Genomic DNA, 72,089 nt, shown 5'->3' with positions numbered 1-72,089 from the left:
GAAACTCATATCCCTGCATTTTCCATGTCACAGGCTTAACAATGTTTCTAGACTACAGTTTTTCTCCATTTGCCACCCTTACTGAAAGAGTCCCCCCTTCTGTCCTAATTTCAAGTTTTTGGCCACTTGCTCATCAATGAAACAGTGTGTACTGCCACTTTTAACCAGTGCAACAATGGCCTTTCCCTTAATCATCCCTTTGATCCTGATGGTTTTGTGTTCACTCCCCCCTGCTAAGGCATGGATGGATACTTCCATGTGTTCGTTTTCTAATTCCCCTCCAATACAGTCACAGAACACATCATTCTCATCTTTCTTCTCCCCCTCTACCTCAGTGGTTGCCATCCCTTCCTCCTCCATTATCAACAGGTTTAAATGAGACTGTCTGCACACATGTCCTATAGTATAAGGTTCAGTAAATTTGAAACATAGTCCCTTTTCCCTCCTAAGGTTGAGTTCTGCTGGGGTGAGTCTTTTGAACTGGTTCTGAGTATTGGTGTAGTTGTTGTGTGTTTTGGGAATCGGTTTGTCAAAGAATTTAGGATAGCTTGGGGATTTGTCAGGAGATTTTGAATAGTTTGGGGTTTTAAGTAAAGGTTTCTGGAAGTTGGAGCTATAGGAAGTGGTTTTATGGATCTTCTGTAGGGCTCTCAGGTTCCTCTCCTGTAGTTTGGCAACCTCTATGGCATCTGCTAGTGTCTTAGGTTTGGCCATTTTTACCATGGTTACTATCTCCTCTTTCAATCCACTAAGAAAATAGGTTTTATAGTAGCAATCTTGTAAATGGGGAAAGGAAGGCATTACCAAGGCTTTGAGCATTTCAAATTGCTCCAAGTAGTCAGCTACTGTTCCTGTCTGCATCAGTTTATTGAATTCTTCTATGGCTTCCTCAGGAAAGCCATCTCCAAATCTCTTGCATAGTGCATTGCAGAGCTCTTCCCATGGAATAGCATCCCTGCCATTAAACACTCCATGGAACCATATATCTGCCTTATCCCTGAAATAGAGTTCTGCAACTTCAGATTTCATCTCCTCCTCCACTCCATTGATCTTAAAGTACTTATTGGCCTTCCTGATCCACTCCCTTGGGTTCTCCCCAGTGAATGTTGGCAGATCCACCTTAGGCAGCCTGGAGAGTGTTATGTAGTCTCTGGACTCATATCTGTCCTGAACTCCTTTCTGCACCTTTCTTCTCCTGTTAACTTCCTGGTGTCCTAGTTCTGGCTCTGAGCTGCCGCCTTCTAGATCCTTCCCTTTGTCGTTTAGGTTTGCTAACAATTGTGCCATCATGTTCATCATACATTCATACTTCTGATCCAGATTTTTTGAGAGCCTTCTCAGTGCTCTCCTGCCTATGCTCCATGATCCTTACAGCTTGCTCCAGTCCATCACTCCTGTTAGCAAAAGTTCTTACTATACTTCCCAATTCAGTTACCTCCTTTCCTATTTCGTCTTGAATTTTAGTCATTTCCCAATGGCTCGTAGCTAGCTCTGATACCACTGTTATGGTACAGAAACCAGAGAAACTAGAGTTTACAGGAAACAGAAGGAATCAAGCTCGAATGAAGGAAACCAATTAATAATGAATCAATGGAATAGTGAACAAATGAACTTCAACTTTCATTAATTGAATCTGGAAAACAAATTACAAGAATAGAAATAATGGATTTAGCTAAGAAGGGGAAAGATCGAAGGAAAATTTGGGAGGGAAAAATGAGGATTGCTCCTCAAGTTAATTCAGACGAATCTGAGGGAATAATTCCAAAAACTACTGAATTGAGCAGACAGGCCTGCTTTTAATGCAAACAAATCCCAACAGATTATTAACTAGACTAATAAGAGTGAGACACGTGTCCCATTGTATCTGCAAGTTGCCGTGCTTTTGAATTTCTGTTAGAACAGCTGAAACTCCAAAAAAGGCGTGATTCTTTGATCACGCCTTCGATAACCTTCTCGTCCAGTGATCACGCCTTCCACTACTGACATCCACACTTTCTTTGTTCCTGCTACCTAGCTCCTGTGTCACGACCCTACCTCCCCCTAAGGCGAACCAGAGGGTTCGGCAGGCCGCCTGCCCAACTCTCGCCGGGACTCAGTCGATCACTACAGTTCTCAAACAAATACAAGATAAAATCTCAAATAAAAATCAAATATTCCAACATTTACATATCAACAGCGAAGCGTCCACGCTTCTACTGCCACTCTGATCCTTGATCACAATTATTATACAGGAGGAAGTCCAAAACTAGCCTATTACACATCCAATCCAATCAATTCTAAACGTTCAAGACAATCCCAAAATGAATGATTACACAAAAGGAATCCAAATTCAATCCATACATGAGATAATCCATGAATAAACACTACAAGCCACTCCTTCGCCTTGAGCCCTGTGGAGGGGAATAAAACATTTTGGGGTGAGCTAGAAGCTCAGCTAGTAACCAGTAAAATCAGTAATCAAATCTGTTTAACAATAGTTCATTTCAATGATATCATTTCAATATGGAGTATCAATAATTCACGAAACATGTACATTGGAAAGCGATAGTAACATTCATGAAAAAGATACGTTCGTTCTCCTGTCATTTCCTTTTCTTTTTCTCATTTGAAATTGCATCATTTTCCACCAACCTCCACCAACCTACAAAGGTAATACTCGAGTATACCAAACGTTCACCCAGGTCTCTAATCGCCCGACCGAGTCCGTTTCTGGCTCGAGACGACCGGTAACAAGAGGCAATGGCCAGTTCAGCCCAAAAGGCTTACATTCATGCGCAAGTAGCATTTAATCATTTATCATGAAAATTTCACATTGATTTAGGTCGAGTGCGATAAAATACACACTCGCCTAGAAAGTCCGTTTTGGAAATCATTCAAAGCACGTAACACGTTATCAATCAATAATACAAGTCATGAAGTCAAGGAAATATATCAAACAAGGAACACTTTCATATAAGCACGCATGATATGCAAGAAAATAGTTCAAAAGTAGCTTTGGAAATAGTTCAAAAGTAAATAATGTAAGAAACATTTCACAAGTACTTTGGAAATAGTTTAGGGTCACTCACCTCCATGGCTCAGAAATCATCCGTTAAATATCATTGCCTTGCTCAAATCCAAGTCTTAAATCACAAACTCAATGCAAACAAGTTCCTTCAAAAGTTCGGACAGCACTTCCCCTGAATTTGCTTACTTTTCCAGCCATCATGGCTTCATTATTTCCTCATTCCAACCCAAAGGTACACGCACAACAACAAGTTCATCCAATAGCCATTCAGCAAGCTCCAAGGAGTACTAGTACAAGTCAAGCTATGGAAAAGTCCGGAAATGAAAGTTAAGCTCAAAACCAGAAAAACAGTTTTGACGTCATTTTGCGGTAATGGCACAAATTGCACTACGATTATCAGATTAGGGTGTAAGACCCACCATTTCGAAGCTAAGAACCAGGGCTACAACAATGTAGAAGGTCACTCAGTCCAAATCCCAGCACAACTAAGTCCAATATGCCAAATAACAAACCAGAACCGTAATTGCAGGTTTACAAATCACACAATGCTGTAATTCGTCCAACTCAGTCTACACAGGTCCAAATGCATTGATTCCAAAGGAATATGATAGCTAAGACATCAAGCTACATTTCATCAGAAGACACCAATATCCAAATCCAAAGCAATTCCAGTCAAAACAGACGATTACAATCGCAGTTCGCACATTCTGATCACCCAGAACAGCAACAGTAAAAATGACATATCTCATTCTACACTACTCCAAATGACCTGAAATTTTACAGGCATCCTTAAAACATCAATACCTACAACTTTCATGTTTTGAGCCAAGGCTAATTCGGCCTCTATCTAGGACCAAATATTTCGGACAGAATGAAGAACCAAGAACCCTAATTTTCCAGATTTCTTCCAAAACAGAATTTACTTGCAATCTTCCACTTTTTCCACCTTCTAGAATCATTAAACATCATTTCCAATCATCATACATAACCACATAATCATACTCATATGAAAACAGAAATATCCCCAATAATTATAAAACTTCACCAATTCAACCAAAATCAAGATTTAATCCATAAATTTGCATCTTATACAACCACCAATCATGAATTACACATCATTAGAGGGAGGAGAGGGGTCCTTCTCAACTCACCTTAGTAACCAAAGAGATGGAGCAACCTTGCACTTAAATCTTCCAAATCACTTCACCAAGAACCTTAATCCTACCAAGAGAAGAGTTTTTATGGAGTAAAACTAAAATTAAACGGTTAAAAGTGAAGATTAAGCAAGCTTGGAGCAAAGAAATTGGAGAGCTTTTCTTCCCTTATTGCTTGAAGGTGGCCGGCCATATGAAGCTTAGAAATGAAGATATTTTGGTCAATTTTTGAAGTTATTATGGTAAATGGTAAAAGGTTGAATAGTAAGTCAAAGTCCAAGACTTAATCTTATGGTGACACTTGTCACCCTTAGGTTTAAAACTTATCTTTTTGTCTCTCCAATTACAAATATCTTAACACCTTGTAAAATAATATCACTTAATACAAAATTCCAACAAGTTGTAAAAAAATATAATGCATTTACCGCACTAGCGGGTCCCACGTTCAAAATGTGCTCTTAATTTCTCAAAAACTAACCGATACTAGAAAAATCATTTTAAAACTATTTTTGCTCATAAACTTTATCTGGGGAATTTTTTCTAATCAAGAAAATGTAGAAAAGGCGGGCGTTTAAAAAAAATAAACTCTACAAAATTAGAAAATTTTCCGGGTTCTCAAACTCATTTTTTTTCGGGGCGTCACATCCTGCTTCTGACTTCAGTTAAGCTCTCACTCCATTACATGTAGGTAATTCAATGACAGTTCTGCCAAATCAAGAATCAAGTTGTTTGAATGTCTGGCTACTAAGATATGCCCAAAATATCATTTTCTGGTCAGAAGTCAGTTATGGAAGTTTCTAACAACTGATATGTAAAAATTGCTATTGTAAATTGAACTTTTGAATGTCAAAACAGCAAAATTGAACTTTAGTATATATCAGAATTGTAGCCCTTGATCTTACCTTTAAAATGAGTCAAGTATCTTTTCAATCTAATAAATGTAGGTTAAGATATTATTGAAATATAGAAACCAGCCATTCTGGAATCCAAGTAGCATTTTGAAACTAATTTCCATAATTTCTTCATATGGTATCACCTTGGTTTTCTTGTTTTTCCAAACTTCCAAATGTCATTTAGCATCAATGCACCTTTCTTTAATAAGTCTTTCTTTAAGCAAGGATTAGTTTTAGAAATCAGAGCTTAACAAATTCTTGCCAAAACTTTCAAAATTTTCAAAGAAACATCAAAAATTGGACAACCTACAAAATTCAAAGAAATTCATTAATGCACCAAATTTAATGTAAATCATGCTAATAACTAATTAAAATAACATAATGTAATACATAACATAGAGTATAATCATGAGCTTATCAAGCTTCCAACTTCAGGTTAAAAAATAATAATAATAAGCTTCCCAACTTCAAGTAGCCCCTGTGCATGGATGGCGTTGGAATAATTTTAAACCAAGTTAATTAGAATTTTATATTAATTAGTTCATGTTTTAGACTGTGTTAGGTTTAACTATCGAAGTCGCGTAGGAATTAGTTTCCTGATTAGATTAGAAAGTTGTCTACATGGAAGTCATGGTTTGTAAAGTCTATTTGGGAATTAGTTAGTCTAGTATTCGATACGAAGCCCTTGTAGCCTATTTGTATTAATTGAGCAAGCCATACGATATTGAGAGAATAGAATATTATTTTACTCCAATCCTTCTTCTTCTTACTATTTCTTTTTGTTTTCCTTATTCATCTACTCAATTATGAATTGAGAGCATGTTTCTTGGTTTATCAAAATTTGATATGATATTAATACTTCCGCTGCGTGTTTTGTGCTAATAAAGTGGTATCAGAGCTCTAGGTTTAAGAATTTCATCCTGAGAAGTCTATAGTGTGAGGAATCATAGAGATATGTACAGTGAAAATTTTAAAATTTTTTATTCCTTTATTAGATCTATCTTTGATTATATCCACGTGATACAAAGTTAGTTAAGAAAATTACCTCAACTCATGGAGATCTTGAATCAGTGGAGATCTGACGCAGAGAATGATAAAGTGCCCCATAACCACTGAGCTTAACTCAGTGGCTACCAAGGTGGGTTTTAAGACCCTGCTTGGGCTGTAGGTGGGGGTTCAAATCCCATTTGTAGCAAAAAAAATCCAAAGATTGTGCCAAAACACTCCCTTGGTCTAGTAAGGTCTGTGTACTTTCTAGTCCCTAACACAAAGTCTCTTTAGGCTCTGCCTCCCCTCTAATCTAGGATAGATAGATTATACAATAGTTGTCGTCTCCGGAAAAAAAAAAGATGAAAAAGTGCCCCATGTATCCACCTAGATGTTTGGCGTTTAATGGTAATCCATACGAACCTCCTTAACTAGAACCTCCTAGGTCGAATCAATCTAATCTAGATTAGTGCTACCTATTGCCAATACGCCTTTGACAAATTGGTTGAACAAAAAACCCTAGTTTTTCACCATGAAAAACTTACCTCAATGACAGAAGTAAGAGATGTGATTTTTTTTTCTTATTTGGATGAATTTTGGGTATTTTTCTCTCAAGATTTTTCTCAAAAATCTCACAAGGCAATTTGTATATCGATTAGTCTTGCTAGTAATAGTTAAATGACTATTTATAGACAAATAAGTTATCCATAAACCAATTTCGAATAAGATTCAATTTCCTTATTTTAATACAACTCTTGTATTTGGAAGGTCTAAACTTATTTCCACCATAAATCCCTCAAGTTTAATCTATCTTAAAAATTAAACTATAAATTATAATAATTTATATATCATGTCCCTACTTGAAATTCATTCAATCCAATTAAAGAAGTTCATAATATGTGTGATTCATTAGATTCTTATATACGTTGGCAAAAAACATAAGTTATAATTCTTACTAAATAAGAATAAGATAAATTAAAAATCTTTTAAATTTATCATTGATTCTACTAATCAATCAACTCATTCTTATAGATCAAGATTGGCATCTAGCAATGCATCATGACCATCTAAGTAATGAGAAAAATCAAGTGGATGACTTTACCTTTTAGTAAACATTTACCGTGTAATTAATATTTTTTTCCACACTTATCTCACATTAATCTTGAAATAAATCATGCCTATTCCATTATCTGATTAATGCTCATTTCTCATACCAAAATATAATTTCAATGACAAATTACTTAGAAACACTTTTTAAGACTCTTCTACTCAGCGTTAAGAATTTCGAGTTATACATCTACAAGTGATCAGATATGAGATGACTCTTCTTTCATGAGAGGTGATAAATCTTTATAGGTTATTCACCTTCTTTTCATATTTCAAGTATATATCCATATGCTAATGATGTAAGTACTCCTTGTTACAAGAGCAATCATATAACAAACAAAATATAACTGTCCGTACTCAAAATATCATGGTAATCTTAAATCTGAGGATCACTAACATAAATGTCACTTAGAGATTAGTCTTTTAGCACTTAAATGATATCTCTATGTTGTTCAATCTAGTAAATTTGATCAGATTATCAAGCACCCATATAATAGTTTAGATGTCTCACACACCATAATAGATGAGATCTATTACTTCTCATATAGAAGCAGCATAATATATGCTAGTCTAACCGTATTAATAATACCATGTGTTATTAATACTTTGACTAGAGACATTTTAAAATAAGCATTATCTATAATCAAATGAATCTCACCACCATAACTCTTATGATTCATTGATTAGATTTACTCTAAGGGTTTTATCATACAAATATAAATCTATTTGCAATCAATATGATAAAGATGTCATTTATAATAATATAACAAGTGCATATTAAACCCTAGAAGTTGATTAACGTTAGGACATACACACTTTCAATCTCCCACTTGTATTAAAACCAATCACTCATAAGTTAAAGATCAAATGAGCCTATATGACCATCCTATTTTCTCTAAGACAAGCTTTAGTACAAAACGGATCAACTACGGTGTCATTGTGAGTACTCTTTCTATCATCACTTTTATTTCTACCAATGATTTTACAAAATCATGTGGTAGCACCTTAACAAATCCATGAGTCTATAATAGGATCTTGGTTCTTTTGTTAAGGCAAATTTCCATTATAAACACAATACAATTTAAAGGACTTTTTAACGAAGGAAGCAATCCAAACTCAAAGTTTAAACTTGTAGATCCAAATGTTTTCTTTTGCCACTTCTCAAGTAGCAACTTGTTAAGTTTTAACTATAGAAATTTTAGTTGTGTTTCACTTGAAATTCTTTCAACACACACGACCAATATTATAAGTAAATGTATAATTACTTACAAATTATTTTTGTTAGATTGTTCACAAATATATTCTCAAACTCCAATTTTAATTCTTCATGGATCAAGGAGACAATAAATCTAGTACATTGAAAGTATTATTCTATGCACTATAGATAAAAGCCCCTTCTTAGATCACTTCATGCTAAACATTTTTAGCATCTTATCCATGTAATGTGAAAGGCCAAGCAATCATGATCTATCAATATAAATCTTTACTCCCAAAAAGAAGATTGTTTCTCCTTAATATCATGGAAAATTTTTTGGATAATTATACCTATAATTTTGAAGCATAAGTATACATTTTTCATGTATCGTATGTCAATCACTTATATAACAAAGATACTATGATAGCTCCCACTAAATCACACATAAGTACAAAACTTATCCTCACTTTTGATAAAAACAAATTCTTTGATTATCTCATCAAAATGGATGATACAACTCTTGGACAATTATTTTGTTGGCACACAAGATGTAGAAACTTTTAAGTGGGGTCACATAAACAACCATTTTTATTTCCATTTAAGGAAAGTGGTTTTAATATTTTTTTTGCCATACTGTAGCTCACAGCTAAAGCAAGTAAGCAAATATAAATGAATTTAAGTGTATTGGTTAGAGAAATGATTTCTTTAAAAATAATTACTTCTCTTTAATGGCAACCTCTCTACCAATCAAATTTTATAGGTAACAACTTACCTTCCATATTAGTCTTTATTCTAAAGATTCTTTAGCTCCTAATAAGTTTTTATACCCTTCGGTGGATTGATTAAGGTCAATATATTTTGTTAAATATGAAATCCATTTTAGATTGATTAAAGTCAGTACCTTTCGTCAAATATAGAATCCATTTTAGATTTGTGGTTCTTAACCATCTCTATAAGTTGTAAAACTATGCATAAGTCATTTGGGAACTCCGTATTCAAATATCATCGTTCTCCATAAGAAATCTATATTTCTAAAACTCATGAAACCCTTGTGAGCGCTTTCACTGTGTCTCATCATCATGAAATGCAAGTTCCAGTTCCAAACATTTGTTCAACTTCCTCTTGTAACACTTAAAACTCTTTCAAGTTTTAAGTTACATCTTACTCCTACTACTTTATTTAGAATAAACTATTTATCTAGAAAATAATGGTGTTAGGAAAAAATACTTTTACTCTTGGAGAAGATAATAGTATTCTTGCAAAAAATAAGGAAACTCTAACTTATAAGTTAGAAGAAATCAAACCAATGAATCAGAGAGAGCCAACTTGCTCTTCTTCTTTTTAGCCGATTTTTCCTTCCGTTAATTCTCAAGAACTCTCCATAAAAGGTCTTAATCGGATCTTAGTTCCAACTTGTCCAATTATGCCTACTTCATAAGTAGGGTAACTCAATCTTTCACAAAAATTTGGATTTTTAACACTCCATAACTCATATGGTAAGATTGGAACAATGGGGGGAAGGATGGATTGGGTGGTACGGGGGGGGAGTGTAAACAAGAGGTCTCGGGTTCGAGTCCTCCTGCTTACACTAAAAAAATATATATATATGGTAAGATTGGAACAAAATATATATATATATATATATATATGCAACAAGATTTAGTGTGTGAGAGGCAATTTTATCTAGGACAAACCCCAAACCTATTTTGATAAACTCGCATGGCACATCTTATCTTATAAGATATAATTCCTTATAAGTTTACTCAGTTTAAATCGAGATGTCTAAGTAGAATTTTACTTGGGAATCTCAATTTCCTTCAGATAACTTTGAAACCTTTGGATTAAGTATTCTCCACCTTGATCAAATCTTGGTATTCCAATACTTTACCATGGATCAAACATTATTCGCCTTGATCATATCTAGATGTTATAATATTTTCACCTTTTTATTTATTTACTTTATACTCAAACCCCTTAACTCTCCAAATACATTGAATTTGTACCCAAAAAGCACGTACAACCATTTTTGAGTAGTTATTAGTAAAAGTAGTACAGTACATGAAATAATCATCTCTAGCATGAATTGTCAATCTTCCACAGACATCACAATATATGAATTTTAATAATTCTTTAGACCTTTTCAAATAAAAGACCAACTTAGTTTTTTATTGGTGAATATGATTCACATATTTCAAATGATTCATAATCAATTGAATCCAATCAACATCATCATGGAATTCAGAAATGTGATACTTAATCACAAGACTAAGTTTATAAATGCCAAATATAAAATGTTTTCAAGTCTTTTATGAGAGGCGGTGAATCCTTACAGGTTATTCTCCACTTTTTAATCCTTCAAGTAGATACCCATATGCTTATGATGTGAGCATTTTGTATTACGGGAGCAATCATATAACAAAGTATAACCATTAATACTTAAGATACCATGGTAACCTTAAATTTAAGAATCACTTACACAAACGTCATTTAGAGATTAATCCTTTGGCATTTAAAGGATATCTCTATACGGATAAATCTAGCAAATTTAATCAGCTTATCAAACACCCATATATTAGTTTAAGTCTCTCATAGACCATAGTAAATGAAGTATACTATTTCTCATATTGAAATGGCATAATATCTATTAGTCTAACCGTATTAACAATGCACTGTCTTGTTAATACTTTGACTAGAGACATTTAACAATAAATTTTATCTACAAAAAAATGAAACTAACCATCGTAACTGTTATGATTTCATTGATTAGTTTTACTCTAAGGGGTTTATGATACAAATATAAATATATTTGCAATCAATATAATAAAAATATCATTTATAATGATATAAATAGTTCAAATGCATATTAAACTTTAGAAGTTGATTGATTTTAAGGCATACACACTTTCACGTAACACCTGAAAGATATTTAGAGTTTGTGATAAATAATCCTATGCCACAGTAAATGTCACGACCCCACATCCCCCTAAGGCGAACCAGAGGGTTCGGCGGGCCGCCTGCCCAGCTCTCGCCGGGACTCAGTCGATCACTACAGTCCTCAAACAAATACAAGATAAAATCTCAAATAAAAATCAAATATTCCAACATTTACATATCAACAGCGAAGCGTCCACGCTTCCACTGCCACTCTGATCCTTGATCACAATTATTATACAGGAGGAAGTCCAAAACTAGCCTATTACACATCCAATCCAATCAATTCTAAACGTTCAAGACAATCCCAATATGAATGATTACACAAAAGGAATCCAAATCCAATCCATACATGAGATAATCCATGAATAAACACTACAAGCCCTTCCTTCGCCTTGAGCCCTGTGGAGGGGAATAAAACATTTTGGGGTGAGCTAGAAGCTCAGCGAGTAACCAGTAAAATCAGTTATCAAATCAGTTTCACAATCGTTCATTTCAATAATGTCATTTCAATATGGAGTATCAATAATTCAAGAAACATTTACAATGGAAAGCGATAGTAACATTCATGAAAAGGATACGTTCGTTCTCCTGTCATTTCATTGCATTTTGGTTTCATTCGTGCATTCATTCACCCCGTCTCTGGCTTTTGGCCAGGCTCCACCAACCTACAAGGTAATACTCGAGTATACCGAAACGTTCACCCAAGTTCCTAGTCGCCCGACCGAGTCCGCTTCTGGCTCGAGACGACCGGTAACAAGGGGCAATGGCCAGTTCAGCCCAAGAGGCTTACATTCATGCGCAAGTAGCATTTAAGCACTAATCATTGAAAATTTCATATATATTTAGGTCGAGTGCGATAAAGTACACACTTGCCTAGAAAACTCGTTTTAACAATCATTGAAAGCAAAATCAATAATAACAAGACACTAATGCAAGCACGCATGATATGTAAGAAAACAGTTCCAAAATTAACTTTGCAAACAGCTCAAAAGGAAATAATGCGGGAAAGCGGTTCAAGAGTAAATTTGGAAACAGTTCAAAAGTCAATAGTGCAAGAAACGGTTCATAAATAATTTTAGAAAGAGTTTGAGGTCACTCACCTCAATGGCTCAGTAATCATCCATCATACACTCAATGCAATCAAGTCCTTTCAAAGTTCGGACAGCACTTCCCCTGAATTTGCTAACTTTTCCAGCCATCATGGCTTCATTATTTCCTCATTCAAACCCAACGGTACACACACAACAACAAGTTCATCCAATAGCCATTCAGCAAGCTCCAAGTAGTACAAAGACAAGTCAAGCTAGGGAAAAGTCCGGAAATGAAAGTTTAGCTCAAACCAGAAAAACAGTTTTGACGTCATTTTGCGGTAATGGCACAACTTGCACTACGATTATCGGATTAGGGTGTAAGACCCACCATTTCGAAGCTAAGAACCAGGGCTACAACAATGTAGAAGGTCACTCAGTCCAAATCCTAGTACAACTAGGTCAAATATGCAGAATACCAAACCAGAACCGTAATTGCAGGTTTACAAATTATACTATGCTGTAATTAGTCCAACTCAGTCTATACAGGTCCGAATGCAGAAATTCCAAAGGAATATGATAACTAGGACATCAAGATACATTTCATCAGAAGACCTCAACCACCAAATCCAAAGCAATTCCAGTCAAAACAGCCAATTACAAACGCAGTTCGGCCATCCTGAAGAACCCAGAACAGCAACAGTAAAATCGACATATCTCACTCTACACTACTCCAAATGACCTGAAATTTTGTAGGCACCTCTAAAATATCATTCCCTACAACTTTCATGTTTTGAGCCAAGGCCAATTCGGCCTCCATCTATGACCTAAAATTTCGGACAGAATGTAGCTTCAAGAACCCTAGATTTTTCAATTTTCTTCCAAAACAGAAATTGGTTGCAATTGTCCACTTTTCCACCTTCTAGCTTCATTACATAACATTTCCAATCATCATACAAGGCCACAACATCATGTTCATATTAAACCAGAAAAATCACCACTAAATTGTAAACTTCACCATTTCATCCAAAAACAAGAATTAAATCACAAAATTCAACACTTTAGCTTCCACTAAGCACAACTCAAGCTTCATTAAGTGTAGGGGAAAGTTCATATACCACTCACCTAGTAAACAAGAGAGGGAGAGTTGTAGGACACCTTAGCTTTTCCAAAAAACTTCACCAAATCACTCACTAGCACCAAATGGAGGGATTTTATGGAGTAGAAACTAGATCAAGCAAGTGTTTTGGAGGATTTGAGCTAGATAATTGCCAAACTTTGAAGAGGTTTTTCTTCCTTCTTTGCTAGAGAGAGAATCAGCCAAGAGGTTGAAGACAAGAATGAATTTTGTGTGATTTTTGAAATATTTAAGCAATTGGTCAAAAGTCAAGAAAATGAATAGTAAGTCATAAGCTATTTCCAATACAATGGTGACACTTGTCACCTTTAGGTTTAAAACTTATCTTTTTGTCTCTCCAATACAAATATCTTAACACATTGTAAACTAATATCACTTAATACAAAATTCCAACAAGTTGTCAAAAATATAATGCATTTACCGCACTTGCGGGTCCCACGTCCAAAATACGCTTTTAATTACTCAAAAACTAACCGATACTAGAAAAATCATTTTAAAACTATTTTTGCTCATAAACTTTATCTGAGATTTTTTTCTAATCAAGAAAATGTAGAAAAGGCGGGTTTTGTTTTAAACAAAATAAACCCTAGAAAATTAGAAAATTTCCGGGTTCTCAAACTCATTTTTTTCGGGGCGTCACAGTAAAGGTATAGAAGTTGTGGGAGAGTACTTGTATACTAAAGAATTGGACCGTGAGAGTTGGTCTTGGGATACTCGTTCGTTAATTGAAATTAGGAAAAATTGACCCTAATTGACACAGTTGTAAAAAGAGGGACTCTATTGAGATTGTTGATATTGACAGCAATAAGAAAATTCTATCAAATAATTGTATTGTCTAGTGATCATGGAAGAATATCCAGTCAAATTGTTGTGGTTGATTCTACAGTGGATTTTGATGAGGTGAAAACCAGGTAGACTAAGAAAACCAAGAAATTCAACCAGGGAAGCAAAATTATTTGTCAAGGTACGTAAATTGTTTTGAGTTACCATGCAGAGAGAATTTGTCAATGGTGGAAAACTTAAAATTTTGCACACACTAAGTATATATGAAGAAATATTAGAATGAGAGGAAATAATAGAGAAATATCTCAAAAGATGTAACTTGGGCGAAATTCTCAAAGTAATCTTTTGATAGCTTTGTCTTTGTAAAAAAAAAAAAAAAAAGAAAAGGAAAACCTAATTATTTTTTAAGATTATGTAAAAATCCATGATTAAAGAATATTCTATGAGACTCTTAGTTGACAATCACCTCAATGGTTTTGGTCATATCTCTCTTATATTTTGATAGAGTTTGATTATGAGTCTGATTATAAGTCAAAAATTGGTTTGATATGAAAAGGAAAGCCAAATTATTTTTTAAGATTATGTAGAAATCCATGATTAAAGAATATTATATGAGACTCTTTGTTGACAATCACCTCAATGGTTTTGGTCATATCTCTCCTATATTTTGATAGAGTTTGATTATGAGTCTGATTATAAGTCAAAATTTGGTTTGATATGAAAAATTAATTTAGAAGAAGATATGTTCATTGATGAAGAAAAATTTATCAGTGAGTGCATTAATTTGATTGTAGATGAGAATGTAAAAGAAATATTAGTACTTGTGGGCTGGATGAATCCATTAACAATCATGAAATTGGAAATTCTTGTGGTAAAAATTGTTAGCAAAAAAGAAGGGCATGAATTATTGTTTGAAAATTGTGTGGTTGATTAGCATGAATACGGTGGCCCTATTGGTGAATGGATGAACATTAATGAATTTTTTGATCAAGTAGGATTAGTAACTGAATTGTGTACAAAGTACAAGTACAAAACCCACACTCATTCGTGAAAATGAAGATAAAAATTAAATTGGAGTTGCAATTGACTTATATTGCTATAGAGGCTACAAAGGCAATTCAAACTTATGATTGCATTGGAGAAATAGCATGAAGAGTTTGGTTGAACAGAGGTAATGTTGGAATAATTTTAAAACAACCTAATTAGAATTGTATATTAATTAGTACATGTTTTAGTTGTGTTATATATTGATTTCAAGATTGTGTTAGGTTTAATTATCAAAGTTGCATAAGAATTGGTTTCGTAATTAGATTAGAAAGTTGTCTACATAGAAGTCATGGTAGTAAAATGTATTTGGGAATTAGTTAGTCTAGTATTGTACATAAAGTCCTTGTAGCCGATTTGTATCAATTTAGCAAGCCATCCGATATTGAGAGAATAGAATATTATTTTGCTCCAAGCCTTCTTCTTCTTACTGTTTCTTTTCGTTTATCCTTGTTCATCCACTCAATTGTGAATTAAAAACTTGTTTCTTGGTTTATCAAAAATTAGTTCCACTACGTGTTTTGTGCTAACATGGATGGGAATTAGATTAGGCTCCTCGTTATGAAAAAATTTGGATTGTGCGTGTTAATCAACAATGGCAAACTACTTTTCCACATTCTATAGTCTGATTTTTATTCAAATTGCAGTCTTTGTGTATTGCTCACATAGATTTTATATCAGTATTTCAACACAATTGGAATTAACTAGTGTTTGGATATGTGATGCATTTGTTGGCATTTATGCTAAAGCATTTCGAGAAACTACTTAAAGGAATGGAACAAATCCATTTCTGTAGGCCCATAAAAAAACAATATAAGGCACAAGACTTTCACGATTGAATAAAACCACAAGAAGACAAAATAAATCCTGAAACCAGAAGAGAAAATAGAAGAAAGAGAACTGGTGGCTTTTATTATCTCTTTGAATCTTTTCTTTTTTTCTTACACCAATAGACCAAGACCTATAGTCTTTATATAGACTACCAAATACCAAAATCCAATTGAGATTTAAACTACCAAAATATACTAGTAATAGGAAATCACAACTAAACAATAAACTAAATCCTAAAAAGACTTGGTTTATAATAATCCTACATTGCCTCCCCTAAACCAGTGCCTTTAAATCGCATCATACCAAGCAATTTTTTTAACTTAAGAAACAACTCCACCTTCAATGGTTTCGTAAAAATGTCTGTCACTTGATCTTCACTCTTACAATAGTCGATAGCAATTTTCTGATTTTGAATTAGTTCACGAATGAAGTGAAACATGATATCAATGTGCTTGCTTCTTTCATGAAATACTAGATTCTTTGACAATTCAATAGCATACTTGCTATCACAATAGATCTTGGTAGGACCAACTTGTTCATGCCGTAGGAAGCCAAGCATTCTTCTCAACCATAATGCTTGAGTAGCATTATGTGCAGCTACCATATACTCCACATCTGCTGTAGATAATGCCACCACTTGTTGTTTCTTAGAATACCATGAAAATACACCACTGTCTAAATAAAAAGTATAGTCTGATGTACTTCTCCTTTGAATCATATCACTAGCCTAATCATTGTCTGTAAAGCCAACAAGACTAGAATTGTTAGCATATGAATGAAAGATACCATCAGATTGTGTACTTCTAATGTATTTTAAAATCCTTTTGGCTGCCTGCCAATGTGATTATAGTGGAGACTCTATAAACCTGCTAATTAACCCAACACCAAAAGTAATGTCAGGCCTTGTTGACGGCAAGTATCTTAGACTTCCAACTAATCTCCTAAAATTAGTGCCATCAACAAGTTCATCACCACCATCTTTTATCAATTTCAATTGGAGTCAACATAGGCTTGGCAGTATTCATCTTAAACCTCTTCAATATGTCACCTGCATATTTCTTCTGTATAATAAATATGTCATGATCTATTTGAGAAATCTCAATGCCAAGAAAATATGGCATTAATCCTAAGTCAATCATTTCAAAATGACTAATTATAGCCTCCCTACATTCAGAAATCACTCTGGAATTATTGCCAATAAAAATCAGATCATCCACATATAAGCATACAATAAGAATATTACCACTAGGATTGAACTTGATATACAAAATATGCTCATATAGACATCCATGAAAATCATTCCCAATAAAGTAAGAGTCAATATGAGTATACCAAATTCGAGGAGATTCGAGTTTGTTTTAAACCATATAAAGCCTTCTTTAACCTGTAAATTTTATTTTCTTAACCTTTCTTCACATAACCTGCAGGTGGCTCAATATATACTTCCTCTTCAAAAATTCCATTCAAGAAAGCAGATTTCATATCCATTTGATAAATCTTCCAAAAAGTATTGGCAGCAATAGATATAATCATGCGAACAATATCAAGTCTGGTAACTGGAGCAAAAACTTCAAAATAATCAATACTTGCCTTTTGCTTGTATCCTTTAACCACCAATCTTACTTTGTAACAATCTATCTCTCCAATTGGCTTGTACTTAATGTTGTAAACCCACTTGACACCAATTGGCGTCTTCCCATATGGAAGTGTAGTTAGCTCCCATGTCTTATTTTTCTCAATTGTATACATCTCCTTATCCATTGCTTGATTTCAATGATCATCTTTGACGGCCTCTTCAAAAGGTAATTGGATCACAATCTGCAAATAAAACAAAGTTTACAATATCTTCATCAGACATTTCATTATCGTTACCAATAACATAATCCTCCAAGCGAGTTAGCATGCGACGTTTTAGTTGTGGACGATTAGATGACTGCATAATATTTGACTGCATCTTGGAAGATAAAGGATTACCAGTATGTTGCCTGGACTGGTCTACTGGTTGATTAGAAAAATTCCCTTCATCCAAATAAAATGGCATTGGTGGATTTTTTGGTGTAGAATCGGAGACTTTTTTAGACCAATTCCAAACTCCTTGCTCATTAATTGTGACATCTCTGCTAATAATCACCTTTTCTATATCTGGGTTGAACACCTTGTAACCTTTGGTTTCATGACTATAACCAAAAAAATTGTATTTTTCTGCTTTGTCATCTAACTTCTTTTTGATAGCATCTGAAATATGAGAATATGCAAGACAACCAAATACTTTTAAATAAAAAAATATTTGATTTTCTTACCAGTTCATAACTCCTATGGTATCTTGCCAAAATTCAATCACGTAGGAGACCTGCTATAAACATATATAGCACAAGCAACGGTTTTTGTCCAAAAATCTTTAGGCATGTTCTTGGCATGCATAATTGATTTCACCATATCCATTATAGTTTAATTTTTTCTCTCTACTATTCCATTCTACTGAGATGTGTATTTAACTGTCAACTGATACTTTATCCCATGTTTCTCCAAAAAATCATTACAGACAGTAAATTCAGTGCCTCCGTCAGTTCTCAAGATTTTAATAAATTGACCGCTTTGCTTTTTAACATACACTTTAAAACTCTTAAAAATATCACAAGTTTCATATTTATTCTTCAAAAAATATACTCAAGTTTTTCTACTAAAATCATCAATGAAGGTAATAAAATATTTACTACCACCATTGGAAGTTACCTCAACTAAACACATGTCTGAATGTATCAATTCCAACAAATGACTAGCTCTCCAAGTCTTGCCCTTAGAAAAAGAATCCCTGTGTTTCTTTCCTAAAATACAAGACTCGCAATGTTTCACAAAAAAATCAATAGAAGGCAACCCATACACCATATTCTTTTTGGCAAGAAAACTCAAACTCCCAAAATTCAAGTGACAAAAGTGCATGTGCCACAACCAAATATCATCAAGAACAATAGAATTAAAGCAAGGTAAATCATGATAATTAAGAGTGATAGGCCATAAGCGAATAGTGTTCATGTATATGTTTGCTATTAGTCTCAAACGATCATCAGTAATAGTATCAATGCCATATTTGAATTGCAAATCATATCTCTTTTCAGAAAGTTGCCCAAGATTCAGCAAATTATGATAAAGGTTTGGCACATAGAAAACATCAGAAATAAAATTAGATTTTCCATTCTTCAAAGGAATCCTGATTTTTCCTTTCCCAAACACAGGCACTCTTTCATTGTTGCCAAACTTAACAAAAGATCTAAAAGACTCATCCAAATCAACAAAGATATTTTTGTCACTGCACATATGGTTACTGCAGCCATAATCCAAATACCAATTATTCTTCCACTCCTAAGTTAGAAAATAAAATAGTATCATCCTTTTCACTATTATTCTTTGCCATATTAGCATGCTCGTCTTTATTGTCAAAATTGTATCAACACTTACTTTTACAATGACCAATTTTTTTTTTTTTACAATTATGGCACTGAATATTACGTCTGTAGGAATTATTATTATTTCTAACTCATTATTGGGATAATTATTATTATTACCTCTCTGCGGGTAAAAATTACCTCTGCCACGGCCTCTAGAATTGTCTCTACCACGGCCTCGTCCTCTTTCTCTAAAATTTTGGTTTCTCTAATTGGAGCCATCACTTTTCTCCTTGAGTTTATCCGTCAGCACCTACAACACCTTCTCCATCGTTTCTTTTTCAGCACCATCTTCTAATTTTCCATTAATTCTCTGTTCATGAAGAGTTAACGAAACTTGCAATTCTTCAATGGTCATAATTGAGAGATCTTTTCTCTCTTGAATCACAGCAACTACATGATCAAATTTCATAAATAAAGTATTGATGGCTTTTTTTACTAGCACCTCATTGCTGAGATCATGACCATTGTGCTCCATCTCATTTTTTATGTCAATCAGTCTAGAAAAATATGATTCAATGGTCTCTGATTTTTCCTTGGTGATCAACTCAAATTTGCTTTTCAATATTAGCATATTATTTTTCTGGACTCTGTCAACTCCTTTGTATATTTTCGCCAAAAATTTCCTATGTATGTTTTGCAGTTTTGGCATTAGTAATTTTTCCAAAATTGAAACATCAATTTTCTGGCGGATTTGGGACAACACTATACTTCCTTGCCTCTTGACACTTGCTTCTTCATCTGCAGCAATTTTTTACTGAACAAATCGAAGCAAATTATACGCATCAAGATGAGTTTCTATATGTGTTCTCTAAAACTGTAATTTTTTTCCCTGTGAGTTTTAGTACTACATATGTAATATTATTTGGCATAGTTGATGTAGTTGATGTAGACATGGCTTATAATAAACCTAACTCTGATACCACTATATAGGCATACAAAAAACAATATAAGCCACAATAGTTTCACGATTGAATAAAACCACAAGAAAACAAAATAAATCCCGAAACCAGAAGACGAAATAGGAGAAAGAGAACTGAAGGCTTTTATTATCTTTTTGAATCTTTGCTTTCTTTCTTACACCGATAGACCAAGACCTATGGTCTTTATATAGATTACCAAGTACCAAAATCCAATTGGGATTTAAACTACCAAAATATACTAGTAATAGGAAATCACAACTAAACAATAAACTAAATCCTAAAAAGACTTGGTTTATAATAATCCTACAATTTTGAAATTTTTTTCAAATATTTGACATGCAGAGGATGTGGTAAAAGAAGAAGGAAATTGAGCTTCAATTCCGATGGCTATGGGTAAGATGTAATACTCATTTTACACACATTATGTGTTGACACCTATCCTCGTCAAATTCTCACAATAACTCATCCCGTTGGATTTAACTCCTTCAAACTCTCACACTAACTCTCATAGTTGGATTAATCAATTAATAAAAAAAATTTTGGTTCCTTTTCCTCTCTTCCTCTTCCACCATGTTTTTCCTCTCTCCTCCCTTTCAAAACTCTTCTCATAAAAAAAATGCAAAAAACTGCACATCAGTGCAATGGATAGAAATAGAAATTTAAAATTAGAAAAGAAATCTTGTGCTTTTAGTTCTCTCTCTCTCTCTCCCTCTCTCCATCTCTCTCTCTCTCTCTCTCTCTCTCTCTCTCTCTCTCTCGGGTGTAAATCTTGTGCTTTTGTTTTTTTTTTGTTGCAAATTTTTGGTAGTAGGATTGTAATCTTCAATAAGTTGGCTGAAGAAGGAATTTTTGATGAAAAAGTATTGTAATTTAGTAGAGGGGGGAGAAGTGTACGAGTGGTGGAAAGAAAAAAGGCAATAGTAATGATGGTAACTAGCACAAATGATTGTTTAGTTGAGAACATCAAACTTAAATAGGATGTTATTGTGATAGTTTGGAAAGAACAAGTTTTAGCATATTAAAGTGTATAATATGGGTTGTTACACTTTTGGGGGTAAAATAGGACTTATAATTTATTCATATTAGGTTAAAATCTTCCAAGAGTAGGCCCAGCTTCTTTCTCATCTCAAGCAAGAAGAAATATATTGGAAGAAGGATGCCAGAATAAAATAGCTACAAGAAGAGATTTTAATCTAAAATCTTTTTGTGCTTTCATTTTTTGCATAAATGGAGCAAGTTGTGGATTCACAAGATTAAGGATGGTCTGGGCTATGGATTTTACAATGCAGAACTCATTGGGCAAGTTGGGGAGTCTTTCTTTTAAAATTTACTATTAGCGAATAAGCTTCATGTGACAAAGGAGCTTCTCCGAGGGTAAGGGCAAGACCGATGTCAGTACAACCATTTTTGGACAATGCAATGTTATTTGAGCAAGTTGTGAGCATGATTAACTATTTGTACAACTAATTGTGTCATAATCTATTACTGTTCATATAGAACCTATATATAATAATTGTGTCTCTGTTATAAAATTTTGCAAATAATCATGTCTAACAATCTATTGATAAGATATTACACTGCCCAAGAACAATTGTACGTGTAATCGATCTTGCCTTTTACCCCATCTTCATGGCTTTTCTAGCTCACTACTCTAGACATGATGTTAATTATTTGAAACCAGAGTATAAATATAAATATTTTTGAGTTTTTTATGGTCTGCATTTACAAATGCATGTGAATGCAAAAGCAATGATAAATTAATTGCGATTCATTTTCATTTTCTTTGATTAAAACCAGTTGGGCTTCGCTACTAAATATTTGTAGCCCACCCCGTGATGCATTTTAATCTTATTCTGCGGGCCTAAGCAAAATCTCATAGACTATATTTAAAACCAGGCCCACTTGCCAGCACAAGAGCAAAAAAAGTGGGAAGCTTTTATGGAGACTGCCACGTGGCAGTACTTGAAGGGATGCCAAGATCCACCAAAGCCTAATTTGGTGCAATCCTTTTTTTTTTTTTTTGGATCTATTGGGTACCAATAGGCATTCCTTAGGACATACTATACGTGGTAGGTTATGTAGGATTTGGAAGGTGTGTTAATGAGTGACAACACTTGTAACCAACACTAGGAGGTATAAACTGCGCGGTGTGCATTGGTATAGAAAAAGAAGATGCCCAGACGAGCATATGACATGAAATTAAATACCGGAGAAGGATATGGTTGGTTAGACCAATGGTTAATTTTTTTTTTTTTGTTATATGGGTTACAAACACAGTATAAGCACAAAGTGGCATAGAGCTTAAGAATAAGATATAGGAAAAATAGGAACCAAACAGAATACGATATGCAATTGAAATACTTTTCATATAAAGAAAGCTCTTAAGAATAGAGCAAGATACATAATGGGAAGTGGAATAGAGCTTAGTTCTAGTACTCATCAACTACAAATCGTTCTCAAAGATTAGTGTAATATTCATCAACTTAATACAGGCTAAATTAGAGGAATAGTGAAATTAAAATGCCATGGATATTGTTTTTGAATGCCAGTTTCGTTGAAAACGATAACACCAAAAGATGTGGCTGATTGTGGAATAAAAAATAATATGTCTCCAGGGCAAAGAGCATGTTCGACTGCAAAAGTAGCCCAATTCTTGTTGAAGGATCTCTGTTTCATGCCAATGCAATATGCTTTATAGCCACTTGTAAGAATTACTGTTGGTGTTGTGCCTTCATGGCCAATGCAATATGCTTTATAGCCGCTTGTAAGAATTACTGTTGGTGTTGTGCCTTCATGTAGTCGAAGGTTGGCGTATTGTGGAAGGGTCTACTTAAAAAAAAAAAATTGTTTGTTAGACAACTAAACAATACATTTGTGAACAAAATTGTATAAAGGAAAGCACCTACCAGGCTGTGTTGTGAGCGACTTGTATAAAACTGATAGAAAGAAACAAATGATGAACATGCCCAGTTTAGTAAAATGATTTGTACTTAATCCAAAATGGATATGCTCTCAAAATAGTGAAAACATTTATATTAATATAATTTTTGGACTTTTAATACAGAAAGTAGATCATATCTCAAATCTTCCTAATTCGTATGAGAACTCAAATATACCAAAAATAGGAAAGTCACGAAGAGATGGATACAAATTTCAGCTAACAATATAAAAATCAACAATCACCATGCGGTGGTACACTTTCCTAGTTTACATAAACTGACTAAAGATAAATTCTGAAACTAAAACACCAGGAGTAAAATTTTCTATGCCTTTTCTCTTGAAAATTTGTATGACCATTAGTTTTCTCGGTGATTTCCTCAGAGCGGCTACCGGTACAGAAGACGAGCTCGACCTTTTCATAATAGTGCAAATGTATGCAAGCTAATATTTGTCCTTTTTATATTATCTGTCCTTATACCATCTAACATTTGTCCTTTTTATAAAATACAAATATATACAAGCTACGCTTCAGTTTTGGTGATCCCATTATGATAAAGAACCAGTAAATCAGAAGTTACCATTAGACATACATAATAGTGTGCTCTACAATGGTAGTGAAAAGAGAGAAAAAAATAGAAAAAAGGTCTGGGTACAAAAGTCTGCCAACAGCAGTCTCATTCTCTACTCCTATGCCTTGCTAACTTCGGCTGTGCTTTGCTCTGGGAAAGGTTGCATTCTCACAAATGGGTTTCTAATCAGCGATTTCCCCTCTCAGAGCAGCAACATACCTGTCATTTGTATCCTCTTTCCTCTGCAACTCCCCAAGGAATTCTCCCAGCCTCTCTTTATTCACTTTCCCCATTATCTAATTTGACAAGTACAAGCAAACAAAAGTTCGATCAGTAATCCTCACCCTAAAAATAAGTGACTTGAAAACATCCATGCAAATAGATCCACAATCCAACAAGAAATCCAAGAAAACTGCCCAGTAGGAATTTAGCAAGTGTAAATACCTTAAGAACCATGAAATCCTAATAAGACAGCATTTTCCTTTCTTCGGTGGTTGAAATCAGCCAACAAAAAGTATCAACAAACATACTCATAGTTTTATTTATGCTTAGAATAACTAACGTTGTTAGGATGATCTTCACTTCACACCCGGCTGAAACGTTGGTACATCTGTTTAAAGATGTACTTCACTTCATAGTTTTATACTTAGAATTTATATATATATATATACATGGATGGTTTCTGGTTTTTTCTTTTCTTTTTTGCAATTGAGCTCCTAACTTGGGAAGACTGTGGAAAGAGAAAAAGGGAAACGCTAATATATCAGGATCGGTTTAGTAGTGACTTACAGAAATATTAGCAAGTAAAGCAATAAGTTCCATGTACATAAATGGACATCCAAGATTTTCTGATTTCTAATTTATTGATGCAATGGAGATATATCTAATAATCATGACCCAGAATTGGTTTCTCTAATGAGAATTCTTAGAAACAAAAAAAAGGGATCTTGTGATTAAAAGACTGCAATTAGAACTAAGACATGACAATAACTTACCTAGATTTCTCGAGAGAATTAAAACCAATGTTCCTAATTAAATTTGATTATTGTTTTCAATTTCATTCATTTCAAATGCATCCTAGAATTGGTTATACCATCTTGATTGATTGGACAAGTCCATCAATATATCTAGGAGCAATACAGTTGATTCCAACAGCAACAACTCGATCACATAAATCAGCAATTGCAGTACAATTTGATATAGGATCCCCACTAACTACATTGATCCCATCCTTAGAATTGAAAGAAAACCAGGTCGGAACTTTTATGTTTTCTTCCTCAAGAATCTCAGTGTATTCCTATATCAAGAAGCAATCAGGCAAAATAGACAGCAAAACATCTAAATTGCTCTAGCAAAAGAAATGTTTGAGGTACATTGAGATAGTCACGACTCAAAAACAATACCATAGCATCCAATTTGTTTGGAATTATCTCAAATGCAATCAGGTCAGCACCAGAGTCGGCAAGAACTTGAACTCTTCTTCTATGGAAATCTTTCAAAGTCTCCAGAGTCACTACATCCCCATATATGCCACTACAATGCATGAGAAGATCACAAGTGCTCGAGAGGAAAAGTTTCTAGCACAAGTTCAAATATTTAAAGTCAGTATTTGGGCACTAAAATACTACTCTGCTTCCAATGTAAGAAAAGAATTAAAAGATTCACCTATATTCAGAACCATCAGCAAGATAAGCTCCATAGCTTCCAACAGAAGCAACAACAAGGAATGGACGTTTAAAGCTTTTGGATCCTCCAATAACATCCCAAGAACCTTTACTGGCTTTATCATAATATATATCCCGTACCTCGCATGCTATTTCAACAATTTTCCTGAGTAAAGCTTCACCTTCTTCTCTTGATATCCCTTTAGCTACAAATCCTTAAAGAGTGGCCTGTCTTCCAAACAAGAAAAATCAAGAGTCCTCAACTTCATGATAAATTCTTTCAATAATAATTAAATGAGATCCTTAGGAAGGCTTGGAAAAATTAAAAAAGACAGCCATATAACCTGATATGATGCAGACATTATGATATTAGCACCAACTTCATGGTAATCAAGGTGTACCTGTCACGTGAAACAAACAATAAAGAATCAAACAAGAAAACCACATGGCCAAGGTGCTAATATTTAATCGCAGTTACAAGAATAAGGCCAAATTCATACAACTTTTTAATTTGGCTACTTTGGCCATCCTTAAAATTATGCTGAATAGTTTTTTTGTCATCACTGGTAGCAATTCTAGGTTAGTAATAGACCACAGAGCCCAAAAAAAGAATTAAAACCACATGAGAAGCAAATTAAAAACTAATCTTTCTCTTAATTGTAGCCTTCAGTGCTATCATAACCTGAAATAATCCATTGTAGATAGACCTTTCGATAAGGGAAATAGAAGAAAGAATTAAAGAAATAGTAAGAGTTACTTATAGACTACTGAGGCAAAAAAAAAATCACACAAGAAGCAAATTAATAACTAACCAGTTTCTTAATTGTAGCCTCCAGTGCTATCACCACTTTAAATAATCCATTGTAGATTTTAACCACTATAGAAAACATTAAAAAAAAAAAGATTGATCTTTTGCCCCTTAAGATATCACAGCACAATTCTTCGTCGTGATATCTTAAGGTGAAGTAAATTTCTAATCTTCATAAGTAATATGGATTGGATTTTAACAACCTCATGGATTATTCAACACTTTTACCAAAATATAGTTTAACGTAAATCTATCAAACTTGTTAACATGGATTACACTTATGGACCACAAAATACAAGCCAGCTAACCAATAACATTACCTTCTTCACTGTTCACAAACTTAGCAAGGCTTCTGCAGATTGTGCACCTTCATACCTGAGAATAAAAATAAATTAATGAGAAATACAATTGTATGAACTCAAGGCAGTGCAAGCGAGAGTTTCATGAGTATCTGGTTAATTAAAAAAGAACAAGCAATAATGCCAAGTCGCCAATTACAAAATGAAGAAGCATATTAATCACTGATGTAGAGATACCCTTACTGCATTCTATAATCACCGAAAAATTTTGAAGGGTCTGCTTTACAAATGCAGGTAGATACATGGCTAACGAAAAAGAAACACACCAAAAATAACAAAAAAAAGTACAATGCTATCAACATGGCTAACAAAGAAAAATAACCAAATCAGGAAAACAATGGCAAAAAGAAATGCACACAAAAAGCAAAAGCAGAAAAATAAACCAGCGACCACAAGCATGAGCATTCAACAACTTTGCAAATCAAAAAATCAAAAGCATACAGGAATTGCAAGAGACACAGACCAAAAAAAAAACTTCTTTACAGATCAAGAGGGAAAAAACAGATCTAACCCAAAAAAAAATCCACCACCACCAAGTGAATGAAAATAAAAAGTCATAATTTGTCTCATAAGACCTGATGTTCTCTATGTTGACAGAAAGATAGAAGCAGAATTAGATAAATAAGATTAATGGCCTACATAAGTTTCCAATTTTTAAGGAAAATTGTAGAGGGACAAAACTTCTTTCTTCTTGTAACTAAATCACAAAGATACTTACAGAACAAAAAGCTTCAAAGTTAAATAAAGAAAAGCAAAACCCACAAAAATACAAAAAACAGAACATAAAAGATGCTTGCTCCAAGGAATGAAACTTCAAGCATGTGACAGCCCCACTTCACCCTAAGGCGAACCGAAGGGTTCGGCGGACCGCCTGCCCAACTCTCGCCAGGACTACGGAGTCAAATCACACAAACCCAATATAGCACGCGCGATAGGACCCAAAGAAAACGAACAATCGGAAACTACTAAAGTGAGAACATACTTACCAAACCATAAAACTCATAATCTCAATTGAATACACTTAATAGACAATGTTAAACACTTATACATATATTTACATCGGAGTCTTTGACAAATTAACTAAACTAAAATACAAGCCAAAGTATTCATACACTTAAAATACGATTCGGGTTTCGGTTGCAAAAGAGCTTAACAAAATATTAATTACACTAGCTCGACCCTTTCTTCCAAGATTATGGATTCAAAGTTTGCCCCTGAAAGGAAAACAAAGATAACGGGAAAGGGGTGAGTTTACGCTCAATGAGGTACCAAAATAATAGCAGTCAAATCTTGGCATTTCATGTTTAACCAATCAGGTATACGTGCCAGATATAAAGTAAAGCAGTTAGACACAATGATTCAAATAGGAAGGATACAGGTGGCTCTCAGGAGCCAGATTTTCATGGTAGAACTTGATCCAAACCCGTTGACTCTCCGTCAACGTATATAGAACCAACATGTCCGTAGACCCCACTTTGCACCAAATTTCGTCCACCAAACATACCCCTTACCGGGCCCGAACACCTCAATAGAAACAGAAGTGGTAATACTCGAGTATACAGAAATCAAGAGTCTCAATATCCAAAAATTACCAGAAACAGACTACCGTGATTCGTTATCTAATCGACCAGGCCCTTGCCGGCCCGACTCGAGTAACTAGCCACAGGTGTTGAGTTTAGAGGTCACAGAAAGGTCGTTGGATACCAGCCTCCAAATGACGTCCGAACAGACTCAGATACAGATAACAGTTTACACATAGTAAATAGGCATACAGACAAACAAGAGAACGAGTGTGATAAAGTACACCCTCGTCTCAAACAGAATAAACAAATAGTATAGTAATTCAAATCACAGATTGCAGGTACAGAAACCTAGTTAAGTAACAAATGAGGGGAGTGGTACACTCACCGGTTCCAGTACAGATATTTCGAAAGTTTTTACCCAAAGTGGCTTTAATCACCAAGAAACCCTAAAATAACCAAGATAAAACAATTATAGTTCGCACATCCACAAACCCAGTAAATGGAATACATCAATGAGGCTCAACTACAAGTCGTATGCCTTCCCAGGTTAAATACTAGTACAAAAGAATAAAGTATGACTTTTGAGTAAAAAGATAACAGTTGGTCCTAGGGTTACAAACAAGTCCCAAAACCCTTCATTTTTACCAAGATCAATTCAACTTGAAGGAATCGTGTAGCTCTAAAATTTTGGGCAGCATGCCCTCTATATTTACCTATTTTCCAGCCATTTATGGCTTCATTGTTTTCCTCAATCAATCCCAAAGTTACACACAAAATAATCTCATTTCAATAGCCATTTAATAGGCTCAAAGTCGTACAAGTACAAATTCAAGCTAGGAAAATGTCCAGAAATGAAGTTTAAGTCAGAAAATAAAAGACAGATTTGACGTCGCTTAGCGGAACAGACACAACCAAAGCTACGCTTATCAGATTGGGGTAAAATTTATACCATTTCGTAGCTAAGATAAAGGTCTACAACTTTGATGAAGACCAGTCAGTCCAGTTCACAGTGTATCCATGTCAAAATTTCAAATTACAGAACCAGCATCTCACAATCAGACTAGTTAACCGCACTATGATTAAACGACAATAACTCAGGCTACCGAAATCCGATTGAGGTGTATCTTATGGCGTTTCGAAGCCAAGACATATACCTACATTTCTTATGAAGGCCTCGAAAGCTAAATCATACATTTTCAGAGTCAAAAATTGAAATCTCCACGAAGATAGAAAACTGTCCGCGAAACAGGGCTTATGGGTAGTCAAGGGTATTTCGGTCATTTCACATGTTACACTGCTCCGATCGAGTTGAAATTTTACAGAAAGCTATAAAACATCATTTTCTACAACTTTCATGTTTTGTGCTAAACCTAATTCGGCCTCTAACATGGTCAAACAGAACCGGACAGAACAGGACAAATTGGAAACCTTAAAACTGAAATTTATGCACTCTATCTAAAATTCTTTGAAGGCGAGCAAAACTAGCATTTTCAAGCTCAAAATTACTCATGACAACTACCAAATCATGGCTAGACATCAATTAGAAAATTTACTATAAAAACTGAAATTCACCATGCCCCTATTTCAAACCATAAATTTGTCCACAAAGCTAGATATTTAACTTCTCCAATCCACTAATTGACAATTATCAAGAGTAAAAGGAAATTTCTAGGGAATTTACCTTGAAACTAGAGGAAAGATGATAGCTTAGGGTTTCTTCTACAAAAATCACTCTACCAAGACCTTTGTTCCTCCTTAATAAGCACTTGTATGGTGTAGTTTCCAAAACTAACGGTTAAAACTCAAGATTTAAGCCAAGAATGGAGGATGAAGTTGAAGCTTTGCTCTCTTGTTCTTTCCTCTCCATAAATTTCGGCCAAGACAATGAAAATGGAAAGAAATTGGGTCAAAATTTAGTTTAGTAAAGGTTAAAACAAGTCCAAGTCAAAGTCAAGGTCCAATGTTTCAAGGACAAATGGCATCCAAGGGTTAATCCTCATCTTTTTGTCTTCCAATGGTTATTTATCTAGCTAACCTCTAATTGTCACTTATCACCTTGTAAAATAATATCTCTTTATACAAATCATCAATTAATCGTCAAAATTTTATCACACTTAGTGCATTAGCGGGTCCCACGCCCATAATACACTTCAAATTTAACATAAACTATCTTATACTAGGAAAATGATTTAAAAACTATACTCACTTATAAAATCTTTGAAAAAATTAATATAGTAAAGTAAAGTGAAGAAAATGATTGTGAAATAAAAGAAAAGAAAATAATATAAACTAAGGGAATTTTACGGGTCCTCACAATCACACTACCAAAATGCACACAAAAACATACAACAAAACCGTAGTATGCACAAAACCCTAACTGATGCCCTTTCTTTAGAAAAATTATAACTTGAGTTATAAATATCAAAAATTTATATAACTTGGCTTGTTAAAACGAAACTTCAAATACTAAAAATCTTTAGAAGACACCTCAAAGAGATTTAGTTCATAAGTTGGTCCAAATTGAGCCATAAGCTACTTCAACAGTCCTATGTTTACTTGTGCAGGGCAGAATTTTCAGTCAACTTTGCTAATTTCCTAGAATTTATAAACATTGAATCAAACTCTAAATTTTACACCGTAGAATGCCCTCTGAGTCTAGTTTCAAACGTAATAAACAGAACTCAATTCCGACTTTCCTATACGAAGTTATAGTCAATTTTCCAAAACTGCGCAGAGCCTCCTGTGAAAATTCTAGATTTTCTAACAACTTGAGATTATGAAACTTTTCTTAACAAAATTCACTCCCTTGACTCAAATTCAACCATTAAAGCAACCAAGAATCAAACGAAAGTGAGTTCACATAAAGGTTATAAAGAAAAGTAAAATTTCGGGGTCTCACAAAGCATCATTTGCACTTGGTATGAAAAATTATTATTCTAATCTTTACAAATTGTAACCTCACATATGATCTGATGCAAAACTTATTCTTTCCAAAATTGACTTATGATCTGAATGCAAAACTTATTACTCTAAATATGATCAGAATGCAAAACTTACAAATTGTACAGTACAACGGCATTAGTAATGCAACCACAAACTGATTAGTAAAAGGCATAACAGAAGGGAAAAAAATTTCCAACAGCACTGACGAAAAAGCATCACAAGCCTGATAACAACTCAAAAAAAATGATCAAACATGACACAAGAAAAATGTGCAATAGCTGCAACACAAAAAAAACTGTTAATAGAAAACAACCACCCAAGAAATCACAAACCAGTTTCCTAAAAGCAATGAAAAAATGCTTGCACAACAAAATACGATAACCATTAGCATCAAACAAGTTTTTACAGAGGAGGAGAAAACATGAATACAGAGCAAATCTAAGGTAGGAAGACAAAATATGTATTCCAGCAAGAAATCCAAGTCACAGGTATTTCTTTATTTTTTTTGCCTTTTTTAGGGTGGAATCCTAGAACTAAAAAATAACCCAAATAGCACATGAAACAAGCAAAAAAAGCTTAAAAGAAAGGAAAACAAAAAAAATTCTAGGAGGGAAAAAATGCCATAACAGAAAGGATTTTACTGGGTAAAAATCCAAAAAAAAATTCCAAGGGGTAAAAATCAATACAAACAGCCATGAAATAAGTACAAAGAATAGCTGAGAAGTGCAAAAAACAACAACACCACAATAGCTCAAACATGGAAGGAAAATAAACAAAAATAGAGAGAAAATAACAAAATAATGAAGGTAGTACCTTAATGGATAGAAGATGCTTAAGTGCTTGTAGCTCTTTCTCAGACGAAAAATAAGAGTGCATAAATTGAAAGCTCCACAGATCTACACTCTAGTTGCATTCTAGATAAAACAAGACAAAACATTAATGTAACCAAAGTTTTAATAGAAAAGAGAGAGAAAAAATCACCAATGAAGGGAAAGTAGCGAAAAAACCAAGGTAGTACCTGAAACAATAGAGAGGAAGCGGCGGTTGACGCTTCACTTCTAGTTCTATCTGAGACTGAAAAATAAAAGTCAAGAAATCAAAAGTAATCCACATTAGTTCTCCAGTTGCAACCAGAAAAGCAAGACAAAAAATAGCAGTCTCCCAACCAAGGAGCTAAGGAACGGGAAAAAAAAATATCAGTGGAAAAGACCACCGTGGAGTTACATACTTTGTGTATGGCCGACTATGGTAGCCGCGATTTTGTTTACCAGGTTTGAAGCTACAAATAATTTTTGAAAAGAAATATGCAGCTCTCATGGTATCAGCCGATTAATCGGGCAAAAAAATTAAAGAAAAAAAAACAATAAAAAGGTGAAAGTAATATTTAAAATGAAATCAAAGAATGAGAAGGAAAGAAGGAGGAGAGATAATAAAGATTTTGAGAGCAAGAGGCAGAGGGAAAGATCTGACCAAGGAGCGGCGGAGAGAAGAAAGAGGAGAATGGAGGAGAAAACAGCTTAAATCCATCTACAATAGGAGAAAAGAAAGAAAAGAGGAAGACGAGATAGAAAAGAAGAAAATACAAATGCAGGAGAAAGGAGAAGAGAAAACAAAGTAGAGAAGACGGAGCTTCTGAGAATAAGGTAAGGCGAAGAGAGAATGGGAGAAGAGAAAGCGGCGGCAGCGGAGGAAATTTAAGGAAACCCTAGAGAGGAAGTATATGCAGATGTCTGGCGCATCGCGCGGAAAAAAAAGGCTGGTGACTCACATGTGCGGCACGTGAGAGGACGACGAAAACCATTCCAAGTCACAAGAGGCCTTCGGCTCTTATTCTATATATGTTGAAAATAGTTATGCAACGTCCCTATTGTTGGGTTTTCAGGATGTTTGCTTTTTGGTTTCTAGCTTCTTTATTTCATCAGAGTAATAAATAATTCTAGTTTTTATTTACTCTTCAAACATAATCGATGTCAAATGGCACATTATTCTTAGTTTTTTTTTAAAAAAAAAAGAATATATCAAAAGTAAACTGAGAAAAAACAAAGATTTTTTAAAAGTAACTAAGGTTTACTTTTCTTAGTTTTAAAAATTTTTGTCATTTTTCCTCTCTTCCCTCAGACTTCCAAGTTGGGATGAGGAATAACTAGGGGCGTCTGCCCTGCAGGGGAGGAATGAGACCGGAGATGAGATGCGGTGAGATGGAGGTAAGGGGATTTTTCTCCCCTTTGTTAAATGGGGAGGGAGGCAGGGAAGCATACCCCAGCCCCTATCCCCCACATCAATAAAAATAAATAAATAAATGTGTGTGTCATCTAAATTTTCTCTCGCATTGTACTCCAATCACCATTACTAGTTTAGTAACAGAAAGGGGATGTCATGCATGAAAGAGACCCATAAGCATACTAGAAGTTCAAGATAAAAGCTCATCATAGGTTCTTTGCATGTGGTAGTTATACAAATAAAAACAAATTCTAGTACTTTACAATCCATGGAAGTTTTGCTAAAACAAATTGGGTTTGCTATTTCGAAAAATGAAGTTTTTATGATTTTATATACTAGGATCATATGATCATGGCCACGAGTCTTCACGTTGTTGTTGTTGTTGTTGTTGTTTGTTTTTTGGCCCTCGTGGCCGCGGCCAGGGGGGGGGGGATGTATTTTGCAACCTGCTCGCTGCCATCCCTAGGAATAATAATGCTACTATCCATTTGAGGGCCCCTTTTTGGTGTAATATGCGCTAGCTCTACATATTTTAAGGAGTACTTGAATAAGATTATGTTTTAGTTCTTTTAATGATATCAACTCCACCTTGTTCAATGCTTGTCGATAATACACAAACACACACACACACACACATTTCATATTCTACTTCTTATGAATTTCCCAACCTCCCATCTTGTTGTCTTAGAATTTTGATTTATTTTAATTAGATATAACCACATTTAATATTTGATTATCTACTTACCATAGTGAAACAATCAATTGGCAGCATTTCTAAAGTTGACTAATTAAAAAAATAAAACCTAACATACCACCTTAATAGAAAACTTACCAAACTTATAAATCATTGTAATTCAAAAAAGATATAAATGAACATAACTAAACAGCAAATAACAATATTCCTAACCATTTATTTTGGCAACACTAAAATTAAAGACAACATTATAGATGAGAAAGTTAAAACAAACATCCAAATCATATGAAAACAATAATATTCCAAACCTTCTTTCCAGTAATTTTGACTTAAGTATGTAAATATGATTTTCCTCCTTAGACAAACTTCTTTACACATTGAATGTCTTCATATTATAATTCAAATTTCAATAGAATCTGAAATTTCATACATACACTTTAATGGTGAATAATGGCAATCGCTAACACTATTATAAGCTAATTAAAGAAACTATTTACCTTTTTTTTGGTATTTAGTGAGCTTAGGGCATTTAGTAGATTTGTTTTTCTAAAGTTTATATTTTTAACATTGGACTTTATTCAATAGGTTTCTTTTCAAATGGTTTATATTGTTTAAGGTTGGACTTTATACTTTGACACTAAATTTGGAGTATATAAATTATAGTTTTGACATTTCATTTGTACTTAGAATAAATTCTATATTGATATTGTGCAAGCATCTAGATAATTTTTCTTACAACACACACACACACACACACATATATATATCAATAAGTGCATTTAAAAGAAAATTAATATATGAATTTAAATCAATAAAGGTGTATTTAGATGGTTGCCTTTGGGATTGTTTTAGAAAAAATTTTAGACCAAATATTCGATTAAAAAACTATCCCTTGATGGACATTTGTGATAAAGACCAAAAATGGTAGAATTTCACAAATTTTACACCAAAAAGCTTAATTTTCCTTGAGAACTACAATTCTAGCTTTTTATTCGACAAAAAACATTGGAGAAGTGAGGAAACAAACAGTGACAAGAGTAGAAAAAAAGGACTATAAGGCTGAAGGACGAATGTAGATCCATCACAATGGATGATTCGTGTGAGTTTGGGCATATCTAACTATTATATAAAAATCTAAGAGTACCTTTACCAAGAAGTGCCATATGGACAACTTAAACTAATCTGGCATTCTTCGATTGGTTTATTGTTTTAAAACTATTTTCACCAACAATTGTCATCTGTAATTGACCACTTGACATGTGTCTTTTGTATATGTTTAACTCATTTAATTTACCACTCAATTAAATGAGTTGAGCTTGTGGGTATTGAAATGAAGATTGAATTATGCACTCATAACGGCTATCTCACTCTTACAATATGAATTGAACCTTTTAATTTCTGCATTCTTCCGTTTGGGCCTTTTTGATTCCTACGGTTGTCAGAGTCTTTTGGTGTTCCATAGTTTTTGGTTTCAGATGAAGAGCATAACCTCCATAAGGTTTCCGAAGCTTTCAGACACAAGTTTCTTTCTTGGAGAAAAAGTGCTCAAAAATAGTATTAATCAACTAGTGCTCACAGTGATCTTTGATAAGGGAAATTTCTATTTGTTTTAGTTGTTTTATTTGCATCCAAAACATAAAATAAATATTTCATGGATAGTGAATCACCAGTACTTTGATTAATTTTTCCCTTTTTAAATTGCCTTTGGATAGAAGGGTACAATAATCTGGAAAAAATTATTTGCTATATCATTGTTTTCATAAATTTGTCTTCATTAGATAATTTATCTCTTGCCACAGAGTTTGAAGATCAACAAATAATAGCATATTCACAAAGGTCTTGGTTTGCAGGTTTGACTTGAACTACTCTTCTTATTGTTTACTACTTGTTAGATGAATTGTCTGAGAGGCAATTTCTATTTGATTTATAAAGAATGATTAAGCCAATAGTTTAGATTGTTTACAATCTTTAAAATACTACTTTCATTGATGCTAAGGGACTAATTAGTGAGCTGTTGCAGGGGGTTGCGCAACCCGTAACAAATTCATCATTGTCTGCATTAGTCAAGTATGCATACATATCACAACCTACTGCAATGAACTTGTTTTTGGTGTGAGAAAAACTGAAATGAGAGCTGCTATAATTTACTACCGGATATCATTGGAATTCTTTCCTAACGATCTATTATAAGTGAAAGGAGAAACCTCCCCCATTATTCCAATATTATCTTCTGAGATATCATAAACTTCTTGAAATGATCATAGAATTGCTTTTCTAGAATTCTTGCGTGTGATTTCAAAACTGTGACGGCCCCACCTCCCCCTAAGGCGAACCAAAGGGATCAGCGGACCGCCTGCCCAACTCTCGCCGGGACTCAGTCGTTCACTTTAATCCTCAATTCAATTACAATATAAATCTCAAATATACATCAAATGTTCCACAATTACATCTACTACAACTAAAACCTCAAGAGATACAAGCAATACTAATTTCCAGCATAAGACAAAGGTCCTCAGTTCTCACATAAGTACAAGTACAAGTACAATCTCAAATATTACGCAAATTAAAACTAGAGCTCCAACGGTACAGTAGATCCTCCAACCATTCACACGGAGAACTTTAATACAAATGCTTCCTTCACCTCGAGCCTTGTGGAGGGGAATAAAATATTTTTGGGGTGAGCTAGAAGCTCAGCGAGTAACCAGTAAAATCAGTAATCAAATCAGTTTCTCAATAGTTCATTTCAATGATGTCATGATTCAGTAATCAAATGTACTTTTATTGCTCTTGTGAGCCAGGGAGATCATGGTACTCAGACGTCCAACGCTCAAATAGATCCAGTAACAGTGAAACAGTAATAGGGAGCCCTTTGGTGCTCCAGATGAACAGTAAACAGTAGTGGAGACGTTGGTTCTAAGCCCAAGATTTCCCAAGAACTCATTTAAGCCAAATCATATCATGAACTCACATGCAAACACACATGATATGCAATCGAGTAAATAATGCAAGAAACAGTTCATAAGTAGTTTTGAAAACAGTTTGGGGTCACTCACCAACCACGACTCAAGAACCATCCATCATATATCGTTGCCTTGCTCAAGTCCAAGCCCTTCAACTCAAACTCAAAGCAATCAAATGCTTTCAAAGATCGGACAGCATATCCCCTTAATTTCCTTACTTTTCCATCCTACAAGCAACACCAATTCTTCTCAAATCAACCACATACACATCATAAACTATCAAATACACCTTTCGGCACAATATTCATAACTGAAGTTACACTTATCGGATTGAAATGAATCTTATGGCGTTTCGAAGCCGAAACATATATCTACCTTTATTATGAAGACTTCCAAAGCCAAATTATGCATTTTCGGGGTCAAAAATGGAAAACTCCATGAAAACAGAAATCTGGGCACGAAACAGGGCTCATGGGCAGTCAAGGGTATTTCAGTCATTTCACATGATACAGTACTCCGATTCAGCTGAAATTTTACAGGTAGCTAGCTAACTCAATTACCAACAACTTTTATGTTTTGGGAAAAGGCTGATTCGGTTTCCATCATGGCCTAACAGGTTCGGGCAGAACAGGGTAGGATGAAACCCTAAACTGGAAATTCCGCATAAACTCTGAAATTTTCCGCAACCAATCATATCCAACATATACCAATCTCCATTTTACACTATAACAGGCCATCAATCCATGACTAAACAATAATTATGATATAAAAACAGAAAAATCACTAATAAATCAAAAATCAATCAAAACTCCACTTTCAACCATAAAACCTACCACAAATCAACATATTTAGCCACTAGAGCCGCTAATTTGATATTAGCATGAACAAAGAGGAAGTTTGTAAGCAAAGTACCTTAACACCTCAAGAAAGATGATAACTTAGGGTTTTCCTTTCACAAATCCCTCCACTAGAAGCTTTAATCCCCCTTAATAAGCAACTTGGATGGAGTAATTTGATAATTCAACGGTTGAAACTCAAGATTTGAGCAAGAATTGAAGTTGAAGTTGAAGAAACTCTCTCTTTCTTTCCTCTCCATAAATTTTGGCCAAGACAATGAAAATGGAAAGAAATTGGGTCAAAATTTGATTTAGTAAAGGTTAAGACAAGTCCAAGTCAAAGTCAAGGTCCAATGTTTCAAGGACAAATGGCATCCAAGGGTTAATCCTCATCTTGTTGTCTTCCAATGGTTAATCCCTCTAGGTAACCTCTAATTATTTCCTAGCACCTTGTAAAATAATATCCATCAATACTAAACTTCAATTAATTGCTAAAAATTTATCGCACTAGCGGGTCTCACGTCCTTAATACACTTCCAAATTGACCGGAACTAACTTATACTAGAAAAATGGTTGGAAAACTATATTCATTTATAAAAGTCTCTAGAAAATTTTGATAATAAAATAAAGTAAGAGAAATGCACGTGGAAAATAAAATAAATAAGGAAAATTTTCCCCTTTTCTTTTCCTTCGGGTGTCACAAAAACCATCGTCAAAGTAACAGCCCTTCCAATGCCGAATGGATAAGGAATGGTTACATTACCACATTTTGGGTTGCAACCTTTTTTTTGCAATGGATCCTAATTTTGATCCTTATGCTTGCGAAGCCAGCAAGGTTGCTGCCAAAGAGAGAACTATAATTATTCTTACTCTTTAGCAAGTTTTTATGGTTTGTGTATAGCAGGATTGGATGCTTTGTATAGAGATCTCTATTGGGATAATATAGAATTAACCCAACTTGCTTAAAGTTTCTTTACTTTTTGTAAGCACTAATTACTATAATATATAGGTGTATAGTGCTATATTTGTTACTTCCCATCTAGAAATAATAAATTTGTATAAAATGTTTCTTTATATTAGTAGGGGGCAAGGGGTAAAATTTTGATCTTTGGCAAAGTATATTACTAGCAATTTATGAAAGTTTGTTCTTCATTGCTATCACCAAATTAGTTCTTGAAGAAATAGCACCAACCACCTCTTTGACTGCACAAACATCAAGTTCAGCAAGTATTGCGAAAAGAAGCTGGCATTTCAATGATCAAATCACAAAAACGGATTCCGATGGAATCGAGATTACTTCTGTAGCAAACATGCAAGACTCCATTGAAAAAATGTCTGAGGCTAAAACTCCAACAAAAGAAAAAGTAAATGCCAACCCTGCAAAGAAATGCAAGACTGCCTTGCACATTAACTAGCATTGCTAAATTGTCAACCTCTTTTGTTATGCAATTCGTCTAGACTTTTATTCTGTTATCAATCACTTCAAACTTTCTTTTGGCATAATATTATGATCTATTACCCTATCACTTTAATTGACTTAGTTTTTGTTAACTGTGTTTGGATATATATAGATTGACTTGAGTTTGCTTCTCTAAATATATGTTCGCCTGAAAGTTTAACTACAAATGCATCATCCTTCAGTGGGCTAGCACAGTCCATGCTAGTTATAATTAGGTTAACTCATGTAACATAATTAATGGTTCAAAATGAAGAAGTCATAAATGACTATGCTCTTAAATATTTAAGGAGTGGGCCACCCAATTATCCATTTATGACTCACTCAAAACAATTTGCTAACTTTTTCTCTCACAATTTGTTTAGCAACAATATGATATATCATTGTAATACAAAAAAAAATAAAACATACTCCCTCCGTCCCATTGATAGTGTCATACTTTTCTTTTTTATTCATCCCAAAATGATTGTCACTTACTAAAATTGGCAATGAAAACTTTCACACATTTCCACTCCATACCCTTCAATGTGATAGCCTTTTCTTATCTTTTAGTGGGCCCAATTATGCACTTCCTAAGTACCAACACTGCACTTAATAGTTTGTGACTCTCACATGAAATGCAAACAACAATCGTGCATGGCACTTTACTCTAAAGTAGTGTGGAGACATTTTATTCTTTTGGATCCCACATGTCTTATCACAACTTATGGCCCTTTTATCATTCAATCACATATGGATACATTGAAAGTCAAGGGGTATTGCCGGAACTTAAACGCAAATCATTTAAAAGTCTTGCACTGTTGATAATAATTACAAGTTTCGAAGCACGGCACACTTTTTGGGACAGAGGGAGTATCAAATTAGCAAATGAATTTTTACCTGAACAAAAAGAAAATTAAGAAAGAATTACATAGAGAAACAAAAAATGGTGATCATATTGAGTTCAATTGTTGTTACTTTTACAAGAATCTAAAAATCATATAAGTGTTAATGCAAGAAATGAATTAACACTCAAAGAATTTGTTAGACTTTTATGAAATGGAAAAAGGAAGCAGGATAACCCAACAAAAGAAAAAAAAGTTAAAGAAACGGAAAAGAATGCTAAACACATCTTTGCAAAAATTAGAATATAGTTATTGGACCAGTAATAATTTAAATTTACTTACTTAACACTCACTAATGATTAACTTTAACTTATATCTAATCTGACTGGGTCAAAATGGGATTTGAGCTACCTAAATCTACCCATATAATACCCACTAATTAATGAGTTTCATTGTTTCACCTATTTAGACCCAATTAAGTTTGGTACATGCCCAAACTCAATTATTGATGGGCAAGTCAAAATAAATGGGCTATCATTTATTGAGTCATATGATAGGATTTGCAAGAATAGTGAGGAATGGGCCAATTGTGTGGGAACGAGTAGGATGAAAAAAGGTAGGACTTAGGCAAGGGGAAAGGGTTGCAGAGAAATTTGGGCTAAGTAGCTGAGGTGAGGCCAGTGGAGAGTTAGGTAAGGGTATTGAGTAGGAGTGGGCGCGGGTCAGATACCCGCCCCATTTACCATTTGACTGACCCGACCCGTACCTTGCGGGTCAGCCATTCTTTGACCCTTACCCGCCCCGTATATCAGCGGGTACCCTATAATCGGGTACCCACTGAGATAGGGTCGGGTCAACGGGTACCCGCCTCGCCCCATTTATCATTTAATTAAAAAAAATAATTTATACTAATTTAATTTTATATTTTACGCATTCATCTAAGATTTAATAAATTTTTTTCTAAAAAAAGATTTCCCACCAAGAAACAAGCATGTGAAGAAAATATAAGATAAAGGAAAAAAATTAAAGGAATTCGAAATCAATAAAAGTTTGAAATAAGTAGCACAATTTTTAATGTATATGTTCCACATTAATTAAACTTTTTTCTATAAAATATAAGATCATGGCCTCTACAAATGAATCTTGTAAATAAACTATAGGCTCTCATATTTGTAATGCAATTTGTTCAATAAAATTACTTATTTAGTTCTTATTATTTTATAGTGTGTGTATAAAAATAAAAATAAAATAAAAAAATATATATGTGGGGCGGATCGGGTACCCGCGGGTTTTTAATTATGTGATCCTAACCCGCCCCGCATCTTAGCGGGTACCCGACCCTCTTTTGACCCGATCAAATAATAAAAATCGGATATTCTAATTTTCGAATCGGATCGGATCGGATCGAATATGACGGGTTTTCGGGTTAGCGGATAATTTTGCTCAACCCTAGTATTGAGGAGAGAAGGAGGAGAAAGGGGTTTGCAACCCTTGTGAGGTGAGGAAGTGGCTTGACGAGATTGAATGTGGGGGAAGGGTGATAATGTGGGTATTTAGTGTGTTTTTGGTATTCTTTAAGTGTTTTATTGAGTTTTTTTGGTACTTTTCAATATTGTTAAGTGTTTAAAATAAGACATATATCATTCAATATTTTGATATAAGTTAAAAGATTAAAATAAAATTCTTTTGAATTTTTAGCCTCTTTTGTATATAACTATTTTAAATAATTATTATTGTTATTATTTTAGTCATATATATATATTTATATATATAGGCTGTTGACTTGACTGCTTTAATTTTCTACCAATTGGACGTTCTATCTATGTGCCACATGAATTTTTTAGTTTTTTTCTGGCAGCAATTAATTAGAATCCTTATTTATAGTAAATTGTAACCAATCTATTAATGACTTTCTTTTTGTACATTCGTATTAGTTATGCCATTATCTCTGTTTTTTTTTTTTTTTTTTTTTTAAATCAACTCATAGCTTTTATTTTTAATTAACTCTAATCATGTGTTGACATCCTATGATTGGTCTAATCATTCATTGTCATTGTTCTTTTTTTTTTCTAATAACAATTAATTATAGCCCTTTTTGGACTTTCTTATTCATCATATATTTCTACTAATATACTAATAACCTGTCTTACACGTTCAAATAAATTGTGACATTATTTCTTACTTTATTTTTTCCCCTCAATCAATTCGTGGCTTTCCTATTTTAATTATCTTCAAAACTAAACTACGTGATTGCTCTTAATTTTATTTCGCAATAAGTTTGGTAAGTCCTCAATTAGCTTTCTTTACAATACTACATGTTCACTCTTAGTTTTATTTTAAGTGAGACTTAACAAGAGGAAAATTCTTATAAAAAGATTTGCATGAGAGGTAGATTACATATGAAATATTTTCAATATCAAACACACACACACTTGACTTAATTTTCTACATTTGCTAGTATATATAATGGTGATAGGAAATTAGTGCATGCTGACTTGCACTTAAATGTGGGTAAGGAGTTTCAAAAAGAAGAAGAATAAAATATAGTTTTCGAACAATAGAATATTCTCAAATGCTATGTACTATACTTTAAAAAAATTTTCAAATGGATTGGATATTGATATGTTGTTTATGTTAATGGTTACTTTATGTTTTTAATAAGAATAGACGAGCCGTAAGATTGTGTAAACAAAACATATTACTATATAAATAAGGTGGTAGTGTTTTGATACTACACATGATAATAAGGTTGTTTTTTGTTATATTTTATTTCAAATTACCCAAAAAATAAGCATAATTTAATTATTCCCATTCAAGTAACGAGTTTAGAATTAATTCAAAATATAAAACCCAAACATATCCTGGGTCAAAGTGCTAGTGGTTATATATACGCTTAAGATTTTCAGCTGCTTTTTTTTTTATATATAGAAAATCATCATTTTATTAAATCTATAATAATGGCAAAAATTACATCAACCGTACATAGGTACAAACAGATCTAAAAAACATATACTTGATACCACAGATTTAGAAAATCAATAAAATATTACAATGAAGCTCCAAAAAAATCAAAAAAATAAAATACTTATAGATCCAGGATTGTTTGTGCATTCTTTCAACCATACTGGTTGCTCCTCCCAGATCTGTTAATAAACTCATATAATTCCAAATATTAAGGTGAGATCTGATAAGATAAATCTAAAAAATTTCAGATCTGACAACTAAATATTAAAAAAGTCTTGTTTGATAATTCAATTTAGTGCTTATAGTTAATGAATTCAGATTTTAAAATGTTCAGACTATTGATAACTAAAAATTAAACATTTAAATAAATAAGTGGCATTGAGTTTTCTAGGCAAAACTTATTCTAAAAAATAAGCGATGAGTTGTTTACTTATCACTTAATGTGATATAGATTCAAATGTATCATATTTAGTATTTAATAATTCAATAACTTAATGAATTCAGATTTCACATTTCGCATTTAAAATTTTAATTTTATTAAACGCACCCTTAAATCTAATACAAGAAATATACTAACTAGTTACGTCAATTGGGCTATACGTTACATTTGCAGAAAAGCGTACCTCACATGGATTATAAGTATTTGGACATTTTCAACGGATGCTCAATGGGCAATGGCTTTCGTTTACGCATTTAAATCAGACTTAACCTATCATACAAGCATAGACCAATAATTATTACTAAAAGAAATAATTAAATAATTATTACCCTCTATTGCATTTATACACTTTTCTTAATCAACTTTATTTTTTTTTCAAAAATTTAACATGTGAACTAGTGTCCATAAAATATTCAATTGTTGTAAAGCATTCTCTTTTATTTTTTCCTTTCCTTTAGAATTAATTTTTTGAATTTCTTGTAACAAATTTAGTTCTTCTATATTATATTCCCTCCGTTCCAATTTTATCCCCACAAATTTAAAATTTAAATTTAAATGGTAACATGCATATGATTAGAAAGAAGGGCTATATTGGAAAGAGATATTAAAAGATTTTTTGACTTTTTCAATATAATAAATATTTTGAAACATTCCAAAATGAAAATTATGATACTTTCAATGGGACGGATGGAGTATAATCTTTGCTTAACCATTTTAATTTCTTCTCTTAATTCATTTCTACGGACTTTCCAAGTTTTAATGCCTGAGTTGAAGCCGTACAATACAATCAGCTTAAATCTTAAAAGCGTGGTATGGTGGTGTACCAGACAATCAAGCTTTCGAACCTCAAAGGCGTGCTTTTCAAGCTGCTCCTTTGCCTCACGGACTCACCATAATTTAATGCGTCAAAACAAGCTGTTCTATGCCTCCTCCTGTGGTGAACTGAAGGCGTGATAATAGCATTCTTCCAATAACGTTTCCAAAACGCAGATATGAAACAGACAAAGCGGCCGCCGCCGGTTTTGTAGCCGTCGACGACAGTTACATTAAGCTCCGGGCTTCCTTGAGTGAAGCCACCATAGTCAACGGGCCCCAGATTAAAAGGTTTAGCTCTAGCTGTAGAAAACCAGGCTTCTTCATCCTCGACTACAACATCCCCAAAAAGGTAATTCCTGTTTCCTGAAGAAAGCAGAATTCCACCCCCAAATTAAGTTTAGTCGTTGATTGTAATAAATATTTGGGTATTTTCAGGATTTTAGGTTTCAATTTATGAACACAGTTAGGGTTTCGGAGAAGCCATTGAACTTGACGTAAATTCACAATTGGGGTGATAACGGGACAATTTTGGAGTACACTTACGTCCATGGTGGCCTGACCACTTTCAAGCCCAGCTATGATTTTGCCAAAAATTCGTGGGATTTTGCTATTTCGGGTACAGTTTATGGCGGTGATGTGTTCAGGGCTGGTTATCAGACCTCTGAGTAAGAATTTGGGGGTTGAGTGGTCGAGGAATTCAAAAATGAACGGCTCATTTAAGGTATCACGTTGCCATTTGTTGTTTTGTTGGCTGCTATGTTGTTGATCTCTATGAAGAATTTATGGATAAGGTTTGAGCTATAGTGATTTGGTTTGAAGGCAGTTTGATTTGAGCTATAGTTTATGGATAAGGTTGTGATTCAGTTGCTGCATCATGAATCATCATATGGTGAATCAAAATGCCTACGGCTTTCGTAAATCTCAGTTCACAATGCATTTGCATCTTAGGCACCGTTGTTTTGGTCTCAGTTTTGTCCTGTACTGAGGTAGGAAAGTACCCCAACTAAAATGCTGCCACCTAATGCCATTTGAACAAACTTGTTGAGGAGTCAAATAGTTCTTTGAATGCGTTTTAGTGACTGCATTTTGCCCTGGGTTGGATTCTGGTGATGTTAATATGTAAATGATATTGTTGGTCATAAATGGCTTAATTAGTTGGTTTTTCCAGTTTTTTCAGAGATAGGAGAGTTGTTGAAGAACATATGTTGAAAGAGACATGTCAGAAATTTCCACCCCCACCGGGAAAGTGATATATCAGCTACTTTGTTGCCTTGCCTACCAAGAGCACATGAGCTAATTACTCAACATAGCTGGAGACTGAATTACTCACGAGGTACACAATTATGTAAGATGCTGAAAGTCAAGAAGGCTGATTTATCTTTTCTTGACAAGCTGCAAATCCGTGGATATACTCACATATCTTGCTCCTGTATAATTGTTTTTACCCTTCAAGTTTGAAGGGTAGCCTTATAAAGTGTAACCATTTGCTGTTGTAATTTATTGTCGTAAAATATCCTGAACTCCATGATTGGAAGCTTTTGAACCCCACATATCTCGATATTTATTTCTAGTGATAGCAAATTGAATTTTTAGTGAAACTCATGGCGGTTGACATGCTAGTAGTTGTCTAGACCACAAACATGAATGAAAACTGGAAATTCAACTGCTGATTATTGTTTTTCGTTCATCATAACACATTGGACATGTAAATGGGACTATACTTGGATAATTGTTTGCAAGGGATTGAGAGTGCATGAGTAATGAAGTGGCTTCCAATGACAGTTCACTGGCATTAGAGATGATACTTTCAGCTTTCAAAACAAGTTCATCTTCAACTTTTATTGTAGTAGTCACCAGTTCTGTATGCAGGGCTGAGATTAGATGTCCAGGTCCCTTTTGCTGAACCATATGCAGTTAATACACATTTGTATACCCCTTCAACTCCTGTTTCTGATTATTCAAATTTCGTCACTCCAGCAAGTTGAACTGTACCCGTTGAACTTTCTGACTTTCGACTGAATCTATGGCAGTAACTTATGCAAGAAAACAGGATCAGTTTAGATTAATTTGACCATGTAACTAATTTTCTCTTTGTAAGTCTAAGTAGATTTTGGAGTAAACTACAGAATTTTGCTTGTTGTGCTGTGCAAGATAACAAAGTCATAGTTGGCTTCCATATTAGAGCAGAATAAACACTTGGTTTTCCAGGATGTTCATGAATCGGCTTTGTAAATGAAGATGAATGCCTGCTCCCTTGTCAAGAAGTGGACAGGCTGTTTGGTAGCTCAAATTACTCAATTTAAAGGTCTCTCTTTTTCTCTCTCTCTAGCGTATATATGTGTGCCTGTGTGTGTTTTCAATGAATTCTTCTACTTGGAAGTAATGGTTCTGACTACAAGACAAGCATTAGATGATTTACCAGAAGTCTGTTGTTTGTAAAGTGCTTCTGTTCTCCGTAAGATATGATATTTGCCACTTAGAATTATCGTTCTACAATATATTGTGTGTAGTGATTTTTTTCATGTTTAATGTATAGCACTCGTAAGAAATCCGTTTGATCATTGGAGTAATCATTTGTGATGGTAATTCAGAACAATCTCTAGTGTTTGCTGAAGTTGAGTGTTTAACTCTTGAGGGAGTTTACTTTGTGAAAAATTTCTGCATGCTGCAGCCTACTTTGTGACGTTTATGCATGCAACAGGCCCTTTACACGCCAGTGGAAGATAAGGAAATAGACACCCCAAATGATTGCATGTCAAGAGATCTAAGCACCTGTTTCGATTGCTATTTTAGGAGTTTTTCTAGAAAAATATATTGTTTACAATTGATCTCTGTAAGGTTAAAAGGTAATTACAAAATGTATTAACAGAAAACGTAAACATTTTTCTAAGAAAATTACAATCCAATTGTTTGTTTAATTTCATGATGCCATCTTAGGGATAGTGGTGCAACACGCGCGCGCACACAGACTCATTAAATGTGGAGTAAAGTTAACAGGTAACCCTCTGGAAATCTGCTGACTTGCATTTACTCTCATTCACCACCTAACACTGTCAGTACATTTACTAATATGTACCAGACCTGTATGAAAAAATTAAACAAATAAGAGACGAACAATTAGAACAAGGACATAATATATACAAAATAACTTAATGATTTCATGGTAGAGATATAATATATATAACTTGCATCTGTAAATTAACTTCAGAGTTCAGAAAAACATTTTAGTTTTCCCTACTCTTTCTGCTTGGTACCATGCCATTGATCGCAAAGGTTTTCGTATTGGCTTTGAAGTTTCATTTTTCAATTTTACATTTTTTGTTGCTTAATGCAGTATATGTCAGTCCTGAATATACAAAATGTTCATCAGTACTTGAATGCTAATTTCTTCCCAACCTGACACTCTGCAGGACCTTTTTCTGCTCCTCTGATGTGGCACAGATTGTTTACTTCTAGAGTTCAGAAAAAAGTAACCAAGTAACTGTTTCTCTTGATTTCATGGCAGAAAACAGTGGTGTCAGTGGATCTACTCTGTTCAAAATGCAGAATGAAGGTCATGAGTTTAATATCAAAGCTAGAAGGAATAACTTCTATTGTCCTTGACCCGTCCAAAAGTACAGTAACAGTTATTGGGGAGGCTGATCCAGCATGCATTATCAAACAAGTCAGGAAGTTCAGTAGAACTGCACAAATAACAAGCGTTGGTCCTCCCAAGGAAGAGAAGAAGGATGACAAAAAGGATGACAAGAAAGACGCATGTCCTGCTCTGCCGAAAACATGTCAGAGATGTGAGGTTTGGTACGTGGTTAGTGATGATTATTACGGCCACTGTAACATTCTATGATCACTTCACATGGGCCGACTTCTGTGAATCTTTATCAGAAATGACGCATCCATGCTACCATATTCTTTTGAGTCAGTAAGCTAGAGCAAGAGTTTAATGCTCTAGTGGTCGCCAAATTCTTTAGTTATGATATTATATGTTGTTTAAAGTCTTTCCTGTTTTCAAAAGTTTCAATATTGGACCAATTAAGTGATGCTTTGGAGATAATTTGGGTGGCTATAATCCGCTTAGCCTCAACCTTTCACTGTAACTTGCTTGTTTCATTTCATTTCTCCTGCACTCTTCTTCCTTATGGCAGATACTGAGAGGGGGATTGAGTTGTCCAATATTTTGTCGTAGGGACGTTATGGACAAGGTTTTAGTTTCCGCTCGGATTTTGCTTGTCTTGCATTACGAACGTCTTTTTCTTGCTGTCTCACACAAGATAGTTTCCAGAATGCGACTGAACCTGTCTGCTTTATTCTTTGCTCTCATTCTTTGCCTTCTAATTTCTGTTTTTATTTGGAACACTTTGCGGAAAAAGTAAAGGTCGCCAGTTTCTGCAAATAACCCTTCTTTATATTTGCAAGGTAACTGATTCAACAGGCCTAGCCTTTTCTTTTTCTTTTAGCCCCAAAAAAGATGGGAAAAAATAATTTTGGTTGGTGAGATTGGCAAGGATGGAATCCACAGCATTGGTTGTGCTACCAGAATTGCATGCAACATGTCCAAAGATGATTCTGTATTCATCTTGGTAAAAGATAAATCATATATTGTATTACAACAATAATAGATTTTGAAACTTCTAACACTTTTGGTGGAGTACTTTTGAAGTGAAATCTAAAGCCCGAAATCGAAGATCCATCAAATAGTAAATTTGAGCTAAAATGACTATTCTAAAAGATGTTGCCAAATATCAGCATAAAACACATTTATAAGCACCTCTCCAACCCAAGAAATCTTCACAAATCTTCTCTTTTACATAATCATGGTGAAGGTAGTACCAGTATTGTAGCCAACATACTAGTATTGTAGCCAACTCATGTTGGCTTACTTAGCAGTTAGCAAGGATGTACTTTGTTCTCTAAAAAAATCATATTTTCAAATCTGTTATGGATGTAATGATTGGTTTAAAGCGGGCAATATGAGAGTACAATGTAAATTACCGATGCCTTTGAGGATCATACGAGAGTACAATGTAAATTACCGATACTTTTGAGGATCTATATGAGCGTGTCTGATGACTAATGTCGAAATCATCCAAACTTTTTATTATAAAAAATAAAAGAAAAATAAGAGTTTATCAAGAGTATATGGTAAAATTAACTGATGCTACGTGTAATCAATGCTTACATGCCATCCCTCCCTATTAAAGGCCACATCGGAAGTTGACAGCTCAGGATTCTTATACAACGAAAAATTGGAAATTAATTTCACTCATGCTTTCAAACTTTTATTTCAAAAATTGATGGCTTTTGATGTTTGGATACCAAAATTATTTCAAATAATATTTCGCTTGCATCACAAACACATTTTTCAACCTACCTTTTTATATTTCCAATCACCTTTTTATCTCACATACATCACATCACAAAAAATGCTACAGTAATTATTCCAAATAATATTTCAAATAATACACTATCCGTGTTCCAGACCAAGGAAGCATGTTGTCTATTTTATAAGGATGTCGTAGCAACTAGAACTGGCATTTGTCATGGATTATGTGAAGACCTTGTCAATCAATTTAGCAGTGGGGCACTAGAACATACTCCTTCCAACATCAAAACTACTTATATTATAGTATACAATCTTAACCCTAAAAATATATATATATTAATGTTTCCCCTTTTCCAACAAGCAATGAGTCCCTTTAGATTGATTGCATTTATAACAAACATAAGTTGAAGGAGAAAGCAGTCTGTATCATTTGCTAAATCACCACCATGAAGGCCGTTGCAATGAATTTTCTGTCCAACTCCCTATTTTACTCTCTATCTCATTTTTCATTATATAATTATTTTCCTTTATAAATATCAGATTTAATTTTTTTTAAAAAAATTTTCTTAAGTTCTAATAATTATTGAGAAATGTTATTTGCACTCCATATTTTGTTATTTGCACTTCCACCATTTGTTATATCATATAATTTAATATATAAAAAACTATAAAATAAATATAATAGTTGGAGTGCAAATAACAAAAAGGAGAGTGTAAATAACATTTTCCATATATACACAAAATTTAACAAACTCAAAAAATCAAATATATAGATAAATGAGTTTTTTTATGAATTTTCTATTGTACTTTGTGATTTTCTATTTTATATTGCTTTTTTGAGACCGTTGTATTTATTTTTTACCATGTTAGAATTATTTGACAGTAAGAAAAATAAAAAAATTAAAATATAATATTTATGAAGAATAAATAATAATATAATATAAAGTGGGTTGGTGAGTGGAATAGGAAGTGGAGCAGAAGATTCCTTGCTATCATAAAACACGTTGGATATAAAGATTGGACAGGTACTCAAAGATATTTTAATCTTTTGCGGATGGGATAGATAAGCTGTGTGACACATTTTCAGATATCCTAATCATAATTCCCCACATTTCCACATTCAATTTTCTTTCCTTGTTATTCTGTTTTATCTAACCAAATTGAAACTTTATTCGAGTTTTGAGTAACTACTTCTTGAGTGGGACATGTAGAATTCTCCAGAAATATTCTTGAACTTACCCAATAGAACAAATAATGCAAAGTAATTTCTGGTTTTTCGTTCCTTTTGACGAAAAACACGTTTTGCCCATTGTGAAAGCATATGTTACTTTATTTATATTATGTTTTCATTTTCAACTGTTTTGTTTTTATAGGAAAAAAATTTGGATGAGTTCAACACCAGTCACCACCACGGATCAAAATAATACTATCAACACAACTCTCGCATTAGCATGTGAAAAAGTGACTCATTTTTACCGGTTGAACCAACTTGTGTTGGCAATTTCGCAGTTCGTATGCTACAGCAGCAGCAGGCTTTCGAACTACTTTTGTTACATTTTTTTTTTTTTCTAAATAGGAATGCCGGAGCTACATTACAAGGAGGGTGGCCAATTGCACCTCCAATTTTGTAAAATTTATAGAATAGTCATAAAAACTTTATAACAGTTTAGGTTTTTGTCACATTCCAAAATTCTGAGGAATACACTCCTGTCTTGAAATAACCCCCCTATATTTGAAAAATCCCTATCCTTGTCCCTCCAAATAACCAATAACTTCAGACATCTTTCCTTATGGTACACTTATTTCTAAACTAATTAAACAAAAAATTTTAATACTACTTGAATAAGTAACAAATTCAGAAAATTTAAAAAATAACTGAAAATAAATACACAATTTTAGATCAAATATCTCATTGCAAAATAATTTTATAAGCTACAATATTGCCCTCATTGGCCAAAGGTTTTAGCTCCGCCGCTATAGGTGATCAAACACACGTTAATTTTCAAAGAACTCTATTGTAACATCAAACTACGTACATTCACATAGCTTTGCAAGTCTTGCAGTTAACCCCATTTTTTAATCTTTTCTGTGTGATATAGTTGCAAATTTATCAAAACAAATGCTTTTAAAAATAATACTCTAGAGAACTAAATCTTATATGAATTGCCTCCAAGAAATGAAAACTACACTAAATATATTCCCATAAATTTGATTAACATCCAAGTGTACAAAAACAAACATTTCTCAAACAAATGATACTGCCGTAGCAGTTCCAGGATTAATAGGTTAATCCCAGCCATGCTCATCATCATCGTCATTAAGAATTTTATAATATGACAAGAACAGTAACAGAAGTTGGAACCTGGTGTTCGGTTATATTCAGATTTTTTTCTTTAAAATATTTTTTTATAGTATAAGTGGGAGGGTTCGAATCCAAAACATCTCACTTATACTTCCTAATTTTTTTTGGGTAGAATTTATCCACCTCTTCCCTAATTATTTTATTTATAGATTGGGTCTTTTCTATTCTAATCGCTTTTATCTTTTCAATTAATCTAAATTATTTTTTCATATGGTTTCTCCTCTTCTAATATTATTTACCTTTGTTAATAAATTTGTGTAATTTGGTTTATAAATATGGATTAACTTTATAATGTTATTTTAATTTTTATATCACTAAACTATTTTTGTCATAGAAAACTGAATATTTGTTTATGAGAAATGAATTGTTGTATCTTCTGTATTTAATTTAGTTTTTTTAATATAAGTAGGAGGTCTCAAACCAGGAACCCACCCAACCCATCCCTCCCTCGTACCGTATTTAATTTATTACAAATATGTAGTTCTAGATTTATGGTCATTATAATAAATTTCAACCGGCAAAGAATGTCTATCAAATTTTCAATATGCATTGTAGTATTTGATGAATATTCATACATTATAGCAAAAGTACGTAGGGAAGTTTTTAAAAATTAGTAGAGTAGTTAAATACTTACAAAACATTAATTTTTAAAACTAATATTAATAAATATTGTTGGTTTTTTTAAAAAAAAATCAACAATCGCATCAAATCAATACGTGACCGATTTTTTCTTTTTCGGCCAATAATATAAGGAACTATCCAAGATGGGGGGTTTGGTATTAAAATTTATGTCATCTTTTGAGTTACCTATTTTACCCTTATTTGGATGGGTAAAATAGTACCATCATACAAGTCTACGTATAAAGAGAATACATATCTGCATATAGCTACCCTTGCCCCAGACGGGATCCTCTGTCCAATTTTTTGTGTCCAATTTCCTGTCCAACACAAAACTACGTAGTTCCACTTATTCTTGTGGCTGACGTGGCACATAAAAATAAATGCCTGTTTGGCTCAAGCACCAAGCAACAGCCCTGTCAAATTGTAACCATTCACGTGAATTCCTCCAAAGCAAACCACTAGCCTAACGGAAAGACATAGCAAAATTTGAGACATACAGAGAGACAATCAAATCCTTGGAAGTACAAAGCAAAATTTGCAGCTGGGCCTAACGGAAAGAATAATCTAAAAAATTGGTGAAGGAAAACAAATTGTCCTTCTCGCTTTCTTTGAAGGAAAACAAATTGTGTTTTAACATTTTCAGATAGAAAAAGTGTTTCTTGTACCTTTTGCAATCTATTTTTTATTCTGGTAAATTGATTCCTCTTTTTGTTTTTTAAGTAGAATTATGTCTTCATTGATACAGTGTTCATTTAATTTATAATCCATCTCTTGGGGAAATATGGTTAAAAACTGACATATTTCATTGGCTTGGTTGACAAAGTTGCTAATTGAATGAAAAACCATGTGATGGATAAAAATTGAAAACCTTTAAACATCATGGAGACCTCTGCTATTTTAAGATGTAATAGCTGTTTTCTTTTCTTACCACCCCCTCTTTCCCAGAGAAAAAAAACACCACCCCACCCACATACACACATTTTATAAGGCATACGGATTGCAGTGGTAAACAAATATATGTGCTGCAATTTGGTTCACGATGATTGTTGTTTCAGATGTCAATGCCTAGAAGATTATATGCTTAGCCAGTTTTTTTATTTTTTTATTTTTGGTTTTATGGAATTATATATTTCCTTTTCACATACAGTGATTTTTGTGATCACTGCTAAACCGGGGGAAGTAGAAGGTGCTGTGATTTGATTGCGTTGTCTTTGAATTATAAGTCAACCAGAAACAATTGTGCAGATGAATATTATTTTTTTCTTACCATCGGCAAAGAAGTCCCAAATCTTCTTGACGCTCACGGCAACAGGTCTTGGGAATTGTTATGGTAGTAATAGGGTTTTGGGAATTGTAATAAAGATATGTAAATAAAGGAAATTCAAAAAAGAAGAGATATCCAAAAGTATAATGGAGCCAAAAAGGTATTTATTTTTATGTGCCATGTCCGCCACAAAAATAAGTGGAACTACGTAGTTTTGTGTTGGACAGAAAATTGGACACATAAAATTGGACAGATGATCCCGTCTGACCCTTGCCCACGTTCATCCTTCCAGTATTGTAACGAATTGTGAATGCTTGACACAAACATAAAAAAACGGACCAAAGAACAAATCAATAGTAGTAAACTAGTGCACACGAAAGCTAAACAAAGCAATTCAAAAGATCCACAAAGTTAGTAATTTACAATTTTTTACTCATACAGTAATCGTACTGCGTGGTGCTGTTTGCACTTAACTGTTATCCAGTTTCAAGAGGCAAGCCTGCAAGATATTATCACAATAATTTCTCACCTTTTTTTTGGTATAATTCCTCGCCCTTGCTTTTTTTTTTTTTTTCGAAACGATAATTTTTACTGCTTATATCAAAAATATGTACAACCTAAGCAAAGGCTCAAGGATACTTTACAAGTTGTGCAACTTAGCACAATGGAACTGGATAAGTCCATTCCACATCTTGATTTCTGCTCAAAGCTTGAGCACTAATTATGTAGCTTAGATCCGTATTTTATATTCCTACCAAAAGAAAAGAGCACATTCGAAACAAGATACTCAGTGCTTGTATATCTTCCAGCAACGTAGCAACCCAGCTGTTCCTATTTGCATTCCTTTGCAGTTGATTCAACAGCTCCTTACTGGTTGTTTCAACAATAATTGCAGTCCATTCCTGTTCTAAGGCTTTAACTAATGCATAATGTATAGCTTCAGCTTCCTGTTGAATGTTGCATCCTGTCATCTTTTTTCTTAGTCCCCATCCTGTTATGTAGCATCCTCCTCCATCTTTGGCAGCTATACTGTAGCCAACAGTGCTTGTCTCTTTTTGCCTTGAAACTGCAACTCTTAATACTCTTCTCCCTGTTCTTGTGTTGAGTGTGTGTGTTGCCTTTCTGCCCTGATTTGTTGCTGTGGTATTTCTATTTCTGCTGTGCTTCTGATACTTACTGGCTTATCCATACTTTGAGACTCTAGCCATTCATTACTGGCCTTAGTAATGATTCTCATAGGTTCCTTTACTTTGGCCTCGAACATTCTTTCATTCCTTGCTTTCCAAATGTGCCAAAGTATAGTTACTGTGAGTGCAATGTGTTCCATCCCCTACTGTCTTCGTCTTGCTTCAATAACTGATGACCACCATTTTTTGAAGTTGCCAGTTGATTCCATGATTCCGTCCCATTGAATGGGCGCTAGTTTCCAAATCTCTTTAGCCCTGTCACATTCAAAAATTATATGTTCCACTGTTACCATCCTTTCCCCACAACCTTTACAGTAGGGGTCTCCCTTATGTGTTCTTCTCCATATTAGTTCATTCACTAGTAGTCCCTCACTTAAGCACTTCCACATAAACACTTTCAGTTTGTGCTTGACTGGCACTTTCCACAGTACTTTCCATATAGGAGACTTGGGATTGGTATAGCTTGTGCTGTCTACTTGCTGTTCACCTTTGGTTTTGTTCTGTTTTTCCCTCCATATTCTCCTATAACCTGACTGCAACATTTTTATTATCTGGCCAGAAGGTACTATCCTCTTTGTCAACCACACTAATTGGAATACTTAGGATATCTTCAGCTTCCTTCTCCTTAAAGAGCCTGTATATCAGAGGCCTGTTCCACCTATGCCCAGTTATCAAGTCCGCCACCTTTTACAGAGTGCAGCCTGGTGATTTTTTGGTTATTGGTTGGCCTTGATTGCAGTTAGGAATCCATCTATCTTCCTAGATTCTGGTGTTTCTTCCGGTTCCTATTCTCCTTCTGATTCCATCATCCAGCTCATTTCTCACTCCAGTTACACTTTACCAAAACCATGAAGCATTTTTTGATACCTTGCACTCTATTATGGACCCTTCTGGATAATATTTGGGTTTTAGAACTTTGCTCACTAGGAGGTTGGGTTTGGTGATGAATCTCCACAGCTGCTTTGCTAGTAAAGGCACTGTTAAAGCTCTGCAAGTCTTTAAATCCCAATCCTCCTTCCAGTTTTTCTTTTGTCATGTTCTTCCAGGAGACCAGCTGCATTTTGCTTTTCCCATCTATCTCACCCCACCAGAATTTTACCATTAGTGCACTAATGTCCTTCCATAGCCTGTTTGACAGTTTGAAGCAAGACATAGTATACGTTGGCATTGCCATTGACACTGCTTTCAATAGTACCTCTTTTCCTGCTGAACTCAACATCTTGCTCTTCCAGCTCATCATCCTCTTGCTAATGTTATTCTTGATGAATCCAAACAGCTGATCTTTGGATCTGGAAATGACCATAGGAAGTCCTAAATATTTCCCTTGTGACACTGGTTTAATATTCCCCAAAATTTGGCAGATTTGCCTTTTCTGCTTCTTATCTACATTTTTGCTAAAGAAGGCACTTGGTTTCTCCAAGTTAACCAGTTGTCCAGATGCTGATTCATATCTGTGCAATAGCTCCATTAGCTTCCTAGCTTCAGTAGTTCCTGCTTTGCAAAACACTAGAGAATCAGCAGCAAATAGCAAGTGTGTAAGAGTCGGTCCCCTTCTGCTGATTTTCAATCCCTTGATTGTCCTTTCTTGATCTGCCCTTTTTAAAAGATTGGAAAAAGCCTCAAAACATATGAGAAATAAATATGGTGAAAGAGGGTCTCCTTGCCTAATTCCCCTACTTGGTGAAATATACTTCTTTAATTCCCCATTAACATTACAAGAGTATGAAACAGTGTTGACACATTTCATGACAAATCACATAAACCCATTTTTCTCATCATGGCTTGTAAAAAAGGCCACTCCACCCTATCATAAGCGTTAGCCATGTCCAATTTCACAGCCATAAAGCCCTCTTTTCCATATCTTTTATTTTTTAGGAATTGCAAATATTCATGAGAAATAATTATATTATCTAGGATCTGTCTCCCAGGGACAAATGCAGCCTGATTTTTGCTAATACAAGTATTAAGGAGTGGTTTTAGTCTATTCACCAAAATCTTTGAAATGACCTTATACACCAAATTGCATAAACTAATAGGTCTATAGTGTATCAAGTCAGTGGGGCAATCAACTTTAGGAATTAGGGAAATAACAGTGTGGTTTAGAGCTTTGAGCATGAATTTGGATTGGAAAAAACTTTGAACTGCATTTACCACTTCTAGTTTAATGATATGCCGGAATTTTTGGAAGAAAATAGGAGACATACCATCCAAACCGGGGGCTTTGTTGGGATCCATAGAGAATACTGCAATTCTTATCTCCTCTTCCATCACAGGTTTGGTTAGTTACTGGTTCATTTGATCAATTATAGAATTTGGAATTCCCTCAAGTATATTCTCAACATTTCCCCTGCAAGAAGATGTGAACAAGTGCTTGTAGTACTCTACTATTTTAGCTCCTATTTCCTCATCACTAGAGGTCCAGCTACCATCAGATTTCTGCAATTGCTGTATTTGGTTCCTTTTCCTTCTCCCATTAACACATGCATGAAAAAACTGTGTTTCTGTTTCCTTCCTGTAGCCACTTTATTCTAGATTTTTTGCTCCAGTGCAGTTCTTCTTCCCTGTATGCTTGCTTCAGTTGCCTTTTGAGAAGGTCAGTTCTTGGCTTTTTTTTTTCCATCTACAGAGTCTTTAACCCTTGTTAATTGGTTCTTGATCTGGTCAATTTTCACTTTTCACAATCATGTCCTTGCCCTTGCACTTTTCACAATCATGTCTTTCTTCAACTACATCGCTTTCCTTTGTTTTGAACACTAATTTCACAACATAAACTACAGGCCCGAAAAGATCAAGGTGGAAACAGCCTAAACCCAAACTCAATCTGGATTGTGAAGTTATGTTCTTAAGTTTCAACTTTCCTTCTCTTTCTGCATACTGAAACTTTTGTTCATTTTCTTGCCAAGTGAAGTAATAAACTTCAATGTTTCTCTCCTAAAAAGGCACAAAAGGTTGACCACAAAAACTCTTGAATTTATGAAAGTGATGTTCTGTTCCTAAGATCTCAACTTTTTTCTAATATTTTCACGTACTGAAATTTGTCATTTCTTACCAAGTAATGTCCTAATGATGTTAAGAACTAATTATAACCTTTTAAGGTGATAGGGTGTATTTTAGTAGTAAATTTGTGAGTATTTTCCTTGATTTTTGGCTAAATATTGCATTAATTGATTGATTCTACTTATATTTGGCAGTTGGTGCTGATTGTAAGAATTTGGAATGAAAATGTGATACCCCAACTTTTAGGATCATCTTTTGTTTAGTCTCAAAGAGGATATTACGCTTCCTTTAGTTTATTTTTATTTTAAGACATTGTTTTGTTTTAAAGACTAGAAACCCTAAAGTCTAATCAAAACCCTAGTTTTTACTTGTGACTGACCTTTTTTTAAATTTTTCATATTTTAACCGAAACCCTAAATTCAATTTATGGAATTGTAAAACCCCTCACGTTTTTCTTAAAAATCCCCTTTTATTTGGAGCTTATGATTTTATAATAGCCCTACCACCCAATCACCCCACAATAAGTGTAAATGAATATAGAAGTAAGGGTTTTCGTTGTCCGTTTCCAAGTTAGAGCGAATTAGGGTTTTCACGTTTTTCTGTAGTGTGACTATTCGGTACGGAGTGAGAATCAAATTTGGTAGGTAAGAGTGACTTTTGGATGAGGAAATATTATATGATTAGAAGTGATAATAATAAGTTAGTGATTAGAAGTTAAAAACCCTAGTATACGCGATTTAAGAAAATCGGCTCGAACCGACGGATATCGATCACTACCGATTGAACACACCACTTGATCACCACTTCCTTACCATCACATACCCTTGATATTTTTGCAAAATACCACCTCCTCATCCTCAGCCTCATAACCGAAACATGTGGCCTAAAATGCAAGGAAAAGAAAGAGAAACTTGGATGGCTTTGGTGGTGACAAGTGTCACCCATCTATGGCTTCTTGCCCAACCTTTTGTCTTGCTTTCTTATCCTTTAATTGAGCTCATTGTTTCTCATTTTTTTTCCTGGTCAGCCGAGAGCAAGAGGAACAAGAGAGTGAAGAGAGTTTTCCATCTTCAACCTTGAATCCAACCTTTTTATTGCCAACAAGAAAAACTAAACCGATCAATCACTAGTTGGAAGCTTGGGAAGCCTAAGGAACCAAGAATATCAAGGAGAGGTGAAGGATCATCCTAGCAAGGTCTTGCCTTGAGGTATAATGGCTGATCAACCATTTCTTTTCCATTAATCAAGATTAAGTTGGGTATTAATGTTAGTATAGTGCTTGTGATGCTTGTTTCAAAGAGTTTTGATGATTGGATGGATGACTTTTGAGTTAGGATTTCTTGTGGGTTGGTGTTGTATGATGCATATATGTGGTATATGATCTTGTAAAGGTAGTAGTAGTGGTAGTTTCAAGGGAAAATATGAATTATAGCTTGAAATAACAAAAATTCCAGATTTCTGGAAATCTTAGCTTCAGTTCTGTCCGGTTCTATTTCACCATGTTAGAGGCCGAACTAGACTAAGCACAAAACATAAAAGTTGTAGAAAATGACATTTTATGGTTTCTTACAAAATTTCAGCTCAATCAAAGCAACATAGCCTGTGAAAAGACCAAAATACCCTCACTGCCCTAGGATGCATCCAGTGATTCGTTTTAGATAGTTCATCCAATTGACCGTGTCTATTCACTATGATCCGTGCTGATTTAGCCATTTTCCAAAACATAAAAGTTTTAGTACTCTGTCTTAGCTTTTCAATGCCTCCAAGAACGTCTTAAACGGACTTTGGTAGCTTGAGATATGGCTATTTGAAGGCAGTACGGTTAATTAGCCGATTAGTTGGAATTTGGTTCTGTGAATTGGGAATTTGACTGGGTTACACTGGAAATTAGACTAGGTGGTCTTCACCAAAGTTGTAGCTCTCTGCCTTAGCTTCGAAACGGTATAAGTTTCACCTCAATCTGATACGCGTAGCCTCGGTTGTGTCCGTTACGTAAAAATACGTCAAATCTGTCTTTTGTTAAACTTCATTTCCGCACATGTCGTTAGCTTGATTTTGTACCTGTATGACCTTGAGACTATTGAACGGCTATTAAAATGAGATTATTTTGTATGTAACTTTGAGTTTGTTTGAGGAAAATATTGAAGCCATAAATGACTGAAAAATGGGTAAACGCAAGGGGCATGCCGCCAAATTTTCACGAGAAAGATAAACTAGCCTTTGGAGTTCTAGTTCTGTATTTTGCAAATTTAACTTGGATGCACTGAAAAATGGGTCGAGGTATCTTCATGGAAGTTATAACCTTTTGTCTAAGGTTCGAGACACCATCTAGTACATTTTGATCCGATAACCACAGCTCCATTTATGGGCAAAATCGTGTAACCCGTTTGGTACCATTTTCATTTTCACGGACGCGCACGTGCATTTCTCAACCGTTTTTGCCTTTTTGGGCCATTTAGGTCTACTTTTGGTATTTTGTTACCATTCTGGCCGTTTCGGCCAATTTCGACATTCTTTTGGCTTTAACGTCATTTTGACCGTTTTTTATTATTTTTGATCGTTTTCGACCGTATTCAATCGTTTAAATTATAAACTGCTATTGTGTGGCCGTTTCATTTATGTGTTTATATAATCTGTCAATATAGATTGTGAGGCTTTTGACGTTGACGGTCAAGCTCAGTGAATTATATCGTTTTTCGTGCCAAGCTTTATCAAGTGAGTAATTGGGTTGTTTATTGATGTGAAATTGTTAAATTGCTTGGTATATGTTAAATGGGTAGTTAGGCGAGGGTGTACTTTATCTCACTCGACCTAAGCCCATCCTTTGTTTTGATTTCATATGTGAGAATACCTGCCTTATGTTGAGTATCACCCTTTTGCTGTATGCTGATGGGGGTGATTACATGAGTTGAGTATCACCCTTTTGCTGTGTGCTGATGGGGGTGATTACATGACTTGAACTAAACCCCATTTGCTGTGTGCTGTTTGGGGTGAGTACTTTGTTGTGTACTTTGTTGAGAGATACCATCTATTGAGAGATCGATATCTCAGGGCTTGGTTCCAGCCCGGTTCCAAGGGTTAGACAAACTATTCGAGCCAGTTGGGGCTTGGTTGAAGATAGTTCCATACTAAACTTGGGATTTAGTTCCTTGTTAAAGCTTTGACGAAAGCTAAGTTATTTTGTTTCGCTCGAGCTGCTGTGTGCTGTTGACTGGCCAGCGGGGGTTGATAAGGTGAACGGAGAAAGTTAAGTGGAGTCTACGGTCTATGAGTACTTTGGTTGACGGAGTGTCAACAGGCGTTCAAGCTCGAGGAATTGAATTGGGTTTGGAACCACCTGTATCCTACCATTGTGTTGTTATCTTTTTGTTATTGATGTGAAATAACCTGATTACTTGTTATTTGGATGTGAGTTTACATTTATACCCCTGATTAATCACTAAGCATATAGCTTACCCCATTCCATTTGTTTTCCTTAGCAGGGGACCGACGTGGAGATCGCTCGGGAAGGTGTTTGGTCTTTTGATTAGAGAATAGTTGAATTTATCCTTGTTATAAGTTGACTAGTAAAATGTATATAGTTATCGTGGTGGTTGTAGTTATCAGCTTTTCTAGGGTTTACTTTCTGATACTCGTGGTATGTATCACTTAATGTACTAGTTTATACAACCTTTGAAACTATAATAGAGTACATAGAACTTACTTTTGGCGTGAACTTTATTTTCTAAGTATTGAGTCCTGGCGTGAGTTGGGCAGGCGACCATCCGAACCCTGGGGTACGCCCCAGGGGAAGGTGGGGCCGTCACAGAAAAGGGGTTAAATGCAGAGATTTTCCAATAGAAGACTCTTAACCAGTTCAACGTGGACATGTTTAAATCTAGTCTTCCTGTCCGGGAAGCTTGGGACTCGCATGCATGGATGTTGCCAAGTTCGAGTTGAAATTGTTGGAATCAAAATCCTTTTTCGCAGATGATTAGTCTTCCGTTTATATTAGGAAATTACTTTAGTTTATCTTATCTCACTTTTAGAATACCTTTTCCTAAAAGAATTAGGATACTGATAGGTAACAAAGGAAAGAGGAAAAAATGTGAGATAGGTGGAGTCATTATTATTCCTCTTCTTCTAGGGAGAAAAGGTATCAACTTTTGAAAAACTCTGAAGGGAGCTACTCTTATAACTTTTCTCGTCTTTTTGGTGTAGATTATTCTCAATGAGGAACAACTAATTTCCTCTTTCTAATCAAGGGACAACAGAAAATTTGGTTTAATTATAACTATGAGATCAAATTGAATTTATTAGTTTCTTTTATTCATTGATATTCGTATTTTTTATTTAATTTCTCATGATTATTCTGTTGTTTAAATATCAAGGACTCGGTATTTGAATTAACCCTACAACCTACTACCAATTAAGATGGTTGAATACATAACTATTTGATTGCCTTAAATTTGTGATAACTGGTATAATTGGATTTGTCTCAAGGAGATATACGATCTAATTTAAATAAATTCTCATAGTGTGTATATTGGTTAGAATGGGATTTTCTAATTTCAAAGGCAAATAGGAAATTGAATCCTATGGTTGTACCTAGAATTATTTTCTAATTAGGGAAATAACTAACAGTCATACCTTAACTATCGACACAGTAAGGAAAAGTTGATTGTCAGACTTTGTTGGCAATTATAACCTATTTATTAATGAATAAATGAATTATTATTGCATCGATGAGCAGTTCTGTAAACCACTACTGAAGTTTTATCTTGGCTAGAGTTCACTAATTATTAATTAATTTTAATTTACTTTCCTTAGTTATTTGCTTTTTCTAAATTCGAACGATCCTAATTCTCTGAAAAACCGCCAATTAGATTTTGCTCGAAAGGAAACAAAATTTCCTAATCCTTATAAAGATGACTATACTTACCATTATATTCAATTATATATTTTCATGAATAGGAACTTATTGTTGTACAGGCTCGACACTTGTTAATTTTTGGCACCGTTGCCGAGGATTGGTATTGATTTATTTGTTTCCTTTTGAGTTTATTTTACTTTATTTTTTGATATTTTTGCTAGTTTATGTCTCGTTCTTCTCGTATAGGTGAATTTAATCTTTGATCCCAAGCTTGAGAAGACCATGCGTAAGGTAAGGAAAGAGACTAGAAAATGCAAGGAAAAGCAGTCGTCTACTACTTCCCCAGGGCTTAATTTGATGATTGAGTTGGTGGATTTTTCAAGTGATTACTCGAGTGATCCTAAGCAAGAAGAGGATATCATGGCCAATAACATGACCTTGAGAGAGTTGGCTGCTCTTGACTTGAATCAATAGCCACTCTGCATTACTTTCCCTGATTTAGCTGAAAATGTTACTTTTGAATTAAAATTAGGTCTAATCTATCTCTCACCTATTTTTCATGGTTTGTCAGGTGAGGAGCCTCACAAGCACCTCCAGGAGTTCCAAATTGTCTGTTCGAGTATGATACCTCCAAGCATTACAGAAGAATAGATAAAGATGCGAGCCTTTCCTTTTTTGTTGAAGGGAGCTGCTAAAGATTGGCAACATTATTTGCCTGCAGGGTGTTTCACAACCTGGACTGAGTTGAAAATTTTTTTAGAGAAGTATTTTCCTGCATCCAGAGATGCCAATCTTAGAAAGAAGGTAAGTGACATCAAGCAACAACATGAGGAATCTCTCTACAAATATTGGGAGAGATTCAAGAAATTATGTACAAATTGACCCCATCACCAAATAAGTAAGCAGCTTTTAATCCAGTATTTCTATGAAGGTCTTTTGTATGCAGAAAGGAATATAATAAATGCTGCAAGTAGAGGTGCACTTGTTAATAATACTCCTTGAGAAGCATAGGAATTGATTGAAGGGACGGCAGAGAACTCCCAGCAATTTGGCACGTGGGATGATATACTTACTAGACGAGTGAATGAGGTAAGTATTAAATCACTTCAATAAAAATTATCCGAACTAACCTCTATGGTTCGACAAATGGCAGTAGGAAATATGCAGTAGGTCAAGGCTTGTGGAATTTATAGGGATGCAAATCATCCCACAGATGGGTACCTAATGCTACAAGATGATAATGTAGAGCAGCTAAATATGGCTAGTAACATGCCCAACTCCAACATGTATATTCCAGGCTAAAAGGACCAAACTTGAGTTATGGAGGGAGTAAGCCACAGAATTTCTTCCCTAATCGACAATAAGGGTTTCAGTCTCAATACCTACCGAGGCCTCAACCTTCTTCTTCTATCTCAGGTACTTATCTTAAAGACATTTTAAACAATTGGCTTCTAATACTTTGCAATTTCAATAGGAGACGAGGTCAAGCATACAAAATCTGGAAAATCAAATGAGTCAAATGACAAATGCAATTAGTTGCTTGGAATCTCAAGAAAGAGGAAAATTGCCATCTCAATCTAAGATGACTCTAAGAAGTGGCAAGAAAGTAGAAGGACCCAAAAGATAAGGTTGAGGATCAGATTGAACAAGAACTTGAAGAATAAGGGAAAAGCAATGTATACCCTAAGGTAATTTCTAATCCAGTGGTTAACGTTAAGACTAACCCACCATCTTTTCCTAGCAGGTTAGAGTAGTCAAAAAACCAAGATAAGGAGAAGGAGATCATAAAGGTATTCTGCAAGGTGGAGATAAATATCCCTTTGTTGAGCCTAATCAAGCAAGTGTCTAAATATGTGAAATTCTTGAAAGACTTGTACTTTAATGGAAGGAAATTAGGAAGGGATGAAAGGATTGTGGTAAGGGAGAATGTATTAGCGGTATTGCAAAGAAAGTTATCACCCAAGTATGGAGATCCAGATATGTTCACTATCTCTTGTAAAATAGGAAGTATTAAAATCAGGAATGCCATGTTAGATTTAGAAATCTCGATTAATATGATGTCGAAAACCATTTATGCCTCCTTAAATCTAGGACCATTAAAAGAAACAGGAATTATAATCCAATTGATTGATCGCACTAATGCATATGTTGATGGGTTGATTGAGGATGTGTTAGTCCAAGTTAATGAATTAGTATTTTCTGTTGATTTCTATGTTCTTGATATGGGTGATGAACACTCCAAAAATTCATCATCTATTATATTAGGAAGACCCTTTTTGAGTATAACCCGAACAAAAATTGATGTTAGTAAGGGTATTTTTACAATGAAAATTGATGGAGAAATAATTCATTTTAATATTCTTGATGCTATGAAATACCCCTCTGAGACTAACTTTATTTTTGCTGTAAGTGTAATTGATTATGTGGTGCATAAAGTTTTTAAACTTGATGCCAGAAATAAGTTAAAAGTCTAACTAAGTATTTTGAGTTGGAAACAACTTATGATGTAGAGCTAAGCGATGAATTGAAATATGTGGTTGGAACATTGCAGTCACTAGCATCATCTTCCACAACAAGGTTTGAACTTGTGCCTATTTTTATTCCTGAGCCTCACTAGAATTTACTGCCTTTTATTATGCAGGTGCCTATTGTGGAACTAAATCCCTTACCGAATCATTTAAAATATGCCTATCTGGGTGATAAGGAAACTCTTCCAATTATCATTTCAGCAAAGTTATCATCCAGTCAAAAGGACAAATTGATTCAGGTTCTTAGAGACCACAAAAAGATGATAGAGTGGACCATTACTGATATCAAAGGAATAAACCCCTCCTTGTGTATGCATTGGATTAGACTTGAAGAGGATGTAAAACTTGTGAGGCAAGTACAAAGAAGATTGAACCCTATGATGATGGAAGTGGTCAAAAAAGAAATACTCAAACTTTTGAATGTGGGGATAATCTTTGCTATCTCTGATAGCCAATGGGTGAGTCCGATGCAAGTGGTTCCAAGGAAGGTTGGAGTAACGGAACAAACCAATCATGAAAGCGACCTAGTTCTAGTTGGGAAGCCTACTGGGTGGCGCCAATACATAGACTATTGTAAACTAAATGCATTAACCAAAAGGGACCATTTATCCCTCCCTTTCATTGATCAAATGATTGAAAGATTAGCATGTTGTGCTTACCATTGTTTCTTAGATGATTTTTTAGGTTACTTTCAAATCGTAATAGCCCCAGAAGATCAAGAGAAAAAAACCTTCACGTGCCCATTTGGTATCTTTGCCTATAGGAGGATCCTGTTTGGATTGTGCAATGCCACTGCGACTTTTTAGAGATGTATGATAAGTATCTTTTCTAAGTATGTAGAGAAAATAATAGAGGTCTTTTTGGATACTTCATTGTCGATGGTGACAGTTTTGATGAATGTCTTGATAATTTGACTTTGATTTTAAAAAGATATATTGAAACTTTAGTACTCAATTGAAAAAATATCATTTTATGATTGAGTATGGGATAGTTTTAGATCATGTAGTCTTACATAAAGGCATTGAAGTAGATAAAGTTAAGATAGATCTTGTCTCTTCCTTGCCTTACCTCGCAAATGTGCGGGAAGTACGTTATTTTCTGGGACATGCAGGTTTCTATTACAAGTTTATTGAAAATTTCTCAAAGATTGGAGCACCATTGTTCAGGCTTCTACAAAAAGAAGTGGCTTTCGAGTTCAATGATGATTGCAAACAATAGATTGACAGACTAAAGGAGCTCTTGACTTCTCTACCCATCATCTAACCTTCAAATTGGAGCCTCCCATTCAAAATTATGTGCTACGTAAATGATACTACAGTAGGAGCCATATTGGGCTAGTAAATGGGAAGAGTTGCCCATGTAATTTACTATGCCTTGAGAGTTTTGAATTGAACTCAATTGAATTACTCAACTATAGAAAAAGAGCTTTTAACTGTTATTTATGCTTTAGAAAAATTACGATCATATTTGTTAGGAGCCAAAGTAATTGTTTACTCTAATCATGAAGTGTTGCAATATTTGTTGACCAAGAAGGATGCTAAACCTAGGCTAATTAGATGGATTCTGCTTCTACAAGAATTTGATTTGAAAATCAAAGATAAGAGAGGGGCAGAAATTTTGGTTGCTGATCATTTGAGTCGACTGCCCAATGCTAGAGAGGATTTTCCACTAAAAGAGACTTTTCCTGAAAAGCAACCACTTTCTACAAATTCATCTATGCCTTGACATGCTGGTATTGTCAATTACTTGGTTAGTCATCAATTACTTGTAAATTGGTCAAAGGCTAAAAGAGACAAACTCAAGAGCAACACAAAATATTACACATGGGATGGTCCTGACCTTTGGAGATAGTGTGGAGGTGTGTAAGTGAAAGTAAATTCTATTCTATTTTGACCTTTTGTCACTCTTTTGCATGTGGAGGCCACTTTTGACCAAAAATAACAACTCGCAAGATATTGGAGAGTGGTTTCTACTGGCCAACTTTATTTAAAGATGCCTACTTATTCTATAAGTCTTGTGATAAGTGACAGAGGGTTAGTAATATTTTTCGTAGAGATTAGATGCCACAAACCCTCATACTTTTTTGTGAAATTTTTTATATTTGGGGCATCGACTTTATGGGGTCTTTCCCTTTATCATTTGGTTTTCTCTATATTTTATTAGCAGTGGACTATGTTTCGAAATAGGTGGAAGCAAAAGCCACCTAGACTAAGGATTGAAAGGTAGTTGTAGATTTTTATAAGGTCCCATATTTTTGTACGTTTTGGAATGTCAAGAGCCATGGTAAGTGATAGAGGGACACATTTCTGCAATAGGACAATTGCTATTTTATTCAGGAAATATGGTGTTATCTACAAAGTTTCAACATCCTATCACTCTCAAACGAATGGTCAAGCCGAAATTGCAAATAAAGAATTAAGTCTACTCTAGAAAAAAAATGGTTCGTCCTAATAGAAAGGATTGGAGTTCAAGATTGGAGGATGTGTTATGAGCTTTTAAGACTGTATAGAAGACGCCTATTGGGATATCCTCCTATAGGCTAGTATTTGGCAAGTTATGCTATCTTTTAGTTGAATTCCAGCATAAGGTACTTTGGACGATCAAGCAGTGTCATATGGACCTTGATGAAGTCGGAGTGCATAGGAAACTACAATTGCAAGAGTTGGAGGAATTAAGGAATAAGACTTATGAGAATGCAATGATTTATAAGGAGAAGAGTAAGGTTTTCCATGACCAACAAGTTTCTAGGAAGAAATTTGCCGTTGGATAAAAAGTCCTTCTCTATCATTCCAGACTTAAGTTTTTTTTAGGTAAGTTGTGTTCTCGTTGGATTGGTTCTTTTGTAGTCATTAATGTCTTCCATTATGGTGCTGTAGAAATTCAAAGTTAAAGATAGAAAAAAAAAAGTTTGTAGTAAGCGAGCATCATCTCAAGTCTTATAATGAAGGGTTTCAGGTGGCAGCAATGGAGCTAATGCACCTCGACGATCCTATCTACACTAATTGAGGATATATGGTCATGTCTAGTCAAAGACATTAAACAAAGGCGCTTATTGGGAGGCAACTCAATTCATTTTTAGTTTATTTTTATTACATTTATTTTAGGTTTCTTGTGTCTCATGCATTTTATTATGATTTTGTTATTTTAGTGGACAGAAGACTATTACCAGACAAGGTGCGCCCGCGCCTAACTAAATGATGTATTATTTTCAAAGTTCAGAAATTCCAAAAAACTTACGGGTCAACATGACATGCCCATGCCTTTGAATCATGTTGTAGTTTGGCAATACTTAAAAATTTTGACCAAAAGATTCTACATATTTTGGGCATGCCCATGTCTAGATTGTCTGCAATCTTTGCCTAAATGCAGTTTGTTGCTTGCCTTTGCTGTTCAAACATCGGCCACTACTCGATCTTGAGCCTAACTTCTCGGTCAACGCATTGCCATCTCCGTTCTAAGTTGCCAATCGTCATTCACTATTCTGCTGCTGCCAGATATCCTTTTTCCAGTCCACCGATCATCGCTGTTTAATCTCTGTTGGTCATTAGTCCAATTGAGTCGCTGATCGCTATTGTCATTCTGACAATCCACCACTATGGCTGGATGCCACTCTGCCATTGTCCATCTTCTCCAGTTGCCGCTGCTGCTCTTCTTTCTGCTGTTATCTCCAAATCTACAAGAATTTGTCAGAGCAACTTGGAGGATTATTAATAAGTTGCGAGTTAATTCTCCATTGTTGTTGGGTTGATGATCTAGAAATTATTGGAGATTATTTTTGCTTGGTTGAATTGTTGGGTTCTCAATTCTGTGGTTCAAGATTAATTATTTTTACCTTGAAAATGTGAATTTATGTGAATTTGGTAGTTGGATTTATGCAGTGGCGTTTTGGCATTCTTTTTGATGTGTTTACACCTTGAATTTACTTTTTTATCCTACCCTTGCCCAAAACCCTGTTACAATCTTATAAAAATTCCTTGGATTCTTGTGTTAAATTCACTATTAGTAGTGGAGATATGATATATGAGTAAATTTATGGTAATGTCACTCCATAGTGTCAATTTGAGAGTTGTACTTTACCCCGTACACTTTAGATTAATGAGTGCATATGTTAAATTCCTTGTGAGGATTGTAGAATTTGGTGTATTCGGATTTTAATAAAGTTGTTGGAAGGGTGGGATATTTATGCTGGTATGATTTGCTACGAAATACTTACTCTCTTGATTGTGCCTTTGAGTTATGGTATGCTTAAGGACAAACATAGTTTAGGTGTGGGAGAAATTGATAGAGTATATATTAATAGTAAATTTGTGAGTATTTTTCCTTGATTTTAGGCCAAATATTGCATTAATTGATTGATTCTACTTCTATTTGATATTTGGTGCTGATTGTAGGACTTTGGAATGAAAAAAGTAAAAAGAGGTAAAATGCAGAGATTTTCTAACAAAAGACTCTTAATCAGTTCAGCGTAGGCACATGTAAATCCAGTCTTCAAGTCCGGGAAGCTCGAGACTCGCATGCGTGAAAGTCGCCAAGTCCGAGTTGAAATTGTTGGAATCAAATTTCTTTTTCGCAGATGATTAGCCTTTCACTTGTCTTAGGAAATAGTTTATCTTATTTAGCTTTTAGAATACCTTTTCCTAGAAGAATTAGGATGGTGATAGGTAACAAAGGAAAGAGAAAAAAACATGAGAAGAGTGGAGTCATTATTATTCCTCTTCTTCTTGGGAGAAAAGGCATCGACTTTTGAAAAACTCTGAAAGGAGCGGCTCTTGTAACTTTTCTCATCTTTTTGGCATGGATAATTCTCAATGAGAAACAACTAATTTCCTCTTTCTAGTCAAGGGACAACGGAAGATTTAGAATAATTACAACTGTGAGATCGGATTGAATTTATTAATTTCTTTTATTCATTGATATCCATATGTTTTCTAATTTAATTTCTCATAGTTATTTTGTTGTTTGAATATCAAGAGTCCGATTTTTAACAACCTACTACCAATTAAGACGACTAAATCCGTAATTATTTGATTGCCTTAAATTAGTAGTAACTGAATTGATTGGATTTGTATCAGGGAAACATACGATCTAATTTAAATAAACCCTCATAACTTATTTATTGGTTAGAGCAGGACTTTTCTAATTTTTAAAACAATTAGAAAATTGAATCCTATGGTCGTACTTAAGGTTATTTCCTGATTAGGAAAATAATTAATGATTATACCTTAACTATCGACACAATAAGAAAAAATTGATTATTAGAACTTGTTGGCAATTATAATCTGTTTATTAATGAGTAAATGAAATTATCATTATATCGATGAGTAGTTGTGTGAACCACTTCTGAAGTTTTACCTTGGCTAGAGCTCACTAATTATTGGTTAATTTTAATTTATTTTCTTTAGTTATTTGCTTTTTCTAAATTCGATCAATCCTAATTCTTCGAAACCCCCCCCCCCCCAAAAATTAGCTTTTGCTTGAAAGCAAATAAAATTTTCCAATCTTTGTGGAGACGACCCTACTTATTATCACATTCAATTATATATTTTCATGAATAGAACCTTATTATTGCCCAAACTCGACATCTATCATATGGCGCGGCACATGCATCGAGCATGTCACCATTACTAGTTGAAAGAATAATGGTATGTCCACAAGAGATGAAAATTTGAAAAAGAAAAGAAAAGTGGGAAAGGAAGGGCAAATTATTTATGAGCTTGATAATAGAATGGCATGAAAGAATTTATGTCATGCTACTGGATGGGAAATTACCTAGGTTTGTTGACTATTGGGGCAAATTGCTTATAAAATGATTTTAAGGGACAAACTGCAATTGATAAAAACATGTTTTTTAAGGTTCTTGGGGTTATAGATGAGTTCTTCCATTAAGGTTTGTAAATCCCATCTAAGTTTTAGTACTAGGACACAGCTCCATGCAAGATGTGGAGTTGGGTGCCTGTTATGACTTAAGTATTCTGTTCTAATTTTTTTTATATAATTATTTAGAGTAGAATGTGAAAAATTAATCTTGTTTAGTGGAAATTGAGGCGAAAAAAGATTTTTCAAAATTTTGAAAATGGTACACTAAATTCCCAATAAAAAAGAATGATTAGCTGTATTTTTATTAGTTATTATTTAATTGGAATATGATAAAATTATGACTTGCAAGAATAATTATGTTCTGTGTATGTTAAGATGGTATGTAATATTTTGTGAAACAAAAAGGGTGCAAGAAACTTTGTTGTCATGTTGTGGAGCACTAATTTTAACATTTTTTGATAATGTAGCTTCAAAATGTGCATTACAGACACATATATGCGTAAATGTACATATTCTAAGATGCAAGGAAATACAATGGGTTCACATGAGCACAGTTGCTTTTTGTTTTGTTGCATCTGTGAGAATATAAGCGCATGTTTTATGTGCATATGTTTTTCTATGTCTAGGACCTTCTTTTTATCTTCTTCTCCTTTTTTTTA

General features: G+C 34.4%; 2 protein-coding genes and 2 pseudogenes across 2 annotated transcripts in view; 2 read left to right on the top strand and 2 right to left on the bottom strand.

Moving 5' to 3' along the window:
* The window catches only part of LOC113769164, a 2,222-nt gene extending 935 nt beyond the window's left edge, over window positions 1–1,287 (bottom strand). Inside the window, exons 1-2 of the mRNA XM_027313634.1 lie at window positions 127–1,287; window positions 1–13 (exon numbers count right to left, since the gene is read on the bottom strand). The exon at window positions 1–13 is cut by the window's left edge and continues 131 nt beyond it. Of these exons, the coding sequence (XP_027169435.1) occupies window positions 1–13; window positions 127–1,287 (1,174 nt within the window). The remainder of the gene's footprint in view (window positions 14–126) is intronic.
* A 23,444-nt stretch (window positions 1,288–24,731) lies between these two features.
* LOC113769163 lies at window positions 24,732–26,168 on the bottom strand (annotated as a pseudogene).
* Window positions 26,169–44,425: 18,257 nt separating this feature from the next.
* On the top strand, window positions 44,426–45,400 carry LOC113769162 (annotated as a pseudogene).
* A 2,104-nt stretch (window positions 45,401–47,504) lies between these two features.
* Window positions 47,505–48,692, top strand: LOC113768429 (heavy metal-associated isoprenylated plant protein 2-like). The gene is made up of 2 exons (XM_027312779.1): window positions 47,505–47,755; window positions 47,988–48,692. The coding sequence occupies exons 1-2, from the start codon at window positions 47,738–47,740 to the stop codon at window positions 48,324–48,326; spliced, it is 357 nt and encodes a 118-aa protein (XP_027168580.1). The 5' UTR covers window positions 47,505–47,737; the 3' UTR covers window positions 48,327–48,692.
* Window positions 48,693–72,089: the final 23,397 nt, after the last annotated feature.

This window comes from Coffea eugenioides, chromosome 4 (assembly GCF_003713205.1).
Source record: "Coffea eugenioides isolate CCC68of chromosome 4, Ceug_1.0, whole genome shotgun sequence".
Taxonomy (NCBI): Eukaryota; Viridiplantae; Streptophyta; class Magnoliopsida; order Gentianales; family Rubiaceae; genus Coffea; species Coffea eugenioides.
This window is presented reverse-complemented; position numbering and strand designations above follow the sequence as displayed.